This window comes from Elephantulus edwardii, unplaced genomic scaffold (genome assembly GCF_000299155.1).
Source record: "Elephantulus edwardii isolate Elephantulus edwardi_28Jun2011 unplaced genomic scaffold, EleEdw1.0 scaffold00066, whole genome shotgun sequence".
NCBI lineage: Eukaryota > Metazoa > Chordata > Mammalia > Macroscelidea > Macroscelididae > Elephantulus > Elephantulus edwardii.
The window spans coordinates 7,898,738-7,970,082 of NW_006399816.1; the positions used below are offsets into that span (position 1 = coordinate 7,898,738).

The 71,345-nt window shown below is 45.8% G+C and overlaps 2 protein-coding genes across 6 annotated transcripts; one reads left to right on the forward strand and one right to left on the reverse strand.

Moving 5' to 3' along the window:
• Window positions 1-6,858: 6,858 nt before the first annotated feature.
• Window positions 6,859-41,784, reverse strand: PML (promyelocytic leukemia). The gene is made up of 7 exons (XM_006888306.1): window positions 41,656-41,784; window positions 40,019-40,485; window positions 13,917-14,509; window positions 12,077-12,147; window positions 9,296-9,433; window positions 7,869-8,127; window positions 6,859-6,968 (listed from the first exon to the last, which is right to left on the reverse strand). Exons 1-7 carry the CDS (start codon window positions 41,782-41,784, stop codon window positions 6,859-6,861), a joined length of 1,767 nt encoding a protein of 588 aa, XP_006888368.1.
• Window positions 41,785-47,153: 5,369 nt separating this feature from the next.
• STOML1 (stomatin (EPB72)-like 1) lies at window positions 47,154-57,126 on the forward strand. Of its 5 annotated transcripts, none has more exons than XM_006888307.1 (7): window positions 47,154-47,433; window positions 49,427-49,533; window positions 51,012-51,161; window positions 51,426-51,629; window positions 55,307-55,502; window positions 56,108-56,320; window positions 56,891-57,084. In XM_006888307.1, exons 1-7 carry the CDS (start codon window positions 47,301-47,303, stop codon window positions 57,082-57,084), a joined length of 1,197 nt encoding a protein of 398 aa, XP_006888369.1. In that variant the 5' UTR covers window positions 47,154-47,300. The 5 variants fall into 5 exon arrangements, with proteins under 5 accessions (XP_006888369.1, XP_006888370.1, XP_006888373.1 ...); XM_006888308.1 differs by having other exon boundaries at window positions 47,167-47,433; window positions 56,111-56,320; window positions 56,891-57,126; XM_006888311.1 differs by lacking the exon at window positions 56,108-56,320 and having other exon boundaries at window positions 47,167-47,433.
• The last annotated feature ends 14,219 nt before the right edge of the window (window positions 57,127-71,345 follow it).

Here is a 71,345-nt window from a genome sequence, read left to right on the forward strand (position 1 = left end):
GGAATACCCTCAATGAGAGACACCGCCCAGCAATGGGCTCAAGTGTGTCAGAGACGAGGGCAACACGGGACAGGACAGGGCTCAGATCCATTATCCATAGGGTCGCTGTGAGTAGTACTCGACTTGCTGGCACCTAACAACAACAAAAGTCTAGGAGGTTTATCTGGGAAGGCCTCGCTTCCTATGCCCAACCCTAGTAGGGACATAAACAGCCCCTTCATCAAGGCTGAAGAGATTCACGAGCAGCCTTCTCTAACACAGACGTGCGGCTGACCCCTCTAATTCTCTACCCTCCCCTGACTGTCCATGAGCGGTTTCAGCAAAAACCTCAAATGATGTTCCCAGGGTTGAGAGCCACTGTCCTACTGTCCTAATCATCGATTCATTCAGGCTTAGTCATCAGCCTATCAGACATGAGCTGGACTCTTTAAAAGCATCCAGTCACTTGGGAATTCCCAATCTCTGGAATAAGAGATCTTATTCCCAATCTCTGGTGTCAAGAGATCCCAAGCTACTAAGGAACTTTCTCCATCGCCCAAGCTTCAATCACTCTTGGTTGGGATCATGCATCGCTGTTGCTCACAGATGTGACTCCAGCTCTTACCAAGTGTGGAGACCCTGGAGAGAGCCCACATGTAGGCTCCATCTAGGAAATAGGCGATCCTATTAAGTAAGTTGTGGTCTCTCCGCCCTTCTGCCCATTGCTCCAGCCCCTGGGCAGGGCACTGCTGCTTCTCAGGGGGACACAGCTGCCACTGTAACCATGGGGAGGGGTCTGTGTTAGGTGTGATGGGCACTCACCAGCTGCATGGACACTTCTCCAGGATCAACTGCTCCCACAGCCTCCCTTCTCCCGGTCACCACTGCCAAGGAGGGAAACGCTAATACTCCACTTCCCACACTTCCTTTCCTGCCAGGTGCTACACCACACTGGACAGGACCTCCTGCTTCCATCTATCTGCTGCTGTCCAGGTGCTGAAACCAGTCACATGTAAAGAAAAATGTGTGAGAACACCTATCTTTTCTGTCCTGGGTCTTAAAAGGGAGCCCTCGATGTGCCCACTAAGTTGTGCCAAGAAATCTGGAGGACAGCCACCTGGCCAACTGACTGGAAGAGATTGATATTTGTTCCCATTCCAAAGAAAGGTGACCTAACTAACAGAGTGCAGAAATTATCAGACAATACCATTAATATTATATGCAACCAAGATTCTGCTGAAAATTATCCAAAAATGACTGGAGTAACATGTCAACAGAGAACTGCCAGATGTACAGGCTGGGTTTAGAAGAGGCCGTGGTACTAGGGATGATGTTAGACGGATTTTGGCAGAAAGCAGAGAGTACGAGAGGAAGGTCTATCTGTGTTTCACTGACTATGTAAAAAGGCTTTTGACTGTGTGGATCACAACAAGCTGTGGCTGACTATAAGAAGAATGGGAATCCCAGAACATTTGATTGTGCTTATGCGAAACCAAGAGGCAGTCATCAGAACAGAGCAAGAAGTCACTGCATGGTTCAAAATTGGGAAGAGTGTCCACCAGGGATGTGTCTCTTTCCATACCTTTTCAATCTGTTATGCAGAACAGATTATCCGGGACGCTGGGCTGTACAAGGAAGAATGTGGCATCTGGATTGGAGGCAGATTCATCAACAACCTGTGTTATGCAGATGAAACAACCCTGCTTGCTGAAACTGAGGAGGACCTGAAACACTTGCTGCAGAAAGTCAAGGACTGCAGTCTTCAATATGGATTGAAGCTCAACATCAAGAAAACAAAGATTCTCACCACTGGACCAACTGGCAGTATCCTTAAGGATGGTGAAGAGATTGAGATTGTTAACAGGTTTAGTTTGCTTGGCTCCACAGTCAACACTCTTAGTACCAGCAGCCAGGAAATCAGGAAACAAATTGCATTGGGAAAGTCAGCTTTCAGGAACCTCTCCAGAGTACTGAAGAGCAACGACATTAGGCTGGAGACTAAGGTGCACCTGATCCCGGCCACAGTTTTCACAATTGCATGCTATGCATCAGAGAGCTGGATAGTGACTATGGATGATAGAAAGATAATTGATGCCTTTGAGCTGTGGTGCTAGAGAAGAGCGCTGAATATACCATGGACTGCTAGAAGAACAAACAGGTTTGTCCTGGAGAAAGTGAAACTAGGCTGCTCCTTGAAGGCAAGGATTCTGAGGCTTCATCTGACATTCTTTGGGCATGTTGCAAGAACTGGTGCAACCCATTCAGGCCTGCTGGCCAAAAGTGAGCAACTGCTTCTAACGGTTTAATTCAACATACCTGAGTTAGAATGTGCATATATTTCTAGGTTAACGTCAGCCTCCACCCACTGAGTCCTTGTTGACTGAGAATTAGGCTGGCATCTCCCTTCTTCTCTTGCTCCCCAACTATTGCTGCTCCCAGTGACCCTCCGTGCTGCCTGGAGTGTCCAGTGCATTCTAATCCTTCTCTCCATCTCTCCCCAAGCTTCCACCTCCATCCAGGGCCAGCTGCAGCTTTAAGTTATTAAGATCAGGGGGTGGGAAGAAATGCTTGTATTTCAGATGCATATAGAAAGCACAAAGAAAGATAAGACTTGATAACTGATCGACTATGAGGAATAATTTAAATCACTGGGATGCTTGGTGACTTCAGGGTCTCAGCTTGCATAACCGGGCAAGGGTGATGGGATGCTACACAATGAGAAGAGAAGTGAGATTGAGGGATGACATCAGAAGGCCCACTGGCTACAGGTCTGGCCGGCAGGAGCCAGCTCAGGACTTCAGCTGCCCCAGGGAGGTAACTGAAGCTGTGGGTCTGATATCACCCACAGGTTAGAAACCAAAAAGAGCCTGGAACCAAAGCCTGAAGACCACCAAAGTTTCAGAGAACAGAGCAGAGGCTTAAATGAGACTGGGGTGGGGAGGGTCTGCAGTTACAGGAGCAAATGAACAGGGTGAGGGCACTTTAGGTGTAAACAAGAGGACAGGAAGAGAGCTTAATGGAGATGTTGCCATTGTGTGTTATCTAGTCTGAACTGATCCATAGTTGACCCCCTAGCAGGTTTCCAGAGGCAGTAAACCACATGGGAGGAGACTGCCCATACTTCTTCTGCTAATGGAGGTAGGCGGAGGTTTTTAAAATGGGAATGAGAATGGGGATGACTTGACGTAGGGTGTTCAGTTGCAACTCAGAAGCAAGTAGGAGTGTTTGAAGAGGCAGGAGAGAAGGGGGTGAGGAGTGGGGTGAGGGCCCTAAGAATGTGGAACAAGGAGAGGACGAAGTGGCGGAGGTGGACCTGTAACCAGGACCCTGGCTATTCTCATCCTATCCGAGGGCATCAGTCTTACTCTGAGCATGAGATGCAGCCGCCTAGCAGAGGGCCAGAACAAGGGACCAGCGAGCAGAGGGAGGGGTGGAGGAGCAGCCGCAGAGCGGGATCCTGGGGCTGTTCACAGCGCCAAGATGCTTACAAGTTAGAGACCATGATTTAAAGTTCTTTCCAACAGAGTTCACAGGTATTTACAAAGGATTACAGCCCTGAAGCACACCTTTTCCAATTCCAAACCATGCAGTGTTCAGACAACAGCTTCTTGGTCTAGGTACAGGTTTAATTTATAAGATTTATTAAGCTGAACCTTATGAATAAGAGTATGGCATCAAGATTGAAGAAAGATTCATCAACAACTTGCATTATGCAGATGACACGCCCTTTCTTGCTTAAAGTGAAGACGACTTGAGGCACTTGTGGCAAAGGATCAAGGACTGTAGCCTTCAATAAGGTTTACAGCTCAACACCAAGAAAACAAAAATCTTCACCACTTGGCCAGAGGGCAGCATCCTTATAGATGGAGAGAAGTCTGAAACTGTCAACAATTTCATCTTTTTTGGACCCACAATCAAAATTCTTTGTACCAGCAGACAGGATATCTGGAGACATATAGCACTGCAAAAGTCTGCTACCAGGGACTTCTCCATAGTCCTAAAGAGCAATGATATCAATCTAAAGACTAAGGTACACCTAATTCAAGCCACAGTCTTTCCAGTCACCTCATACATCTGAGAGCGGGACAACTAATAAGGTTAACAGGTGATGAATCCATGCCTTTGAGTTGTGGTGTTGGAGAAGAGCACTAAATAATATCTCATGGATGCCGAAAGAATAAACAGATATGTCTTGGAGAAAATGCAACCAGGGTGCTCCTTGGAAGCAAGGATAGCAAAACTTCATCTCACATATTTTGGGAATGTTGTTAGAAGAGGTGATTCCTTGGAAAGGGATGACATGCTTGGAAAAGTGGAGGGTCTTCCGGAAAAGAGAAGAGCCTCGAAGAGATTGACACAGTTACTGCAAAGGGATCAAGTGTGTCAAAGATGAGGAGGATGGCACAAGACAGGGCCTGAGCTCAGATCTGTTGTTCATAGAGTCACTAGAAATCATACCCAACTTAGTAGCTCTTAACCACCACCATTGCCGAGTTTAGCCTCTAGGTGGCAGCACAGAGGCGGGACTAAAGAAAGGAGGGTGAATTTGGTAGCCGGGAAGGTGACTGGAGGGGTGTTAAGGCTGCCAGATCCTGACAGAGGTGGACTGAAAGGGTGAACTGTGCTGATGTGGAGAGAGACCAAGACAGGAAGAACTGAGGGGAAGAGCAGTGTGGCTGCAGTATCCAAGAAGGTTAAGAAACCTGCAAAGAGTTGCAAGGACCAGGAGGCTGTAAGCAGACAGAGGTCTGGGAGGGATGCTGAAGAGATGGACAGTTTCTGCTGAGAGTGGGGCCCAGAGAATTGGCAGGTGACATAGACGGAGGCAAAGCCCTCAGAAAACGCCAAGAATGGTGGATGTCGAGTCATCCAGGAAGAAGGCACAACTTAGATAGTGAGTTGACTTGGAGGCAGGGGTCTCCCCCTTCAAGAGGAGGTTTAAAGAGATCCCAGACGGCTGGGTAGAACAGGGACCTGATCTGATGGTGGAGACCTAACAGTCCACATGTCTCCTTAGGTGCTCACAGGTGTGAGAGAACAGGAGTCACAGGATCTCACAGAAGAACAAAGTCGCAGGGGTAAAGAAGACAAAAAACAGTCTTCGGGAAAGAAGAAACCCCTCAGAGACCTGGAGAGTCCTGGAGGAAGGATTTGCAAGGGTCATCTTTGGAGAAGTATTTCTTGAACAGCCACCTCTACCAGGTCCCGGGGCAGGTCTGCTCTCAGACTCAGAGTCTGGCAGGGGCTTGGACGTGAGGACTCTAAACACAGGAAAACACAAAGGGCCAGAGAAGCTGTCATCTCAGGCAAAGACCCCAGGGGTGAAGGGAATGAAGGTCTGAATCTCAGCTTGCTTCCTTCAGCCTAGGGAGAGACACCCATAGCTCCCCATCTGGGGATCCCTGTAGTCATTCACTGCCTTGTTCACTCATTAATCAAGATTTATTGAATATGTGCAGGGTGCCTGTAGGAACATGGCCAGGCATGGAGGGGGATATGTGGGGACCAGGACAGGGCATATGCCACAGGTTACAAGAGGACTGGAGCAGGAGCAGTAAATAGGGAACTCGTTGGGAGGGGTGGGGGCTGTTCCCTCTCTGGAGGTAAGAGTGGTGGGTATACAACTGGAGAAGTTTCCAGAAGGGATCAGACTCGAAGATTCTCCATGGGGACTCTGTCAGAATCTTCAGGGGGAACATCTGCTCCAAGAATCTGGGGTGTCCCACCACCCCCATCAAGACCCCCAGCGGAGGCACTGAGCTGGGAAGTCACTGAGGAGAGAGGGAGGGAGAAATAATGGTTGACCCACTGGGTGACTCGGGAACGCCGGATCCCTCGCCGGCGCCCTGGTCCTCGTGTCCGGCGCCCTGGTCCTCGTGTCCGGCGGGGCCAGCTAAGGGTTCTCTGAAGGGTGGGACCCTCTTGGGGTGGGGCAGAGTGGTTGGGAGGTCCTGTGGTGACAGGGATGGTGACTGGGATCTCAGGGACAGTCTGAGTCAACAGAGGGGCATGATATAATCTCAAAGGGAAGCAGAAGGCCTGGTGAAGGAAGTTGCCACTCAGTGCTCTGCGTGTTGGGAAGCGGGTCCCACGGAGGATAGAGGCAACAGGTCCCGGATGACTGGCGAGCGGGCTGGAAGGCTGGGCCTCAGGGACGTTGACGTGTTCAGCAGGAGGGCGGGAAGGCCAGGCTGGGGGGCAGCACTTGTCAGGGGGCAGCTGATGGAAGATCTGGTAGGGGTGGGGTGTTCCGTGTGCTTTCAGCTGGAGGTGAGCTGGCGAGGAGGGTGCTGCAGCCGTCTCCACGGGTTCCATGCGCTTTCCAATAAGAACCTCAGACTGAGGGCTGGAAGGACGCTCAGGGCCACCCAATCCAGCTGTGCCCTCTGTTAAGAGCCCCTCTGCCCCTGGACAGGTAAAGCCCAGCCTCTATTACAAACTCCAGGGACAGAAGGGTCACACTTCTTAAAGCCAATCTGTTCCACTGTGAGATGCTCTTTACACAAGAAATCAAAACTAGCTAAACATTAGTCCCCTACATGTGAGGCACTACAGACCTCACGCTCCTTCCCAGGCCCTCAGTAGCTGGGAATAAACAGGGAATGAATTCTCATCCAGCCCTTGCTGAGAACTCAGAGGACAAATGCATAAGGAACCTCCAAAGGCATGGGACATTCCAGAAAAGAGACGGGGTCCTGGAAGGAGACACTACCACCCTACAGCAGAGTATGTATGCCTACTGAAGGCACCTGTCCTGGTGTGGTGGGAGGAGCTGGGGTGGCCCAGGCACACAGCAGGCACATGGAGGCCATTCCCATGACACCCAGGCTCACAGCCTCGCTGGAAAACTTCCCAGGTGCAGGGCAACCCTGGAGTCCCCTAGGACCTGGAGTTGGGAGAGACGGGAGTTCTGGCCCAGAGTGCTGGGCCACTCACCGAGTTTTCCGCATCGGAGTCTTCCGAGCTGCTGATCACCACGATGCGCTCTTCTGAAACAGGCAGGAAGATGTCATTAGGTCCTGCTTGGGTGGAATAGGCAGGCCAGTGCTCTGAGTGGGCGCTGCATGCCCTGCAGAGAGGGACACAGACATTCACTGTGCATGTGACGGGGCCTCTGGATGGTGTGTGCAGAGGGGTCACTGCCATGAGTATTTTACCACTTCCTTGCTGTTCATATTTACTCAAGCCATGCAGCTGGGCATCTTTTGCAACTCTTAACAGAGCACATTGATTTGTTCCACTTCTCAACCCCAAAGTTAACTGAGAACCCTTCAAGAGCCAAGGGCCCTTGAATGGAAGGAATACAGGCCAGGACTCTCGGTATGCAGTCAGGGCTTGGTGTGTGACCAGGCTCCAGGCTCAGTCTGGGGCATAGAATGCAGAATAAAGCTGTTGAGGCAGATCTGGGAAGCAGAACTAACTCTGTTGATCCAAGATTCAAGGTGTTGACCATAACTTCTGTCCAAGGAGTCCGTCCCTGGCAGTGACTATGAATATCTCAGACAAAAGAGATCCCCTGGGAGGGGATTTAGCTTTTGCAGAAAACAATTTAGGTAAAGGACAGGTGTGGACTTCATCCAAGTCTTTATCCAAGGTCTCCACCCGTAAGCATTTTCTCAGAGACCCCACCGTATGCAAGGCAGTGGAAGTGTGTGCTGGGGTTAGAAGCTACAGAATTTTGAGTTTTAGTGCTGCGTGCCCCCCACAGTCAGAGCACAGCAAAGCCCCTGTAAACGTCAAGGCCTCTCACTTCCAGATGAACCATGGGCCATTCCTGCTCCATTCTGCAGCAGCCCAGCAACCACACAGGACAATCAGGTTAGTTTCCCCAGCTTTAGAGTTGTCGTGGTGCAGAAGAGGGGCCCCACCCACTCCCTCCATTTCTCTACCTGCCTCCCCGGGTTCGCTGGTCATGTGATTGTCACTGGACAGGATGACCTCATTTCCAACGATCGGGCTCTCGGGGCTGGGGGGTCCATTCAGGTGAGGTGGTGAGACTGCCTTTGAAGTGCTGGGCCTGGGCTGTTTGGGAGAGCTGAGGACCAGCCTGGCCTCCTTTTCCTCCTCTGACTCCATCTTGATGATTTTATGGGGGCAGCTGGTCTGACAGGCCTTCCTCTTCTGAGGTGTGGGTGGGACAGAGACCTCCTGTACAGGGGCAACCACAGGGCCAGGTCAGATATCCCCAGGAACATGGGCTCATGCAGATGGCAGGGCAGTGGGCGTGAGGTCGAGACCCTGGATGGGCAGCAGGGGATTCGACTCTCTGCCTGTTAGACCCTGCCCCTCTTCAGAAAGAAAGCCCTCCCGTAGTCCCCTGTACATTGGTCCTGGCTGCTGCCCCCCACCCTCCTCTGGCTTCTGTCCTCTAACTGTCCTCCTCGGTTCAGGAAAGCTTCCTGACAATGCAGCCAAGCATGCAGTAGGTGCTTAATGAGCACTTTCTCGCTGATTAAGGCTTGGTTTCTCATCCCAGCTACACCCCTTACTGCTTTGGCTAAACCCAGGAACCCAAAGCTCTTAGGAATGCTTGCATTCAACTAGGAGGAGCATAGGGGCCTCCCACCTTGATGGTGACACACAGCTGTTTTGAATGGACAGCAAGTCCAGCAGTTCAATTTCTGGGACGTATGGTCCCAGGGATATTAATATAGCGGCTGGGATGTGGGCGCTGGGAGAAGAAGAGGCACAGACTCCAGAGATGAAATTTAAAACATCAGATGCGATTTAAACCATTTATCAACTACTTCCATAAGTCTGAACTTGCTCAAGTTCAAACAAATCATGTACTTTTGATAAAAGTACATGCAGAGGATAGAAAAGCAGAATTACTGGAGAGTGGAGAGGCAGGATTCCAGCTTCTTGGATAAAACGCAAAACTCACTGCCATCCAGCTGGAACTGACTCACAGCTCACTTTCTGGCAGGCTTTCAAGAGGCTGTAAATCTCATGGGAGGAGACTGCCCATATTTTTCTGCCTCGAAGCCACTGTTGGTTCAAAACTGCCAGAGAAGCACCACCTTGGGATTAGCAGCATAACCCTCCACCAATTATGCTCCCAGAGCTCCCTGCTGCTCTGCTATTGCTTTGACAATGTGCATAATGTACAGCACCATCTTGAAGACCCCCCAGCCAAGGTTCAGAGTGGACAAAAGATGCTGAGCGGACTCAGATGCTGTTTCTAAGCGTCTTATGGCTCCCTGTGAACCAGGAGCCCAGGACGAGGTCTCTGGGGTACCTGTGTCCCATGCCTGTATCCATGTCTAGGACGAGTATGAATGGGGTCACAGAGGGTCCGAAGCAGGCAGAAGCTTACCTGTCTGTAGGTGGGGTCTTTGATGGAGAATGCAAACAAAGGCACCGGATGCGCACCCGGCTCTTGATGGACCACGGATGCTGACTGGGCCTCAGCCACCTCCAGGTCCTGCTCTGGAATCTTCTGAACCTTCTCTGGCTAAAAAAAAAAAATCAAGAAGCCAGAGTCAGAAATGACTAGGCAGCAGGCCCAGGGTTAGGAACTCCAGGCTCATGGCCAATCCAGGACTGAGTGACATCTCCAGGGCGTTACCTAGCCCCAGGTGCAGGCTGCCTGATCCAAAGCGGGGAGCCCCCTGGGAACAAGAAAACCCCCAACTTAAACTCATCAAGCTGGTTCTGACTCATAGTGACCCTCTATCAAGTTACCAAGGTTCTAAATCACAGTGGGTAGAATGCCCGTCTTTCTCCCAAGAAGCTCTGGTGGATTAAACCATCGAAGATGTGCAACCTTTGCATTAGAGTCAGACTCACTTCAGACTAAGCCAGCAGCGCTCCAACTGAGAGTAATAACTCAACAACTCAATCTCACTGCCATTAAGTTGGAACTCACACACAGCCAACCTTCCAGCGCGTTTTCAGAGGCTGTAAATTGAAGAAGAGATTTCCCCTCTTTCTTCTGCGAAGCTACTGGTGGATTTGAACAGCTGGAAAGGCCAACGCCTGTAGGTGAGCAGCACAATTCCCTGTGACCCACAGTACCAGAACTCCCTCTGGGAACAAGAGGCCTCCCCTAATCTTCCCTGACTCCACCTCATCCAGGGTTCCTAGTCAGGGACCACTTCAATCTAGGTGTGTCCTAACAGGCCTGGGAGACGGCCTCAGGGACCATATTGCTCAATGCGCCCCAAGCCCGAGAACCAGCTCCCAGCATACACAACTCCAGCAACAAAGGGCTCCTTACTGACGGAAGCAGCTCCTTCCATGGTGGCAAGCTTCTAACAGTGAGAAAAGTCCTTCCTTAGTAAAAGCAGCCACCCTGTGACTGTTATCTCTGTAGGGGTCAGAACAGCTGCCATACAAGTTACGCTAATCATCTTAAGTGAATTGTGCCCCCTTCTTTTGACAAAATGAGACTAAAAATAACAGTTACCTTACCATATCATAAGGATTAAATGTGCTAATATATGAAAACTATTTAGACTAGCACCTGTTAGTTGCACTATTTAGACTAGCACCTGTTAGTTGCATGGGCCATATCACAATCATTAGTGTTTTTATTATTACCCTTTGCAAGCCCAGCTGAGCAATTATTCCAAAAAGGTAAACATGGGACTATCAAGTGAACCAACAATTCCACTTTTAGGCATATGTCCCAAAGAAATAAAAGCAAATCCTTGGACAAATGTTCACAGCAGCACTATTCATAATAGCTAAAAGTAGTAAATAATCCAGATGTCCATCAACAGATGAGTAGATAAATATGGAATATCTATGCAATTGTGTGTATAGATCTACATATACACACACATCTATTTCCCCAAACGCATTCTAGTCCAGGCCTCACTTGCTATGCTGTTGTTGTATTAGGTGCTGTCAAGGGTACACAGCAATTCCATGCACAACAAACAAAATCCTGCCTAATTCTGCGTCATCCTCCCAAGCTTTGCTGGGTTTAAATCCCTATTGCAGTTACTGTGTCAGTCTATCTTACACTAACCTAGCTGGGCCTTGGTTTGATCTTTTGTAAAAGAGCAGGTTGGATTTCACACTGTTTCTCAACTCTACAGTCTCAGATGCAATGTTTGCCTCCGTGAGGAAGCTCTCCCTGATTGCCTTGGCAGAGAGTGAGCTCTCTCACCTATGGGGTCATGCTATGGCAAATCTAGACAGGTTCTCTACCATCTTGCCCTCTGCCTGAAGTCCTATCTTCCATAAAGGATCATCAGTCCTGGGCCTAGACCCCTGTAAATGTAGATGACCAGAATGGGGCAGAGACAAGATGCCACATGTAGGAGCTGAGGAGGGTCTTCTTGGTGAGCATGCTGGTGAGCACCAAGGAGATGAAATGAACACCAAGTCAAAGAGATGCTATGTCATTTCCACCTAAGGCCAGCACTTTCTAAATCAGAGAATTCCAGAGATGAGACCAGCTGCCTCAAGAAAACAGTATAGTACTCCCTACACCTGGAGGTGTGTGGATGCAGGTAGACATCTGTGAATCAGGGTGCTGCCGAGGGAACGATAACATTAAATGGCACAGGAGGGCTTTCCAGCCATGATTAACTATGCCTGTGAGGTGTATGCTGGCCACCAACCACCACCATTAGAAGCCATGCTGCTGCAATGGGAGTCTGAATTCCCACCCCAATCTTCTGTAAGAACCATGTGTCTTGGGGGGAGAGATACGTCCATATTTACTAACCCTAGGGAAATTAACACATATTTGGATGAGCTCACTATGAGAGGAAGAGGTCATCCATCGGCTATGTCTATCTGGGCTACTTTACAGTGACCCCTTTGTTCAAGTCCTTTTGTTCACACATAGGCCTCAAGCGACCCCTCTTTTTTTTTTTAAAGCTACCCCTCTTGAACTGGTTTGCATCATATTATTATAAGCTACTTTGGCATTCAGGAGTCCAGAGGCAGCCAGCCGTTGCTGGATATTTTCCTTTACCCCAACGCCAGTTCAGCTACTTGCTGTCCCTGTCTCAGGTGGTCTCCCCACTCTGTTACTTATAAGCATAAGAACAGCAAGCAGTGGGTTTTCTTCCTGACAAGGGGACTCCCAATCCACTTGGCTGGGTCCGACCACTTCCGCTTCACCTCAACCCCTTCTTACCTGATCAGTGTCTAAAGGCTCACTGGGAGTGCTGACAGCTTCTGGACTGGCTCTCCTGTATTGAGCTGCATCTGGAGAACAGAGAGAAGGTCTCAGGGAGGTCAGGGCAGTCACTGGCGAGGGGCAGCCTGGCTTGGGACAGTGACAGGGAGAATGTCCCTAAAGACCCACACCTCATATCTAGGGGGAACTGAGGAAGCTCTGCCAGGACTTCCTCCCAAATAAGGGCAGCTTCAAAGAGGGGCTTGGAGTTGGTAGGAAAGTTCTCTTAGCTACAGTGGGCATGAGCCCAGCACAAAGGGAGAGTGGCCAGCATTAGAGTGACCTTGCCTTTGGCTCCAAACTCAAATGTACTTCTCTCCATCTCTAGGCCACCAGCAAAGCAATGTGGAGACAATCCAGAAACCACCATTGTTCACTGACTTCTCCACATTCCATGAAGAGGGACTGGTACATATTACACATAATCTCAATTTCTCAAATAACCACAATATCTCATACAATGGCTCCTTTCTTTGCCCCTGTCATGTTATAAGGCCCAAGGTTAGTGAGTTCAACTCTGTGGGGTTATTTTCTGTACACAGGCTAACATTCACGGCCTATGTAGAGAAGGCATAAGAGTCATGCCCACTCTTTGGAACCCATGTGGTCTAGGCAAAGCAGTAAACGATCCATCATTGGTGCCTGCTGATAAGCCGTCCAATTCTGCAGTATCTCCTTTTTCTAAGTAAGAGCATCCTCACAGCTGCCCAGAGGTTACATTTCAGATCAATTCAGAGTCATTAACATCTCTTCACCCAGGAAACCTCTTTTGCCCACTGTTTCTGAGAGACCTCCTTGGATGCCACGAGCTTGTCTAGAGCTGCTCGGACTCTTGGATTGGGACTGCAGAGCCAAGTGTTTTCCAGCTCTGTGATGCACCCACAGCTCATCTCCTGGTTAGACTGGGTATCACCTGAGGTCAAGATCTCCTGAGGTCTCTTCATTTCCTAAATGGCCAATTCCTGCAGGACCTATAAAGGGTGGCAGCTGGTCTAGATGACACCCCATCCTGGGGACAAGGGTTCTCCTCAACTGAGTACTGCATGGTTTAGAGCAAGCACATGCTTTCAGGCCCCTTTTGCCTGACTTTTGAGTTGACTGCTCAGTTCCTGAACAAAGGTGCTAAGAGAAGCTTAAGCTAATTAACCCCAGGGTGGTTAACTAGTCCCCTCTAAAGGCAAAATCTTAACCTGGTCCTAATAATCTTTGTAGTTTGTCAATATCTCACGTCTCCCAAGAGCCACAGCTAGGATCCTTTGTGTAAAGTACCCACCTCCGGGTACCTGTGACATGGTGCCAAGGCCTCTTCCTTTATCCTGTGCCCTAGTAGTGAGAGAAGATCTTCACCCTGAAACCCACAGCGTCCCTTTTCAGCAGGAAGTAGCTAAGAGAATACGCCGTCCCCTTTTCCTTATGACTCAGGGTGAAGTCTCTCTCAGGGAGGAGTGATAGGGAATGGCAAAGGACACACTGACAAAGAAGATTAATCAGAACTGGCTTTGACAAGCACTGTGGCATTTGGACAAGAACAAACTGGGAGGAGGGTAGAGAGAATAGTGCAACAATGAATGAGTGGAAGCCCAAAATCTCTGTAAATGTTTATGAAAATTAATAAAATATAATTATTTAAAAAAAAAAAAAGAAATCTATGATCTGACTAAACTCAAGAAAAACTAATTTCCTTTTCTCTTAAAGGTAGATGATCTTTTCTGGCCTATCTTCCTCAGAAGGCAACTCTGAGGAGTAAGCCCTGTGGAAGGCAAGTAAGTTACCCTACCTGAGTGCCCGGGGTACTTACCTGCCTGTTGGGCGATGCATGATATGAGGTGTTTCAGACGCTCCTTGAACTGGTGCTTCAATTCCTCGAAGCCCTCCGTGCGCACGGGGGCTTGCAGATTCTGGGGCTTCTCCTGCTGCAGGTGGCAGAGTGCCTCCCGCAGAAAGCTGTGCATGTCCAGCACCTCCTGGTCAGAGGCATAGAGCTTCATCTTGTGCACAAGCTCGCCGCCTGTGTGGATGCGCTGCAGCACCGTGTCCAGGCGGCCCTGGTGGCTGGCCAGCTCCCGGACTTCGTGCTCGTATTGCTCTTGCACGCTCTGCAGCAGCTCGCGCTCCAGCGCCTGCACGTGCTCTACCACTTCGCTTACGCGTGTGTGGATCAGCTTCTCGGTGCTCTCGCGCGCGCTGGCCAGCTGGCGGATGGAGGACTGAATCTGCTCGCGAGCTGCACCAAAGGCCCCGTCCTGCTGCTGCAGCGCCTGCGTCATGGTGTCCAGCTCCTCCTGCCGCTGCTCGATCTCCATATTGATGTCGCTCTTGTCCTCGCTGTGACCTTTGTCCAGAAGTGCGCATGAGCAGCACAGGGGCTTGGAACAGGCTCGACAGTAGATGCTGAGGGCACACAAAACTGGCTCGATTTAGGGCTTTCCTGTTTGCTCTACCCATCCCACTTTCCTTCAAATTTCTGTTGTTAACTACTTTTTTTAAAAAATTACAAGACTTTTCATGATGATCTAGGATTGCATTTTTCCTAGAAAGTCAATGGTTGTGGTTATGGTGATGTTGCTATTACATACTGTGAAGTTGGAAATGACTCATACCAACCCATAGCTGACCCTCCAGGGGGTTTTCAGAGACAGTAAACTGCAAGGGAGGAGACTGTCCATTTTTCTCCCAGGGAGCAGCTGACGGATTCGAACTGCGTGCCTTTGGGTTGGCAGCACAACTCCTTATCACTAAGCTCCCTGGTTCTGATGACTGCTCAAATGACTGATAAAACCTTAAAGAAATTTACTGACGAAAAAAATAGCTAGCCTACATACAACATCTGGCTTGAAACAATGTCACTCACTCATTGCTCTCTAGGGGGCACTAACTCACTAACTCATAGCTTACCTATCTTGGCTTTTCCAGGCTGTTAATGCCTGCCTGGGAAGGATATTATTACCCATCTTTCTCTCTTAGAGCCCCTAGTGGATTCTAATCACCAGAGAGATATAGCCTCTGAGTTAGCTGCAAGATTCCCTAAATACCAGGCCAACAGAGCTCCCTGGAAACAGTATCAAGATACATATTCCTGAAGCACTACACGAGGTGGATTCTAACTCATAGTGTCCTTCCATTGTGTTTGTGAGGCTGTAAATCTTAGTACGGCTGACTGCTTCATCTTTTAGCAGCCCAGCAGCTGATGGATTTGAACCTCTGACCTCGGGATTAGCAACCCAACGTGTAATGACACCAGGACTCCTTAAAAACATACAATGAGAAAGTTAATTTCTTTCCACCCCTTAAGTCCTCCAGGTGACGGAGTGCACCCAACACCCTGGGAAGCATCTATCTATATCTTCTCTACTCAAACCATACAGCACAAATAAACAGGATGTTGATCCTTCTGGGATTCCAAGACTTGACACCTATTTTCCCATTTAAGCTGCATAAGAACCTCTTAATTCACAATGTGCTATGACAACTCAGTCAATTGGCAGAATAGTTCATAAAGATAATATGCTATTTATCCTAGTTTGGTCAATCGTATCTATGGTCTAAAAAGCTTGTAAGAAGCCATCTAAGATATGATTATTGGTTTCTTCCCATCTGGAGAAAAGCGAATGAAAGAAACAAAAATCTCAGCAAAGACACTATCCACAGGACTAATGTTTTGTTGTTGTTACATGCCATCAAGTCAGAACCCACTTACAGCTGATCCTCTAGCAGATTTTCTGAGACTGTAAATCGCATGGAAGGAAACGTTGCATTTTTCTCTCATGGAGCAGCTAGTGGATTTGAACTGTGTACCTTTGGACTAACAGCCCACACAAATCATAGCTTCATTATTCCAAACATGTAGCCAAGGACCCAAAGTAGAGGAATATGATAGAATGAAAAACATGGAGAACAAAGCTCAAATTCCTAAAAATGATGACACTTAACAGACTGAATGAAACCAGAGGAACCTCTGAGGCTGTTGCCCTAAAACAACCATTAAGCTTGGCACTGAAGCCACTCTCAGAGTTCTTTCAGCCAATAACAGATAGGCTTATAAAAGAGACAATGTTTATTATAAGAGTAAGGAAAGAGGGTTGCAGAGTGGATTATATTTGGGGTGGGGTGGGGGTGGGGGCAGGGATTATGTACCAATGAAGGAGTTTTTCTTTTGCTTTTCAAGGAGAGGAGGTGTGGGGGGGGGGGGAGAAAAGTGCAACAAAGAATGAATGGAATTCCAAAATCTCTGTAGATGTTCACTGAAATGAAAAATAAATAAATTAATAAAATAAAAAAAAAACAAACCAATGTCACCAGTGAGGAGTGTGCTGCATCCAAACAATCAACTATAAACCTTTCACATTTACCCAAAAGCAAAGAGGGGCCCAGATACTAGATCAAATAGAATGAAAATTATGAGAAAGCAGATGCATTGTGAAAACTGTAACCAATTTTACAGAATTCTCTGTATAGAAATGGATAAAGGGGGACTTAATTTTCTGTGTGTCTACCTAAAACACAACAAAGCATTTTTTTAGAAGAACCTGAAGATAAAGACTACTGTTACCATCATTATGCAGAAGAAGAAATAAAGTCATACAGGAGCTAAATTGGTTCTATTAGGTAAAACAATTTTGGGGAAGTAATGTTTGATCCTAAAAAAAAAGACCATGCTAAAGCATTACTTTGTAATTTCCTTCTCTAACTTCCATTATGCATTCGTCCACATCTATGCTACATGACAGGAAACTCTACTGGCTTAGTGGGAAAGAGTTGAGCAGCCAAACCCAAGGCAGGCAGTTCAAATTCACCACCTGCTCCAGGAGAAGACAGGAAGTTTCCTCCCATGTGACTTACTGCCTCAGAAAATCCACTGGAGGGTAAGCTAAATTGGTTCTGACTCAATAGCACACGACAATAATACCATATGCTGTATTTACCAGTAATTACCATACTACACTAACTTCTGGATAATCAATTCTGACCCATGTCAATCCCATCTATGCCAGAGCAGAACTGTATCCAAATGGTTTGCTGTAGCTGATTTTTCAGAAGTTAACAACCAGGTCTTTATCCTAGTCTGTCTTTTTCTGGAAGCTTTGCAGAAACCCGTTCAGCTTCACAGCAGCGTGTGAACCTCACTGACAAGTAGTTGGTGGCTACGCAGGGAGTGCACTAGCTGGGAACCCAACTTGGATCTCTTGCAAGGAAGGCCCACTTCTTAAGAAAAACTATGACTACGATAAATTACCACAGTATTAATGCTCATCAACAGTATTGGTTTGAAATGCTAAACCAATGAAGGAGTGAAGGGCAAACAGTTAAGCACTCCCTTACTAGCCGAAAGGTTGGCAGTTTAAATCCATCCAAAGGCAAAACAGACCTGGCATTATGCTTCCCAAAGAGTCACAGCCTTGAAAATCCAACTGAGCAGTACTACACTCTGTGCACTTGGGGTCGCCATGAGCTGGAATCAATTTGATGGAAACTAACAACAAAAAAATGGACAAGAAGAATCGGACCCAGTTGTCGTCACCTTTGCATTGTGGACACTCAGGAGAAAGGCCGAGTGTGATGCTGGATGCCCTTCCTTAAAAAGAGTTCAGCAAGGCTGCCTGCCAGGTACACAGCTCCAGGGACCTGGTGGAAGGAAAGCAAGACCTTCCAAGACACTTGCCAGCCTCAACCAGCATCCTATCTGTAAGGACCCGCTGCCCCTAGGACTCCAGCTTGTCCATTTTCTTTGGATGGAAACAGGCAATTGGCAGCAGAAGTCCTCCTAAGTCCAAAACCTCCCAGCTGACAAAGGTACAGACCACTGGGGTGATCTGTCAGCAGGCTGCTACACAGGGTCAACACTGACTCTAGTCTTCCTTAGCTTAATGATGTCCTCACCCTCACTCAAGGGACTCTCATCAAGCACCACTCTGTGGCTGACACTTTGGGGAAGGGAGCAGTAAAGGACCATGATAAGGACCCTGACTGAGCACAGACATAAAGAAGAATATCTCTGGGAATGCATGTTCAAAATGACGGGTATTTGCACTTAGAATACTTGAAAGAACCAACTGAAACACAAATAATAAGAAATTTCTCAGAATAATAAGTGAATTACATAAGATTTCAAAGAGAAGAAAACAGCTTTATCTCTTATAGAAAAGCAAGGCAGTCAAATATGAGGGAAATTCCATGATCACATTCACAATAGCAATTTCAATATTGGTAAAAAAAAAATACCAGTATAATCTGATATAATCTGAACAGGAAATATGCCAGACATATATGAAGGAAATAGCAAAAATTCACAAGTTAAAGAAGGCTAGAAAACCAGAAACAAGCCTCAAGTTCCTGGCCAGAGGGGCTAAGTACAAATAAAAATATGTTGTTGTTGATGTTATGTGCTGTCGAGTCGCCTGCGACTCATAGCGACCCAATGTACAACAGCCCTAAACTCTGCTCTGTCCTGTGCCAATCGCCCTGTCTCCGACAATCCCATCCCAATTACCCCAGTCACTGAATCAATCCACCTCATAGAGGGCCTTCCTCTCCTGCGCCGTCCCTCCACCTTTAACCCTTTCCAGGACAAATCTGTTTGTTTTCCTAGCAGTCCATGGTATTCTCAATACTTCTCTCCAGCACCACAGCTCAAAGGCATCAATTCTCCTTCTATCCTCCCTGGTCATTGTCCAACTCTCTGATGCATAACAAGTGATTGCGAAGACCATGGCCTGTATCAGACGCACCTTAGTCTCCAGAGAGACACCACTGCTCTTCAGTACTTTGGAGAGGTCCCTAACAGCAGACTTTCCCATGGCAATGCGCCTTTTAATTTCCTGGCTGCTGGTGCCAAGACTGTTGGACTATGGAGCCAAGCAAACTAAAGCTGTGTACAATCTCAATCTCTTCACCATCCATCCTGATGCTGCCAATTGGTCCAGTGGTGAGAATCTTTGTCTTCTTGACATTGAGCCTTAATCCATATTGTAGGCTGCAGTCCTTGTCGCTCTGCAGCAGGCATGTCTTCAAATTAATACACACATGCAAAGCAATTTAACAATATAAGTGAAAACACAAATCCCCAACCATGTAAGTGAGACTTGAAACCTGACCAAATGATTTTAAAACAAATCAAATAGCTAAGATTTTAAAAAAAACCAACACAATTGGAGTAATGAAGGGGAATTCGTGTTCCCAGATAAAGCACACTACAGAACTACCATTATTAAAAGAACGTGGTAGGAGCCTAAGAGTCAAGAGAAAGAGCAGCAGAACTGACCACCCAGTCCTAACAAAAATCCTATCAACTGGATAAATTATGTTTATTGCACTGAAGCTGATGAGGGAGAGAATAGTTTAAAAGTAATATATTTTAGGGCATTATGATTATCATAAGAGTCTGGAATGAGGGTTGCAGAGTGGAGTATACTCGGGGTGTGGGTGTGGGTCGGGGTGTGCGGAGGGGGATTGTATACCAATGAAGGAGTTTTTCTTTTGTTTTTCAAGAAGAGCGAACTGGGGTGGCGGGCGGTGGGTGGGGAGAAAAGTGCAACAATGAATGAATGGAAATCCAAAATCTCTGTAGATGGTCATTGAAATTAATTAAAAAAAATCATCCCATCAATTAGATTCCCACTCAAACTGATCCCACAGGACCAGCAGAGCTGCCCCTCTGGGTTTCCAAGGCTGTAAATCTTTGAGGAAGCTGACTCCCCATCTTTCTCCCACACAGACACTGGTGGACATCACTTTTTTGATTAGTAGACCAATGCTTAGTTGACTGTGACACCGAGATTCCTTAGTCCTAACACAGGCCCTAGCATCTATACAAATTTAATGTTTTCTATAATAAAGGAAAACCTCAAAACGCGTTGGAACAGACTCATAGCTGACCCTCTAGTGTGTTTTCAGAGACTGTAAATCGCATGGGAGGTACCTGCCCACCTTTCTCCCATGGGAGCAACTAGTGGAACTGAACCACCTGCCTTTGGGTCGGCAGTGCAACTCCTTATCCAATAGGCCACCAGAGCTTCCTATAACAAAGCAAGATGACGATGATTATCATCATCTATAATAACATAGATTAAAGGAGTTTTCAACAATTAGCACCAGAGAAACTGGCTACCAAAATGAGGGAAAACAAGTTAGATCTTGGCTTCCTATTCTACATCAAGATAAATTTGCAATAGATCACAAAATTAAACATGAATAAAATATGATCATATCGGAGAAACTACCACTATTTCATGATGGTAAAGATTTTATAATCATTGATGTAATGAGAGAATATAATTTCTTCAGAAAACTCATAACTCTGGGTTTTTTTAGAAAGTCATTAACCAAGCAAGTTGCCAGTGAGTCAATTCTCACATGTGAGCGCATAGGAGCCCAAGCAAAATGGAGCTTCTTGGGGTTTTCCATGGGATTTTTCTAGAAGCAGACAACCAGGAGTCTCTGCATGCATTCAAACTGCTTTTAAGTTAATAATCAAGTGCTTAACTCCTTGAGTTATCCATGGATTCTTATGGAAAGACATTCCCGGCTTACCATACAGTCAAAAAAAGTAATAAAGTATTAATTGTTCAATTTGCTAATTCTGTTTTAGATGATTACAGAGTTGGCAAGAAGGAAAGGAAAAATCATGTTGGTATGTGTTGTCAAGTCAAAACCGACACGTAGCTGACCCTCCAGTGGTTTTTCAGAGGCTGTAAATAACACCGGAGGAGAATGTCCATTTTTCTCCATTGGAGCAGCTGGTAGATTCGAACCACCTGCCTTCAGGGTTGGCAGTGCAACTCCCTATCCACTAGGCCAACAGAGATTTCCCGAAGTTTCTATACTCAACTCTAAGTAAAGGAGTTTGACCTTTAACTACCCGGGAATAGAGACCATCTCATTTAGCAATTACTGGCAGTCCCTGGGTTCCAAGAAGATCAGTTCCTAAAAGTGTCTTTAAATAAAATTTGTAGCTAAACCAAGGTGCAGTGAGGAGTTGATTAGATGGGGTGGGAAAAGGCAGAGATCAACAATATTAAATAATATAAAATACAACATATGGATGACTACAGCAAATAAAAAGTCCATGAATGAAGCAATGTATAGAATGATTGCATAAAACACAATGGACATGAATTAAAACACAGTGCATATGAAGACTGTATGTAGAGAAGAGCCCTGGAGCCTTGGTGGCAGAATGGTTCAAGTATTTTCTGATCAAAAGGTTAGTGGTTCAAACTCACGAATCACTATGGGAGAATGATGTGGTAGTCGGCTTCCGTTAGCCTTGGAAATCTCATGGGACAGTTCTACTCTGTCATTCAGGGTCACTATAAGTTGAAATTAATTTAATGACAGTGGGTTTGGATGTTTTTTTTTAAAGGAGAGCCAGTAGAGGCGGCATCTCTAGAGCAGCACTGTCCCAGGGCAGGATATGGCTTGTCTGAGCAACAACTGAAAAATTATCTCCACCGGACATACACCTTTACATAGCAACACAGAGAAGCAGTAGAGGCATACTATCTTTTTAAAATGCAACCAACCACAGGGCAAATGGAGGTGTTTTTTAGTCGTTTTTAAAAAAATTGTAGTTTGGGTGAAAGTTTCCAGAGCAACTGGTTTTCCATTTACCAACATGAACATATTTTATTTTTTTTATTCGTTGCAAGGCTGTCAGTCTAACAGCCCTCTTCTCACTTTCTTCCCAGTGACTCACTTTCATTTCATTCTTCTTTCTTGCCCCTTCTTGCCTTCTGAGTTTTGTTTCTGAGTAAATGCATGCCCCTTGGGTCTCATAGTTAACTATTCTAAATACATTCCTCATGAGTCTTACTGTTCACTTTTTAGCTTCTTCTTCTTCTGTTGTTGTTATGTGCCATCAAGTCACCTGTGACCCATAGTGACCCTATGTACAAAAGCCCTAATCCCTGTTCTATCCTGTCTGTGCCAATCTCATTGTCTCTGACACACCTACTCTCATTACCCCAGTCACTAAATCAACGCATCTCAGAGAGGGTCTTCCTCTCCTGTGCTGTCCCTCCACCCTCCCAAGCATGATGTCCCTCTTCAAGGACTGGTCCCTCCTTGCAACATGTCCAAAGTATGTCAGACGAAGCTTCAGAATCCTTCAAGAAGTACCCTGGTTTCACCCTCTCCAGGATGAACCTGTTTGTTCTCCTAGCAGTCCATGGTATATTCAATACTCTTCTCCAACACCACAGCTCAAAGGCATAAGTTTTCCTTTTATCATTCCTGGTCATTTATCCAGCTCTCTAATACATAGCAAGTGACTGAAGGAACTGAAGAACAAATTCAAGCCTTGAGTTGCAATACTTAAGGATGCTTTGGGCAGAATATTAAATGATCCAGAAAGTATTACAAGAAGATGGAAAGAGTATACAGAGTCATTGTACCAAAAGGAATTGGCAGACACAGAAGAATTTCACGAAACAACATATGAGTGAGGAAGGAAGACATTCAAGCTGCTCTGAAAAAACTGGCAAAAAACAAGGCCCCAGGAATTGATGGCCTACCGACCGATATATTTCAACAAACACATGCTGCCCTAGATGTGCTCACCAAGCTGTGCCAAGAAATCTGGAGGATAACCACCTGGCCAACTGACTGGGAGAGATCTCTATTTGCTCCCATTCCAAAGAAAGGTGATCTGAGAGAGTGCAGAAATCATTGAATCCTTAATATCACATGCAAGCAAGATTCTGAAGATTATCCAAAAATGACTGGAAGAGCACATCAACAGGGTCTGCTGCTTAGCTGTATAAAAAGTGCATCTGGCGTGGGGGTTGCCAGGTCTAACCTCCACTAAGTCCACAAAGGTAAAGAGTCCCCATCAACAACATCCATAACACAAAACTGAGTCCTCTGAGGGCACACGTACGCCCGATTCTATTGTGTCTTCTATTAATCCTATTAATAGCACCAACTGTCCCTCCCAGGGCTCTTGCTCTACTACAGGGTCTGCTAATCTACTGCAATGTCCATACAGAACTCACAGACAGCAATCACAATTATAAGGCTTATTAGGGAAATATTACTTCCCTAGTCAGGGCAGTTCCTCGGGTGTCCTTGCCAGGCAGCTCTCTGACCTTCGATGCAGCTTTGGGCCAATGTTACAAAGCCCTCTCAGTTCTGCCAATCATGGCGTCTGTCCTAGCCTTCCAAGTAAGCCTGGGTGAAGGCCGTCCACTCGGGCTCTGTGAGGTGACTATTCTAGTTCAGTTCTGTCTCACATTGGTCTCTGGGTCTCTGCCATCTCTGTTGCTGCTGCTAGTGGTCTCAGTCCACCTTGTTCAAGAATCCTTGGTCTAGAGGGACATGCTGCACACTCTGCTGCTTCTTTCCAACCTAGTCACAAGAGTCCCGTTTTCTGCCTCTGAAGATGCTCACTTTCAGTCTGGTGGGATGGCAAGGATGACCAATCAATCCCCTTCTTAGTAGTCTACACACCTTGTTTAATGTTCCTACCCAAGAGGTGGTATTCATCTCATTCCCATTATGAGCATGTGGCAAAAGTTAAAGCCATCAACAAGGAAAACCATTCTGAGCACACACCAATCTACTGACCCCAGGCTGCAAGGTGATCCCAGGACACAGGTTTCACGCCCTTTTGAAGGCTGTCTAAGAGCCACAATTTCAGGAGTTCCACCAGTCATTTCTAATCTAGTCTTATTTATGACTTTCTACATTTTTCTTCCATTCAGATCAAGAGTGGTTGGTAATGGTAGCTGTACATGGTCAGTTTCTTCTGGTTTCAGAAGGCAGCTATGGTTCACATAGTTCATCAGTTCTCAGCACCAGTTGTTTCTTTAAGTCACTGATTTTCTTCACTCTCTTTTCATCCAGACAGGGAGCGACCAGACATTGCATCCTGATCGCCCATTAACTTTTAAGACCACAGTTGTAAAATCACCACAGTAGGTTTCGAATGAAACACAGTAGGGTTTTGTAAATGCTGTCATGTCAATTTCAAATGAAACACAGTAGGTCTTATGAAAAATGTTATGCAAACTGAACTTCATTTCCTCCAAAGACTGTGGTCTTCTAAACCCCTCAAGCCCAGTGACTCATGGTTATGGCTAAGAAGCTTTCAAACTTTTGTCCCCTAATTAATTGATTTACCATATTCATGGACATATTTACAGCATGCAAATATTTTTGTAGAAATATCCTCCACCACACCTATCCATTTCCTCAACAACATGCCTCCAGAAACTCTATGAACTTTGATAAATGTCAATAGTTGTAGAGGGCTTCAGGCCTTTTGTTCATAGGGTTGCTATGAGTCATGCTCAACCAGAAGGCAATCAACAATACCACCTATATATGTTGGGGTTGTAAGCCTATCTTGCTACCCATACTTGTTTAACTTGCAGGCCTGCCCATGTATCCACACCTCAACATGTATGTAAATAATATTTATATATAAGATAGTATGCAAATACTACTTATATACAAGATCAATTGTCCACAGGAGGATCAGCTTATTTCTGGGTTCTCAATTCCATCCCATTGTTCTATGGTCTGCTGCACCAATACTAGGCAGTTCTGATACCACGGCTGTACAGTAACTTTTGAAATAAGGAAATAGAAGGCTCTTCCTCTCTTCTTTGCCAATGTTGCTTTGCTTACTCCAGTCTTTATCCCTTCTATGTAAAGTTGGTGACTGCTTTTTTCCATCTCTTTAAAGAATGCTGATAGAAGCTGAATTGAGACTGCATTCTAACTACAGATTAATTTTTATTGCATTGACACTTTGGTAATGTTAAGTCTTCCTATCCATGAACATAGCATGTTCTTCCATTTATATAGATCTGGTTTTTTTTAAGAAGCTGAACTATATGAAGAGGAATATGGCATCAGGATTGAAGGAAGACTCATTATCAAGCTGCATTATGCAGATGACACAATCTTGATTGCATAAAGTGAAGAGAACTTAAAGCATTTACTGAAGTCCTGAGCCTACAGTTTTAAATGTAGATTACAGCTCAGTATCAAGAAAACAAAAATCCTCACCACTGGACCAACAGGCAATATTATGATAGATGGAGAAAAGACTGGCGTTGTCAATGATTTAATCTTATTTGGACCCACAATCAACACTCATGGTAGTAGCAGGCAAGAAATAAAAACACACATTGCACTGGGAAAATCTACTGGTCAAGGACTTCTCCAAAGTGCTAATGAGAAAGGATGTCAGTTTAAAGACTAAGGTGTGTCTGATCCAAGACATAGTAATTTTTTATTGCTTCTTGTACATCAGAAAGTTAAACAATGAATAAAAAGAATCGATGCTTTTGAATTGTGGTGTTGGAGAAGAGTACTGAATATCCAATGGATGGCCAAAAGAACAAATAAGATGATCCTGGAGGAAGTGTAACCAGGGTGCTCCTTAGAAGCAAAGAGGGTGAAAATCCACCAGCTGCTCTTTGAAAGAAAAGATAGTCAATCTCCTCTCAAGTGAATTACAGCTCTGGAAAACCCTAGGGAGGGTATGCTGTCAGGGAACCTCTTTAAATTCCTGGGGAGCATTGATGTCTGCTTGAAGACTAAGGTGCGCCTGATTTAGGCCACAGTCTTTAATCACTTGCTATACATCTAAGAGCTGGACAATGAATTAAGATGACTGAAGAACCAATGCCTTTGAGCTGTAGTGTTCCTTGGAGGCAAAGAGTACTAAGCTTCAATACTCTCATACTTTGGGCATGTTATTAGAAGAGGCTATTCCTTGGAGAGGGACATCATGCTTGCAAAGGTGGAGGGTTGGCAAAACCAGATGGACTGATATGGTGACTTTTCAAGTATGTCAGGACAGGTAAGGGTTGCAATTCATAGGGTTGCTATGAATGGAACTTAACAAGAGATGGCTCTTTTCATTTTATGTTTGTATTTATTGCTATCAATTGGCATCTGACCACTGTTTTTGCTGTGTACCAAAAGTTTTTGGTATGTTCTGTTTATGACCATTTGATTCTAGGGATTTTTAAAAATTTATTATTATTATTATTATTATTAGTCTGCGACATAGTAGAAACTATTTATTGTGCATGTTACATCCAACCACAACTAAGCAAAGAGTTAGTCCAGAATATCGTACGTTTGGGGCAACAGATGAAAATGGGGCTGGCTTTCAAGGAGGAAGGTGGATCTCTCAGAGGTGTTCATAGGAATTAAATGGTGATGGAAGTCCTTGGTTCTTTGAGTCAGAGTTCTACACAGAAGCATCCAGTCAAATTTGTGTCAGCGTCCCAAGTCTGTGGCATTCTCTACTCTCCTGCCACTGTGGCATCTTCAGGTGCACGCACTAACTTTTACCTGGATCTCTGCCTCATCTTTCTTCTTTTACGCTTACTTGGCCCTCAGGTTCAGAGGTCTCGAACAAGATGGCGCTACAGTCAAGACAGTCTTGAGTTCCTCCTACAGTCAGGCCTGTGTTCATAGCATCGCTGAGTCATGTTCAACTCAATGGCAATCAACAACAACAACTAGGGATTTTAAAAATTCCACCTATTGCCCAAGAGTTTTAAAGTGGAATGTTATTCATTTTCCATGTATTTGGGTTCTCCCCATCCTTCCATTTCTAATTTTATTGTGTTCCGATTCAAGAAGATGCTTTCTATTATTTTAATGTCTTCAAATTTATTGAAACTGGCTTTGTAGTCTATTCTGAAAAATGTGCATTGGAAGAGAATGTATATTGTGTCTCTGTTGGACCAAGCTCTATGTATACACCTACGGTCAAGTGGGTTGATTGTGTTCTTCAGATCTTCTGTATCTTTGCTAAGTTCCTTTCCAGTTGTTCTAACCTTTATTGAAAATCATGTGTTAAAATATCATACTACGTCTGTGGAGCTGTCTATTTATATTTCCGTTATGTTTGATTTTTATACTGGAGCTCTTTCACTGGATGCACAGATATTTATTACGGTTTTGCTCACACTAGACCGACCCATTAATCATTTTATAATGTCTCCCTTGCCCCTTATACTCATTTTTGTCTTAACATCAATTGTATCAGAAATTAATATTGATACTTCTGTCCTTTCTTTAGTTACCATTTCCTTGATACATTTTTTTTCTATCCTTTGATTTTAGTCCATTTTTATCTTTATGTCTACAATGAGTCTCCCTCCCTGACAAGATACAATGGCTAAAAAGCAACTTGTACCTTTCACTTTGGAAAAGTAGCAAAGAAGTAGCCTTGTTTGCAAAAGCAAACAACTCCAGGGCAAGTCAGATGTTCTTCAGTCATTCACACTGTTGATAAAAGCACTTAACCAGATTGGCTGCTGGCCACCTCCCAGTGACACAGCTGAAGAAACAATTTATATGTTTTCATAAAAACTCTTGTAGTCAAATCTCTTGAAGGTACAGTTCAAACGCCAACTCTTATTAAGGCTTTCTTGGTCCTTCCAATCAAATACAATTTGTCCCACTTTAAAACGGCCATATCTCTTTATGAGAATGTCTGCTTGTATCTGTGAGTTCCTGTCATGAAGCTCAGGCCTGCATGCAGGTAGATAATCTGCAGACTGAAACCCTATAGACAAGACCTGAAAATCTGCCTGAAGCATCTATCATAGTCGTTGTTGTAGTTAGGGTCTGTTGAGTATGACTCATAGCGACCCTATGAACAACAGACCTGAACCCTGCCCGATCATTCGCCATCTTCATCATCTTTGATCCGCTGAGCCCACTGCTGCAGTCACTGTGCTGATCCATCTCATTGGGGTTTTCCTCTCCTTCACTGACCCTCCATCTTCCAAGCATGATGTCTCTCTTAAAGAATAGCTTGCCTAGCAACATGCCCATAGTATGAGAGATGAAACTTCATCATCTTTGCTTACAGGAGCACTCTGGCTGCACTTCTGCCAAGATATATCTGTTTGTTCTTTTGACAGTCCATGGGATATTCAGTGCTTTTCTCCAGCACCACAACTCAAAGCCATCAATTCTCTTTTGGTCATCCTTATTCATCATCCAGCTCTCTGACGTGTAGCAGATAACTAAGAATATCATGGCCTGAATCAGGCACACCTTAATCTTCAGACAGACTGAACTGTTGTTCAAAGGCTAGACAGACAGGACTCCTTGTGTGGCATAAACACTTAAGTGCCTAGGAGCTCTGCTACTACTGGCTAAGACGTTGCCAACCCAAATGCATGCAGTTCCAATCTACCAGCTAGCTCCTGGGACAAAGACTGGAAACCTACTCTCATGCAATTTACAACCTCTGAAAACTCACTGGCAGGCAAGCTACAAATGGGTTCTCAATGGCATGTAACAACAACAATTAACAGAAAGGCTGGCAGTTGGAATTCACTCAGAAACACCTTGCAAGAAAGGCCTGGCAATCCTGTGATGTTTGCAAAAGGCCACAGCCATGAAAATTCTATGGTGTCATTCTACTTTAAAGAACTTGGGTTGCCAGGAACCAGCAACTGGTTTTTGGTTCAATGGATAGATGGATAAATGGGGTGCCAAATAGTGGACTCTCACAAGTTAGGAATCATAAGAAAAATGTATTCATTTCAACTCTTGTTTAAAATTATTCCAAAACGTCTGAGGCCTGCATCCTGCCTCAAGCCTTCTCACTGAGCAGCACATTCTGAGAAGCAAGCATTCCTATCTGCTTCCTGTGGTTGGAAAAATGGACCAGCTTCATGAGAACTGAGAGCCAGATACTCACACTACCCCTGACTATGGCTTGGATTACGTTCAATTCCTTGCTTCTTTCTCTAAAACACAAAAGGTGCAGGCAGATAGTCCCTTTTATCCACCTATTCAATGCAGTCTATCTTCAAGGCTTCTCCATGAAATGAAGGCAGGTTCTCATGACTCTGAAGGGAATGACAAGTGAACTTATGAGAAGGGAAAGGCTCTGAAGTGAACTCATAAGCACTCTGAATAAGAATTCAGAGAAAAACCTTAACATATGGGTCAACTGCCTCTGTCCCACACTGCTTGACTCCTGGCAGCAGCCTTTCTTCTCTCTGGGATCAGAAACAAAACCCCAGTGAGATATAAAATGCCCAATGTGATTTACAAACAGTGTCATCAAGGGCACGAGATAGAGCCAAGGCCCAAGAGGAGGTGAGGTAGGCACTTAGGGAACAAGTTTTAAGGAGGCCACATTCTCAGCTCCTTAACTGCTAGAAGCACCTCCTTTGAGTGCTCACGTTTGCTTTCCCCTAGCATAAGCCCTAAGCAGCCCCACCAGTATCTCTGACCCCCTCTTTTCCTTCTCTGCCTGCAGTCCCTCCATACTAATCATTTCAGATTCTGGTCTTATGAGCTCTCCCCTGAGCATATGTGACCTCATCACACCTCTCAAACCTGATGACTTTGGTTTTCCTCACTCAACTATCACTCAAACGGTTTCTAGCTACAAACTTTGATGATTTGCAACTCATTCCCCTACACCATCTCACAAAGCAGTTTTGGTGGCCTAGAGGGTATGGAGCTGTGCTGCCAACTCCAAGGCATGTGGTTCGAATCCACCAGCTGTTCTTTGGAAGAAAGATGGGAGAATTCCTCCTGTGTAATTAAAACTCCCTGGATGGTCAGCTATGAGTTGGTTCTGACTCGATGGCACATTAAAGCAGCACATTAGCCTACAAGATTTAAGATCTGGCACGCAGCCCCGACCGAAGTCCAGGACCCACGTCACTCTGTGGGAAAGGCACACCCCAGCACCCCAGGGCACGCCCCAGGCCGGGCACGCACTGGCAGTGCAGGCTGCTGGCCGCCCCACCCCACCATCTCTGCATTCTTGCAGTTCTGATCCTACCAAGTCTATGGCTTGCCTGGTTCAGTAAGAATGTCAGAACGGAGGAAGGAACTAGTCATCTCACTCTCTACCTTAAACCCCACCACTGGATCTTTAAGTCCAACTTGGGGGGAGGGGTGTCTCGCTCGTATTATTATTACTCTCCAGTGGCAAAGCAGGAGAAAGCTAGCATGGAAATAGAGCAAACTGAGAATATGCAATATGTTGGCAATTGCAGGATAGAGTCCTGATCCTCTGTGTCTGACGCCAGCTCAGCAGTGCAGTGTCTGCCCTCCCATACACCATTCATTACAGTTGCTGAAATACAGCCCGGAAGAGCATTGAAGTCAGTCTGAAGACTGAGGTGTGCGTGATTCAGGCCGTGGTCTTTTCAATCACCTGTTACACATCAGAGAGCTGGACAATGAACAAGGATGACAGAGAAGAATTGATGCCTTTGAGCTGTAGTGCTGGAGAAGAGTGCTGAATATCCCATGGACTTGCCGAAAGGACAAACAGATATGTCTTAGAGGAAGAGCAGCCAGAGTGCTCCTTAGAGGCAAGCATGGTGAAGCTTCTTCTCTCATACTTTGGACATGCAACTAGACATGGCTCTTCCTTGGAAAGGGACATCATGCTTGGAAACATGGAGGATCAGTTAGGGAGAAGAAAAGCCCCTCCCCCCCTCCACGAGAGGGACTGACATGGTAACTTCAGCAATGAGCTCAAACACGTCAGATGAGGATGGCATAGAACAGGGCAGGGTTCAGTGTGGCAGCTCACAGGGTCGCTATGAGTTGTGCCTGACTCGACAGCATCTAAAAATAACTAGACCTCTCTGCCTTTTCATTGATGGTGTGTCTTTCTAATGCTCTTTTTTTCCTTCCCATTTTTGGAAGGCTGTATATGATAACTTCTTAGGAAGAAGCCTTTCCCAGTTAATGCCAGATGGGCAGACAGCCTCTTCTAAAATACCTGCCTTCATACCGGCTTCTCTCTTCCTGGTGTCCTTTACTAATGACTGACCGAGTACTGGCTGCCTTACAACCCTGTGGCTGATGGGAGAACTGGCCAGGGAAAAATGAGGTAGAAGACAGGAGGGAGAGCAAACGTCTAAAGTGGACACAGCAGAAAGCACACTGGCATGAGTGAGCAGAAACCCTGACACGCTCTGGAGTCCTGACTATTCATTTTGGATCCAGCTCCTGCACCGGGCTATCAGTTCACATGTCACCCCTAAGTACCTAGAAGGCGTGGCACCCAGATGTGAGCCAAAACAAAGGACTCCACAGGCAGGTTAAGCAAGTGTCAGTGGCCCCAGGGCAGGCACTCTCTGGCCTATATGCCAGGTCTAAAGCCAGCTCTGGGAATGCTCCCAGCTCTAAGCTCGAAGCTAGTTTAATGCTAAAGGACAGAGGGCATACGGGCCATTATGATCCACTCATGGGCAGAAGGATTTTGTGGCTTGTTTATACTTTAAAATTTTGTGCAGAAAAGCAAGCTGAGTTTTTCTGGCAACTGTTGGTAAATTGTGAAACAATGTGAATTATGAGAATGTGCCTCTGTGCGTGTGTGCGTGTGTGTGTGTGTGTGTGTGTGTGTGTGTGTGTGTGTGAGAGAGAGAGAGAGAGAGAGAGAGAGAGGAAGAGAGTTAGCAAGAGAGAAAGGAAGAGTTAGGGGGAGGGGAGGGGAGGGGAGGAGAGGAAAGAAAGTCAGAGAGTATTAAAGAGACCAAAGCAGAGCAAAAGAGATTTTTAAGCATCTTGGTCAGGTTTTCTAAGTCATCCACCAACCCTAAGGAGAGGAAGTCTGCCCAACTTGCTGGCTGGACCAGCCCCACTCATCATACAGGGAGAAATCTACACCCACCCTCATATCAGGGGTGGGACCACTTTCAAGCAACTGCTACCTGAGACTCTGAGGGTTTCACAGGCCCCGTTGTGCGGGTGGGGGAATCAGGCTGTGTCTGCTCCACTGTGGCTGGATCTATATTACAGAACCTCAGGACCTAAAAAGACAATCAGTGTACAAAATGGGGAACCAAACCCCACAAGCCTCTAAGAGCCCAAACTGAGAAAGGGGAAGTGTGGAAAATGTAAAATATCTAAACTGTAAAGCTGTTTTTGGTTTATTTGGTCTTTTAGGAAACAAGAAAAAATAATCTCAATTTTTCTCTCTTTGAGTTAGAAGAGACTCATAGTTGCCCCTCCAGTAGATTTTTGTGAGGCTGCAAATCGCACCAGACAGACTGCTCACCGTTCTCCTGCAGAGCCGCTGGTGGATTTGAACTGCTGGAAAGGTTTTGCCTTTGAGTTAGCAGCACATCTCCCTAAGGAACACAGCACCAGAGCTCCCTAAGATCACATTACATTGAGAAAACAGGAAGAGGAAGCGGGTCAAAAACAAAAACAAACCACCCAAGAAACAAAAGCTTTCCTTAAAAATAAAAAAAAAACCCTTCCCTTGACAATACTGAGGTTTTTCTGAAATTGAAACTGTAACTACATAGGTCTGTGACATCGAACTTAACCAAAGCATGAGCTGGTGAACTGGAAAATAAATTTGAGACATTTTTTTCAAAATCCAGAAAGCCAAAAAGCAAAGAAATAGTATTAACAAGAAAAAAAAAAACAAACAAACCAAACATAAAAACCAAAAAACAGAGAAGATTCTGGAGTTAAAATGTCCATATAATAATAGTTGCAAAAAAAAACAAAACAAATGAAAGATGAATATCCACAAAAAGAAGACAATTTCCCTAAACTGAAAGAAAGAGTCAAGTTTTCACATCAACAGTGGTCACGGAGATTATTTACGAGAAAACGATCAACATGTACATACAACTTAGTTCACAGATATCCAAGTATAAAGAGAAAATGCTATAAAAATTATTGTTATTATGTGCCATTGAGTCACCTGTGACTCATAGCGACCTTATGTACAACAGCCCTAAACCATGCTCTATCCTGTGCCAATCTTACTGTGTCTGACACACCTGCCACCGTTACTCGTCACTAAATCAATCCATTTCATCAAGGGTCTTCCTCTTCTGTACTGTCCCTCCACCCTCCCACGCATGAGATCCTTCTCCAAGGACTGGTCCTTCCTTGCAACATGCCCAAAGTATGTGAGACGAAACTTCAGAATTCTTGCCTTTAAGTAGCAGCCTGGTCTCATCCTCTCTAGGACAAACCTGTTTGTTATAAAAATCTTCACTAAACTAAAATCAAATACATTACTTATCCAGCAAAAATAATTAGACCATAATGGAATTTCTGATTTGCAACACTAGATGCTAGATATTTTTTAAGCAGCATTTACATGTTCTAGAAAAATTGTGACCCCAGCATTTTACACCAGGCTAAGTTTTCCTTTGTGTATAAACAGAAGGGCCTTTATAATTAGACATTTAAAGATTCAGAAAGGAAAATTTTTCTTAAACAAGAACATCAACAACAAAACTTGACTAAATGTAAAATGAATCACATGAAAGAATTCAAGACAGGAGATAATACACTTTGCTGTGAGCAATGAAACCAGTTAAAGGCTAAGATGATGACTAGATGATTGGTTGTAATGTAATAACGAAAACTGTTGCAAAAGGATGCTTAAAATAGAAAAGCCATCAAAAATGATGAAATAACAAAACCAAAATTTCACATTATTTCAACTGAATATGAAAGAGAATGGAAAATAGGGAAGGAGAAAAGATATGCTAAAAGGCTTTATATCGTATCCGGTATAATTACTCAACTCTTGATGCTATAGATGGATCTAGGTTTGTCAAGGGTTTAAAGAGAAACTATTCTGAGACAAGGCTATTGTTGCTTTGTTCTGTGGAGTTAGGAATGAACCCTTAGCTGACAATCCTGTGTGATTTTTGAGGCAGTAAATTGCACAGGAGGAGATTGACCATCTTTTTGCATCGGAACAGCTGGTGGAGCTGCCCAAGTGGGTCTCGGTGATTGTAATCTTAGTGGACTGACACATCATTCTCCCAAACAACCTAAAATTAAACCACTGTGTTACCAGGGCTCAGACAGAAGAACCAAATCCACTGTCATCAAGTGGCCCATACTCAAACTCACCACCCTCGAGTCGATTCTTACTTACAGTGACCCTCCATCAGGTTGCCACAGCTGTAAAACTTCACAAGAGGAGACTAAACCTGCCTTTATCCCACAGAGGAGCTTGTGGATTTGAACCAGAGCTCCTTGATGGCGATGCTGTAGGACAGTAAGTCTTTATCAGAGCACAGTGTCTCATCTTTCTTCCATGGAGCATCTCAGAAAGGAAATGTCATCAAAACATCTATGAAATATCATCTCACCCAAGTCAGAATAGCAAAATTCAACAGAACAGCAAGCAACAAATGCTGGCGAGGTTGTGGAGAAACTGGAATCCTTATTCACTGTTGGTGGGACTGTAAAATGGTGCAACCACTGTGGAAGGTGGTATGGCGCTTTCTCAAAAAGTTGCAAATAGAGATACCATTTGACCCAGCAATTCCACTACTGGGAATAAACTCCAAAGAGACTATAACTGACACCCAAACAGGTATATGCACACCCACGTTTATCGCGGCTTTGTTTACAACAGCAAGGAGTTGGAAACAACGAATGGATAGAGAAGCTGTGGTATATTCACACAATGGAATACTATGCTGCATTGAAAAACAAGGAACTCATGCAATATTATTCAAAATGGGCGAACCTGGAGGACATTATGCTGAGTGAAATATTTCAGTCAAACAGGGACAAATACTGCATGGTGCCCTGTTGTAAAACAGGACTGACATCGGGGTTGGGGGGAGACTGAGAAAGATGGGATAAATAATGTATGCTGCATTGAAACAGATAAGGGAGAAAACTGTTTAAAAGGGATATGTGATTAGGTATTTTGTCATGACAGGAGTCCAGAGCGAAGGCTGCATAGTGGAGTGGACCTGGGGGCAGGGATTATAAAACAATGAAAGAATTTTTCTTTTACTTTTCCAAGAGGATAGTGTACTAGGGGGGAGGGTTGAGAGGGGAGAAAAGTGCAACAATGAATGAATGGAAATCCAAAGTCTCAATAAGTTGAAATAGAGATGCCATTTGAACGAGCAATTCCACTACTAGGAATACACCCCAAAGAGACTATAACTGACACCCAAGCAGATATATGCACACCCATGTTTATCGCGGCTTTGTTCACAATAGCAAGGAGTTGGAAACAACCTAAGTGCCCATCAACAAATGAATGGATAGAGAAGGTGTGGTATATTCACACAATAAATTTTAGAAAAAAAAAGTAGAATGATAGTCTTCATGTTTCAAATTGCTATCTGTAAAAACAAACAGTAAACAATATTAGTGTTTTTTTCTGGTTTTCCTTTTGAAAAATTATTTAATACTAATAAATACTCTATTTGAAAAAAAAAAAAAAGGAAATGTCAAAGCCACTGCTGTCAAGTTGGAGCCAATTCATAGCTGACACTCCTGCAGGTTTTGGATGCTGCGGATCACACAGGAGGAGACTGCTCATCTCTCTCACAGAAGGTTAGTGGATTCAAATCACCAGAGAGTTGTGGCCTCTGGGTTAGCAGCACAGCTGCCTTCAAACTAGGCCAGAGCGCCCTCATGGAGTGTCCAGTGAGTTCAAACTAACAGCCTTTCTCTGTAGCAGCCCAAAGCTTTAACCTACTTGTAGCCCCAGGACTCCCGGACAGAAGAAAAGGAGGCCTGACTACAAGTATGGCTGAGTTGTATTGCTTGTTTGCTTGTTTTTTTAATTAAGAAAGTTAACTCTGAATGAACTAGAAAGCTTCCTGATAATATGATTCAAGATCCAAAATAGACCAATACCACAGAGAAAAAATGGAAACAAGTCTTTAAAAAAAACCCATTTCCTTATAAAACGCTGGTTTTGGATTCAGGTTCAGAAGGACACCTAAAATGGAATTGGCAATAACACAAAATAACATCAGCAACAAAACTCCCAGTAAGTCAGGAATACGATGACTTTTTCTTAATGTGATTTTTACGTATTAAGTGTGTTCACACTTAACAAAAAATCCTAAGAAAGTTTCTCATTATATTTAAGGACGTTAAAATTGCCCTTTTAAACCACTTTACTCAATAACTGAATATGTCATAAAGCACCATAAGAGCAAACTAATCTTGTTTTGGAGGGAGTGCAGCCAGAGTGCTCCTTTGAGGCGACGATGGTGCAATGTGGAGTCACATATTTTGGGCATGTTGTAAGGAGGGGCCAGTCCTTGTGGACACCATGTTGGTCAACACGGAGGGCAAGTGAAGGAGAGGAAGACCCTCAACAAAGTGGACTGAGGGCGACTGAATAATGGGCTCAGCACAGCAGAGATGGTGAGGGTGAGGCAGGGTTTCGTCGTGCTGTTTTGTATATAGTTTGCTATGAATTGGAGGCCCCTCAATGGCACTTAACAATTGTTCAATATAAAAGAGTCCTGATGGCGTAACGGTTAAAGAGCTTTTCTGTCAATCAAAAGTTTGGGAGTTCAAATCCACCAGACCTATGTGGCAGCCGGTTTTCATGAAGATTTACAGCCTTAGACACCTTCTGGGAAAGGACTTGGCTCAACAGCAATGTGTTTTTTTTCATTATTAAATATTATTCTGTGAATTCTAATTAATAAAACAAAACATATAGAGATAATATGTAAAATAGCAGAAATTTTAAAAAATCTCAGTTTTTCTTTTCTGCAGATGATATGACTGCTTACTTAGAAAGCTCAAAGGAATCAACTGAATACCCCAGTAGAATTAATTAAAAAGCTCAACAAAAGAGTTGGCTGTAAAACTAATAGGCATAAATCAAGGCTAATGATAAACACTTAAACATTATAATGAAAAACCACCACATTAATGGTATTAGTTAAATACTATAAATTTAGCAGGAAAAGTTCAAGACCTACATGAGTAAAGCAGAAGCCTCAAAATAAATAGCAAGAGACGAGGCAAATTCTCTTCAGATTTAATTCAACTTCAGTCAAAATCCCAACAGATATGCAAGTTTTGGAACTGAAAATGGTAAGAGCAAAGAAAAGCGAAAACAAAGAATGAGAATGTTCCCTATCAAATGTTTGTTTTTAAAACCAAACAAACTCACACAGCTGTATGGTCGACTCTGACTCACAGTGACCTCCAGCGGGTTTCCAAAGCTCTAAATCTTTCCAGAAGGAGCCTTCCCATCTTTCTTCCGTGGGGAAACTGGTGGATTTGAACTGCTGCCTTTCTGTTAATAGCCTGACATGTTCCCCACAGAAATTCTTGAGCAGTAAGGATTGACGTCAGAACAATCAGATCATTAGAAGAAACTGAAGCTGTTTCTAATTTAAATCATTTCCTTCTACTTAGGGCAACCATCACAGAAGCAGCAGTCAAAAAATCAAATGACTTACTGCATTGGCTAAATCTGCTGCAAAAAAAACCTCTTTTAAAGTCTTAAAACGCAAAAGACATCACTTGACGGAAATCATAGTCTCTTGAGTCTCCTCATCTGCCTGCAAAAGCTAGATGATGAAAAGGAAGACATAAGAAGAATGTATGTGTTCTGACTGTGGTGCTGGTGAAGAATACTAAATATATAGAGGACTGTTAAAAGGATGAGCAAACTAGTGGTAGGAAGAAGATCATCAAAATACTCCACAGAAGCAAGGATAATGGGGCTCTGACTTGCTTACTCAGGGTAAGGGAAGACCAGTCACTAGAAAAGCCTACTGTGCTAGACTTGATATACCAAACCCACCCGCCAAGAGAAACCAGTGGCTGTGGAGTTGTGGATCCACGTGTTTCCAAGGCGATTCACATTTGATGAGATTTTTCAAGGCTGTGAAGTTTCAGAAGCAGACTGTCACACCTTTCTTCCAAAGTACCTCTAAATAGGTTTGAACTCACACTCTTTCGGTTAGGTGCCAAGTGCTTAGTCATTTGTTCCATCCAGGCACTTGGTAGTAAAATAGTCGGGTGACCAAAAGTGAGGGTAACTAACCCTCAACAAGCTGGAGTGACATCACAGGTTAAACAATGAACTCAAACAGCAATATAAGGTCACCATGAACAGATCCAGGCAACAACTAAGGACAATGAAGTGAGATCATTAGTAAACCGGGGGCTCTGGTGGCTTAGTGGAAAGCAGCCGTGTTGCAATTCCAAAGGTATGTGGTTTGGATCTACCAGCTGTTCTGTGAGAGAAAGACAGGCACTCTCCTCCAGTGTAACTGCATCTGCAATCCGCTGGAGGGTCAGTTATGAGTTGTTTCTGACTCGATGGTACATAACAACAACAGAAATAATGAGATAACACAAAGTGTTATTATTAACTGTTCCGCAAGAACTAGCTTTCCATTTTTGTTTGAAAAGAAAAAGATTCCTTTATACCATGTACAAAAAGGAACTATTTATCATATTATTTAAAAATTTCATCCAAGAAACAAAGTCGTGAAACAATTACAATGCAAGAGAATATCTTTAACATTTATTGTTGTTAGGTGCTGTCGAGTGGAGTATGGCTCATAGCAACACTGTGAACAACAGGCTGACCTCTGCCCTATCGTGTGCCATTCTCATCACTGACACATGAGCCCACTGCTGTAGCCACTGTGTCAATCTATTTTGTCAGGATCTTCCTTTCCTTCACTGATTTTTCTATGATGTCCCTTTCCAAGGAATAACTTCGCCTAGCAACATGTCCAAAGTATGAGAGACAGAGCTTCTTCATCTTTGTCTCCAAGGAGTACTCTGGCTGCACTTTCTCCAAGACACATGGGAGTATTTTCTCTAGAACACATCAAAGCATAAATTCAAACCCATTCTTTCCATTTCAGTCATAGCTGATAAAGCAAAATCTGAAACTAAATCAGAGTCAGTAATCATAGACAAAGAGAAAGATGGACATAAAATGAAACTTATTTTAAACACAAGATAGCATATCTTAAGTGAAATTACAAAAGTCAACATGAGGAAAATACTACAATGTGCTCTTAATTTTACAAAAAAAGGTGATAAGGATCTAAATAAGTCAAAATCAAACCCAATTCACTGCCATGGATTCCAACTTTTGATGAATCTCCATGAATTTGCAAGACTAAATTTTTATAGGAGCCTGTGCATCTTTCTCCCAAGGAGTAACTGGTGGATTCAAACCAATGACCTTTTGGTTAACAGCACAAGCTTAACCAAAGCTTTATTAAGGTCTTACATAGTCAATTAAAAAATGAAGAAACACAAAGGCCAATTAGCATTTGAAAAGCTACCCAACCTTTTCAACAAGCAAAGAAAGGCAAATTAAAACAGTTTCCCCAGTTTTTTTTCGGGCAAACAAGATTCCCGCAGAGCCTCAAGGAAGCAGTGCTTCAGTAAGAAATAAACTACACCAATGTAGAAGGTGTGAGGAGATATATATATATATATATACACACATATAAATAGCTGGGATGCCCAAAGGAAGCTCTGGTGGTGGTCTAGTGGGTATGGAGCTGTGCTGTGAATCCACAAGCATGTGGTTCATATCCACCAGTTGATCTCAGGGAGAAAAATTAGTAATCTCCTCCCATGTGATTTACAGCCTCTGAAAACCCACTGGTGGGAAAGCTATGAGTCAGTTCCAACTTGATGGCAAGGAATTGAATTGAGTTTTTGGGGAGAGTCAGAGAATATGAAATTTTTTGCAGAATAATTCCCAAAAACTAGTATCCATGTTGTTGTTATTGTTAAATACATCATTATTTATAATAAAAGGGAATGGAAAATAAGTAATATTCACCAAGATTGGTTCTGATAGACTAAATTATAATCCTTGATCTCTACAGATGCTGCCGGTCCACAAACCACATACTACACTTGAATTTAAGGCACTATTATCATTGCCTGTCAAGTTGTTTCTAACTCATAGCAACTCTACTAGACTGAAAAGAAGCATCTCATGAGGTTTCTAAGGCTGTAACCTCTGCTAGAGTCAAACATCAAGTTTTTTCCTGGAGAGTTCAAAACTCTGACCTTTAGCAACTGAGCACTTAAGGACTGTACCATCAGCTGCGAGTTCTAGGAGATTCTTAAGCACAGCAGTGTGATGTCTTTGAGTCTCCCTCTACCAACCCAACCTCCAGGGAGCCAGCTCACCTAGTCAGCTCTGGGGTGTGGTGTCTGGTATTGGAGCAAAAGATGTTGTTGGATTTGCGCGTGCGCTCCAGGAACTCGTGCACCGATTGACTGCGGAAATCCGCCAGAGGTCGGGCTTCATGTTTAACAAACCACTGGTGTGGATCAAAACATTTCTTGCAGATGAGCTGCTCACACTCGAAGCACCAGTAGTCCGCGGACTCTTTGCAACGAGTGCAAGTCGCATGGGCACTCACGATCTGCCGGTACATCGACAGGCGCCGCTGCAGACTCTCGAAGAAAACGTTATCCAGCACCTGTGCATTGGTATCCGGGGACCAGGATTCCTGGCAGATGGGGCATTGCATACCCAATTTCTCTAAGCATCCTGAGCACAGGTTGTGCAGACAAGGGAGCAGCTTGGGACACTTGGCTTCAGTCTTGCAGTTCTGGCAACACAGGAACTGGAATTCCTCTGCTGTGGTTCGCTGAGGGACCAGAGAAGGGAATGAAATCTGGAAAAATCCTGGAGTACTTTCCTCCTCCAAGCCCCCCCACCCCTGTGGGCTGGAAGTTCCCTCCATTCAGGCTGTTGAGACCTTATATTTCAATCCTCTTGGTTGATGCAATGACTCTGGTTGATCAACTCCAATCCCTCCACCTACTCAGGCTTCCTTGCTAACATCTACCACCTACTTCCACCAGACACTACTGAGTTATAAGGATGACTAGGACATACTCCTGCCTTCAAGGAACTCAGTTTAGAAGACACCATTCTTAAGTATTTAAGTGTAAGCCTCACATAAAGTGCATTACACAGTACCCAGCATGTGAGCAGCTCTAAATAGATGTTAATTGGTAAACATTAAAGGAGCATTGGCGGCTTAAAGCCATTTCTTCCATTAAGATTTACAGCCTTGGAATTGATGGTTTTAGGATTATTCAGAGTATCAGTCAAAGTTGTGACAATGCCATGAACAAGATTTTCTGTAATTTGGTGTTATTTGTGCTTTCACAAGGGGAGTTTAGTGCCAGGGAAAACACCATGTAAAGGACCTCACCGAGCAGGTAGATACGGTGTGCAAGAATCAGCAAAGGCAAAGCTTTCTGGAGGAAAGCAGCTGCTGATTGGCCAGGGAGGGAGCTCCAAGTCAAAGATCTGGACGGCTTCCTGGAGGAAGCAGCTTGTGCTGTGAGACACTTCTTCTGTTTGGGTCCCAGTGTCCTGCTTCAGATTTGCAAATTTTGGGTTTTTATTTTCTCGGTCCTGGCTCCACTCAGGCGCCAAAGGACTACTCTCTGCCTACTTACTGTTGTTAACCTGTGGCACATCTGAGGCAGGAGCAAGGGCCAAGGGCCCCTGCGGTGGCTGGGAGAACCCTCTGACCCTCCATACTTGTCCTTTGTGGTCAATGCAGAAAGCACGCTGTAGAGGCTGCTCTAACTTACCTTTCTACCCGACCCCACTCTGCTCCACTTCCTACATCTGCCAAGGGGGCCAGCTCGTTGAAATGTGTCTTTCCTCCCTTGTACGATTCTCCAAGATACTTGTCCAGGCTCCATTACACCCTCCTCCTCCTCCTTCCCGCCTCTGTCTGCCACCGCAGAAAATCAACAAGGCCCCAAACCCTTAGAGTAGTCCCCAAACCCAATAATACCTCCGTGGGGCCAGGGCTGGACTGGCGGCCTTCGGAGGTGGACTCTGGAGGTGGCATGGTGGGCGCGTTGGGCAGTGCGGCGTCTTTCTGTGGCCCGGAAAACCGTGCAGCTGTGGGTTCCGGCTGCATGCACCCCAACAGTTTCGATTCTCGGTTTTGATCTATGAAGGCGGGGGGAGAGAAACTGGGCGCAAAGCGTGCACCAGTGGCGGGCTCCCCAGAAGTCGAAAGGGGAGGCTCCCACTCAGCTCCCGCCTCCCGACAGGAAGTGAGACTGGGGCTGGGGCGGTCCTCTGTTCCCAGAGCCTCCGGAGCCCAGAGGGGGGCAGAGAACAGCAGAGGGGCGTTCCCTGGGGGTAAAGTGATGCGGAGAAGCAACCTCCGCCTGGCCTTTCATCCATTGGCTCTGCTGCTCACCTCAGTGCAACTTTGTGCCAGTCTGTGGTGGCAAGGAGCTGCTGTTACTGTTGGTAGGTGCAGTTAACTCGAGCATGGCTCATAGCGACCCTACGAACAACAGATCTGAACCCTGTACTATAACGTGCCATCCTCATCATCTCCAACACATTTGAGCCCGTTGCTGCAGTCACTGTGTCAATCCATCTGGTTGAGGATCTTCCTCTTTCTTTGACCCTCCACCTTTCCAAGCATGATGTCCCTCTCTAAGGAATAGCTTCTCCTAGCAACATGCCCAGAGTATGTGAGATGAAGCTTTGGCATCTTTCCCTTCAAGGAGTATTCCAGTTGCACCAAACAGCTGTTTGTTCTTTTGATAGGTCATAGGATATTTAGTACTCTTTTCCAACACCACAGCTCAAAGGTATAAATTCTTCTATCATCCATATTCATTGTTCAGCTCTCAGATGCATAGCAAATTATGGGAAAGACTATGATCTGAATCAGGTGCACCTTAGTCTTTAAAATGACATCATTACTCTCCAACAATTTGAATAGGTCCATGATAGTGATTAAGACAGACTAGGAACCAGGTTGGCCATCCACTTCTGAAAACCCTATGAACAATAGAATATTAGAGGTAGAACCCAGATCAGAAGTCACTCAAAATGAGGAACAAGAAATGTATAAAGTAGGAAAACTTGAAGTTGTCAAAATTAAAATGGACTGCATGAAGATTGATACTCTAGGCATTAGTGAACTGAGATACACTGTCATGGGCACCTTTGAATTGGACCACCATGTGATCGATTATGCTGGGAATTAAAAATAGAAAGAATGGTGTTACATTCATAGTGAAAAAGACCATTTCAAGATTTGTCCTGAAATACAATGTTGTGACTAATAGGATACTGTCCATATGCACATAAGGAAGACCTGTTAGTGGGGTGAGGTGGCCAGGGAGAAAAGTGCGACAATGAATGAATGGAAATCCAAAATCTCTGTAAACGTCCATCAAAATGAATTTATAAAAAGACCAGTTAGTATGACTGCTACTCAAATATATGCGCCAACAAGGGAAGAAGATTGAGGATTTCGAGAAACTATTGTCAAAAATTGACCAACATGCAGTCAAGGTGTATTAATAATTATTGGTAATTTGAATAAAAAAATTGAAAGCAATGAGAAAGGAATAGTAGTCAGAAAGTAGTTTTAGTGACAGAAATGAGGCTGGACACTGAATGATTGAATTTTATACAAAGAATGATAGACTGATTTATTCATTGTAGATAACTTCTTTTTTCTTTTTTTTAAAGAAAAGGGTGATGTTACACATGGAGCTCATCTAATGGACTGCACAGGAAGCAGACTGACTACATCAGTGGAAAGAATCGTTGGAGAAGACCTGTGTCAGCCGCTGTCAAAACCAGACCAGATGCTGACTGTGGAACAGACCACAGTTACTCGTGTGGAAGCTCAAATTGAGGCTGAAGAAAATGAAAACAAGTCCACAAGAAATAAAAGATGACCTTGAGTCTACCCCACTTGAGTTTAAAATAATCTCAAGAATAGGTTTGAGGCATTGAAGAAAGCCAGGACTGTTGAAAATTCCTCCCCTCCTTCCAAGGCCACCTCTTCTAAATTGCTTCAAAGTATTAGCTTGCTTGAGTCCCCAGAAACAGCTGTGTGCTTTGGGTGGAAAGCTGATTTTACATGCTTCTGCTTCTGAGTTTCACCCTCATCTCCCTAGTGGTGGTGGTGTTAGATGCTGTCGAGTTGGCTACCACTCATAGTGACCTTATGGACCTCACATGAGAACATTGTCCTATCCTGCACGACTCTTAGCATCTCCCCAATATACTCTAGCCCACTGTTAGCTACTGTGTCGATCCATCTTGTTAGTGACACAGGGGTTTGGTATCTTCCTCTCTCTCTCCCCCTCTGACTTTTCATATTTCCAAGCATGACATATTTTCCAAGGACTAACTCTTCCTGACAACATACTCAAAATATATGTAAGATGGAGTTCCACCACCCTTGCCTCTGCGGAGCACCCTGGTTGCACTTCCTTAAAGACAGGCTTGTTTGTTCTTTTGGTAGTACATGAGAGATTTTGTATTCTTCAACAACAAAATTCAAAAGCATCGATTCTTCTTCTGTCCTCCTCATTCACTGTCCAACTTTCAGGTGCATAGGAAGCAACTGAAAGTGCCATGCTTGGAAGAGGTGCACTTTACGGCTTTAAACGGTTGTCCTTGTTCTTCATCACTTTGGAGGGATTTCTAACAATAGGTTTTCCCAATGCAACACATGTTTTGGTTTCTTGACTGCTGTTGCCATGGATGTTGATTGAGGATCCAAGTAAATGAAATCATTCACAACTTTAACCTTTTCTCTGCCTATCACGATGTTGCCCTATATGTCGTCCAATATTATCTATGTTGTTGTTGCAGTGGAGCCAACTCATAGGTAACCATCCAACAGGTTTCAGAAGCAGTAAATCACATGGGCATAGATTGCCCATCTTTTCCCCACAGAGCAGCTGTTGGTCTCGAACTGCGTGACTTTGGATTGGCAGGGTAATTCCATACCTCTAAGACACCAAAGCATATGCTAATTGAAAAAAAAATATAATGAACTCATCTCTTTGGAGGGGTACCCCTGTTAATTTTTTCTTTCTAATAAAATATTTTAGCTCTAATTAACTTGTTCTTGTGTACCGTAGAGTCAGAACCGACCCATAGTTGACCCTCCAGAGGGTTTTCAGAGGCAGTTAATTGTATGGGAGGAGATTACCCATCCTTCTCCTGCAGGGAAGCTGGTGGCCTCAAACTGTGTGCCTTCAGAATTGCAGTGCAGCTTCTTGTCACTAGCCCACCAGAACTCACTTATTGATCAGATTTTTATTTTGATCAGGAACAGAGAAGAACCACACATGACACCCACTTTTGAAAAACCCAAAATCAGCCCAAGAACAGACTTGAGAACAGTCTTGCACAAAGGATTGAGACTGACTGGAACAGAGATCCCTTAGTTAGAATTTTAAGGAACAGAGAAGATTCAGCTGGGATTTGGGGATTGGTAGAATACAGGGGCAGATTCTCCAGTAAACAAGATAAGCACTGCTTTACGTGGGTGGACTATGAAGAACTCTTGAAACTGCTCACTTAGTTAAATAAGCACGGGTTAGACTATACTCACCTGTGCTTACTGTGTACTCCATTGCTGTCAGGAGTTGTAAGTTTGAAAAGAACCCTTGATTCTGTAAGAACTTGGTATGGGGTTGAGAGTGAGGCAGATGCCAGCCAGAAACAGAACCTACGGGGGGAAAAATACAAACTTGTTCACTACAGAATACTAAGTAAGCACAGGAAGCTGATGGGGGAATCCAGCAACAGAAGAATACCTTGAGCAGAGATTAAAATGCTCGCAAAGGCATGCAGGTCAGACCCAGGGCAGCATGTTTAGGAAATTAGTATTGGCTGTTTTCACATTTACTAGGGGATTTAGAAGAAATGAGATGGAAAAAGGCTGTGATGAGATCATAGTTAAGGAGCTAAGACCCACCTGTGAGTCATAAAGAGTGGATGAAGGTTTCCAAAGCTGGGAACAACAATTAACTGTGCATGTTGAGACAGTTATTCTGACAACCTAGGAGCAAGTGGTCTAGTCTAGGGCATTGGCTGTGGAATGCAGAAGGGGTCTGAATCAAAGACACTGGGAGGGAGGACACTGAGTTGAAGGGGGAAGGATGATGTTGTGGATGAGAGCTGGAAAGGCTGGAGAATCTGATGCAGATGGCAGTGGTGTTTGGGGTCAGCGAGCATTAAGAGGGTGAGAAGAGAGCAGGATAGGTCTTGGTCAGTAGGGAAGTGGGCCTGACTATCAGATGGTAAAGGCAGGAAGACACAGCTCTGGGGGATCCTTGCATGCACAATGTCCCTGCTTCCAGCTTTCAACCATCCCAGCCAATGTGCTGACCCCTGTGTACCCATTTCTGTGCTCAGTTCCAACTCAGAACCAACTAGAAATGATGGTGACAGGGTCTTGCTTTTGTAAAGCTCATTAAATGTATGGGAGGTTACTCTCCAAGTATCAAATTAAGAAAAGCTAACAGTGGTGGACAGTTGTGTGCAAAACGGTTCCAGAAGCACACTGAGGAGGTGCCGAGGTTCTTACAGTGGGAAAACAGGCACGTGGCTGAGCCAAACAGTTCAGTCATTTCTTTACTCTCCTTTGAAGGCAATCTGTTGCCAGCCTGTTCCAATAGTTTGTTGGGAGTTAAGTCTTCTCAGTAAATTCACTATTTGACCTCTGGGTTTTATCAAGCCTTGTAGAGTCAAGTTACCTCTGGATACCTGGATCAAGGGGTGTGCTTTCTAGGGTCTCATTTCTGTGAGAAATTATAGCTCTTTGCTCCTCCTTCATTACTCTGCTGTGCTCTCCGAATCTACACAAGAAGTTTCTTTCTGTCTGTGTCAACGTTCAGGCCCTCTTGTCTCACCTTGGACAGCAGTGACCTATATTTTCATCTAGCAAATAAATCCTGTCAACTCTGAGCCTGACTCAGCTTGCTGGACTTTGAGGTAGAAAAAAGGGTGATTTGTGTCTCATACCCGGAGAAACCTTCAGTTTAGATAAGGACATCACGCCAAAATGCCTGGGGTCCCCTGGGTGTTGCAAAAAGTTTGTGCTGTCCAATAAAGTAAAAGTTGGCACTTAGATCATTCTCAAAGGTGCCTCAGAAGATGGATCACTTTCTATAAAGATTACAGCCAAGAACATTGTGGAGCAATTTCTGAAACACTTTAAGAGTTCCCCACGAGTCCACAAGCCAATAGTAGACTTCGTTTTATTTTTCCTCTTGCTTGAGCCCAGTTTTCGATTTGGAAAGGGAACGGAAACAGCATTGATTATTCGGGGGCGATTGAGATGTTGTAAAACACCTTAGATAGACTTGGTAGGAGCAGGGAGGAAGAGCTAATCCCTCCTCCTCCCATTCCCGGGAACAGAACTGGTCTCTTGGACGCAGTTCGGTCCTCCGAGGGGAGGGGGCGCTGTGAGACGGCGAGAGCGGGGCCTGGCCTGTCTCCTCCTCTGCGTCCCGGTCGCCGCTGGTGACCGCGCGGGTGAAGCCGGAAGCGGCGGCCGAATCCGAGCCCAGGCTCTCGGCGGGGGCGGGGCAGTGCAGGGCCGGCCGGTCGGTCCCGAGCCGCGCGGCTCGAGGCCGGTGGCCCCTGTCAAGCGCCATGCTCGGCAGGTCCGGGTACCGGGCGCTGCCCCTGGGGGACTTTGACCGCTTCCAGCAGTCGAGCTTCGGTTTCTTGGGCTCGCAGAAAGGCTGCTTGTCCCCGGAACGGGGCGGCGTGGGGCCGGGGGTCGGTGAGTGGCCGCCCATCACGGCGGATCCGGGAGAGGGGTACAAGCCAGCGCCCCTAGGCCCAAAACCCTTGTCTTTGCAGGAGCCAGCTGGCCTCGCGCTTTTGCATCCTAAGAGAAAGAACTGAGAGGGACAGTGAGCTGAGATGCTGGCCCTGAGGATTGCAGCCCGCACAGCTCTGCCTTCAAAGCCTTGGTCCACCACCTCAACTCTGTCAGCCCTCTAGCCCTGAGCAAGGGTTTCAAGATGCCAATTGCATAGAAGGAAATCGAGGTCTCGGTTGAGGGAGCCACTAGCACTCTAAGCGCACTTGGCTGTAGAATAATGGCAAACACTTCCCCCCAGAGGGCACTTCCTATTCCCAAGTGAAGATGCAAAGACCAAAACCTTCAGCAAGATTGTGTCTATCCTGACCTTGATTTGCTTAAAACCCACAGGGCCAGGTCCCATTCTCAGCATGACAACCAAACTGTAGCCCCCCTGGACTGAGAGCTGCCTTTCTCTACAGGGGATTCCGAGGTGGAGCGATGCAGATACTTAGTGCCCCTGGGGCATGGAAAACCCAGGGCGTGGGGTTTCAAGAAGGATGAAGCAGAAGCACTTTTCTGTTTCCTGTCCAGGACTGGGAGGGAAGGAAGAACAGAATAGTCTTGTCCCAGAGTCTAGTCCTGTTTCAGCTCCATGTCATCCAGGCTTCTGTTCTTTTTCACACCCACTTGAATTGGTTGAAGTGAAGCATGCATTTGATAGGACATTCGTCGGGAGGTTTGGTGGCTTAATGGTAAAAAGTTGTGCTGCAGTTTGGAACTACCAGCTGCACCACATGGTATAGATGGACAATCTTCCTTGGGATTAACTGCCTCTGAAACCCCACATAGCTGGAGGGTTAGCTGTGAGTTACAGGACATTGGTGGTAGAACGTGTTCATTCCATGTGGGAGACCTGGGTTCATTTCCCATCTAGTGTGTATCTATCACTCATCTGTCAGTGAAGGTTTACATGTTGCTGTGATGCTGAACTCTTCACAGCTTAGCCTGTGTGTAGGGATTTGCAAAGTTAACCCAAAAAGTTGCAAAGCTAACCCCAAAGCTACACCTCTCTGGCAGTTGGAATCCCCCAGCGGCTCTGCTGGAGAAAGGTGGGAAACCCAGTGCAGGATCAACAAGGAGTCAGTTCTGACTTGACAGAAGTGAGTGAGCGAATGAGATGATGTTGAACAGGTTTTGGTGGAACTTGAGGACCAGGCAGCATTTAGTTCTCTTGTGCTTGGGGTTGCCTGCTAGCTAGCAACACTGGCTTTAAATAGGATGAGGAGTAGTGAGGTAGGAAAAAAAATCTTACATTCCCCCCCCCATCATCTCTCTATCAATGTTTTATTACTTTAAGCTATTATCTTTAAAAGGACTCCTAGGGTTGCTGATAGAGGTGGATTATGGTATACGAGTTGCATTCAGTTCAACCCAGCTCTGTGCCAGGTATGACTTACTCATTCACTCATTGCCATCGGTCAGAACTGACTCATAGCTGACCCTCTAGCATGTTTTCAGAGGCTATAAATCACACGGAGGGGGAGATTGCCCATATTTCTCTTGTAAAGCAGCTGGTGGTTTCAAACTGTGTGCCTTTGGGAGTGCAATTGCTTAACCTCTAGGCCTCTAGAGCCTCTTCAGGTATCAACATGAGTAGGCAACATAAATCAGGAGGGGCTGATTCCTGTGGAGTCCAACAGGAGATCACCATGTGACTTGGATACAGAGATTAATGATTGGTGCCTGGCAAAGCATGGGACTTGTAGGAGTGAGACTGAGGACAGGCTAGTTTTTATATGTGGGAAGTGAACAGTCCTTATCTAGTACTTGCCAAAAGACACTGAGTTGTTAGGCAAGAAGGCTAATTGAGAATGCCAAGAGGGATGAGCCGTTAAAGGAGAATGTGGACCAAAGCTACACTAGCAGATCTGCTTGGCATTCCTTGACTGCTTCTGCCTTCCTCTAGATGTGCCCCAGAGCTGGCCGTCCTGCATCTGCCACGGTCTCATCAGTTTCCTGGGGTTCTTGCTGCTGCTGCTTACCTTCCCCGTTTCTGGATGGTTTGCTCTGAAGGTAAGGGTCGCTGAGCCACCCCAAGAGCTTTCCCATTGATACCTGACTGAGCCTCTGCCTCTTTCTGCTCAACAACGTGTTCTCTCACCTCTGTGGAATGGACTAGGCAAGAAAGGTTGCTGCCTATCTTCCAGATGAGGAACAAAGGCTCTGAATTGTCTAGAATCATCCAGTGAGGGGTAAATTAAGTCTGCCTAAAAACCCCATAATGCCTTATGTCCCTCTCCAAGGAAAAGCCTCACCTAGCAACATGATCAAAGTATGTGAGATGAAGCTTTCTCATCTTTGCCTCCAACGAGTACTCTGGCTTCACTTCCTCCAAGACATATCTATTTGTTCTTTTTTGACAGTTCTTGGGTTATTCAGTACTCTTCTTCAATACCAAGCTCAAAGACATCAGTTCTTATTCTGTCATCCTTGTTCCATGGAGAGTCTATTCTTTGGAAAAGGGACATCATGCTTAGAAAGGTGGACGTTTGCTCAAAAGAGGAAGACCCTCAACCAGATGGAGTACCACAGTGACTGAAGCAGTGGGCGGCACAGGATAGGACAGAGCTCAGATCTGCTGTACGAGGCATCACTGTGAGTCGTCCTCAACAGCACCTAAGAAAAATAATGACAAACGCAAATATACGAGAAAGCTAAATTAGAAATGAAATCACTTTGGATCAGCAAGTAGTGAGTAATAGATATTCAGGCCTCAGTTTCAATAAGGGATGTTATTGACAGCAAGGCTGACACTGGACTCAACATACTAATATCATGAAGATGGCTCAGGAGTGGGGAGCATTCTATCTGTTTTGTGTAAGGCACCGTGAGTCAGGGCTGTGGTATCAAGAAGTAGAAGAGAGATCCAACAGCCTGGGCAAGCCTGGCCCTTTGTCTATCCCAAGGCAACAGTTCTTTTTAAAAAAGCTTCTGGGTTTGAAAGAAAGGAGTCCTTAGAAAGCTCTATGTCCTAATCCTAAAATTGCCTCTGGAACAGATGCTTGTGTGAACTTGGGTAAGTCACTTTGCATGTCTTGACTGCAGTTTCTCAATTTGGATACTTCTGCTTTTGTGAAGGCTCCAGAGACCTGAAGTTGGCAAAGACCTTTGTCGCAGGTGCAGACAGAGCAGTCTAGCCTCGCCCCCTGACTAATCCCTGGGGAGACAGTTTCCTGATATGAGTAATTTCTAACATCAGATCACAGTGGGGGAAAAGTTCTCTGAGGATCAGGCCATACAGGATGGTGTTGAGAGCGTGGTCTTGGGTATCATTCAGTGGATTCACATCTTGCCTATTTTATTTAGTGGTGGTATGATTTTGAGGCAAGTCACTTAACCTCTCAGAGCTTTGGTTTCCTCATTCAAAACAGATAAGGATGCCTGAGAGACCAAGGCAAGGAGGGGTGGAGAGTGAGGGAGGAACCTGGGCAGAAGTCCCATTTCCCAACCTGTGCTTACCACTGTCACCTCTCTCCTGGCGTTGTGGATAGATCGTGCCCACTTATGAGCGGATGATCGTATTCCGGCTGGGCCGGATCCGCACCCCCAAGGGGCCTGGCATGGTCCTGTTGCTGCCTTTCATTGACTCCTTTCAGAGAGTGGATCTGCGGACACGAGCGTTCAATGTACCTCCCTGCAAGGTGAGAGGCTTGTCAGCGCTCCAGGACAGAGGGCCTGAGGCTGCGCAAGGCATTGTGAGCACCAAGCACAGGGCCCATCTGGGAGAGGGAGGAAGAAAAGATTGACGATGGAGCCTGAGAGGGCATCCTTGCTCCACACACCTAACCCTGTGCCCTTGGGGATGCCATTTGGCCTTTGAGGAGCTAGCTGCCGGGCGGGTCAGGTAGGGGTAGTCTCTCGCTGCAGCCCTTGGTTGCCTTCTCCTTTGTGGTCTCTTCCGACAGCTGGCCTCTAAGGACGGGGCTGTGCTGTCTGTGGGAGCCGATGTCCAGTTCCGCATCTGGGACCCGGTGCTGTCCGTGATGACCGTGAAGGACTTGAACACAGCCACACGCATGACAGCCCAGAATGCCATGACCAAGGCCCTGCTCAAGAGGCCGCTGAGAGAGATCCAACTGGAGAAGCTCAAGATCAGTGACCAGCTCCTGGTAGGCAGCCCAGAGCCCCCTCCACGCCGGGTCACTTTGTACAAAGCACTGGCTCTCTCAGGACCTCAGTTTACCATACGTGCAGCAAGAGTAATATCCTCTAAAGATCAAATAGGGCAGTGGGTGGGCTGTGTGCTGGATAGAAGGTGGGCTCTGGACCCAGTGACCATGGGTGAACATGCTCCTGCCCGAGGGAGGTGAGCAGCTTGGTGGAAATTTGCAGGGCCCATCCCTGACTAGTGAGGTTTCCCTGACTAGTGAGTTATGCGCATCACTGTGCTGGCAGGTCCATGCTCCTCACTGCTGCAGGGGCCTGGCGCAGGCGAGTAAGTAAGCAGGCTTTCATCACCTAGGAAATTCCCTGCTCCTAGTGCAGCTCCTGGATGCACTTTTCTCTTTCTCTCTTTGGCTTTTCTTGTTTTAAACAGGAGACCCTCAATAATATGGATTGATTCAGTGAGGAGGATAATGGGAGTAGGTGTGTCAGAGTCAATAAGATTGGCTCAGGATAGAGCAGGGTTTAAGACTGTTGTACATAGGGTCGCTGTGAGTCATAGGCTACTTGACGGCAGGTAACAACAACATAAGGTTAGGTTATATTTGGACCATTTTCTTGCCTATCTCCATGTTTAGAAAATTTACTTACACTGAAATAAGCTACCTTAAACACTCTGGTAGCCTAGTGGTAAGAAACTGTGCTGTTGTCCCTAAGGCATGCAGTTCAAATCCACCAGCTGTTCCTCAGGAGAAAAATGGGCAGTCTCCTCCCATGTGATTAATTGCCTCTGGAAACCCTCTGGAGGGTCAGCTATAAATCGGTTCTGATTTGACAGTAGACAACGACAAGATGAAGCAGAAGTGACAGCACACAGGGCACTTGCCCCATGTGTATCCTCTCAGGTGACATGCGTGAGGTTTCTCCTCATTCCCCTCTGCTCTGGGAGTTGGGGTTAGAGGGAGGCAGCAAGAGCCGGTGCTGGAGGTCCCAGTCTCTCCAGGAATTTAATTGGAAAACCACAAGACAGGTAAAATTCCCTAGAAAATAATTTTGTGAGAGTGAGGATTGCTCTCTCATGCTTGTTATAGTTTATAAAATCTTTTTACCTGCCCTAAGGTAGCTCAGCTTCATAACTTTGCTGCAAGAGGGGAAGGTATTACTGCTTTATTTTGGAGGATGGAAAGTAAGACTCAAAGAAATACCTTACCTCTACGAGCCATGGTCAAAGGCAGAGCTGGGCCACACCCCAAACCCCTGTTCCACACCAGCCGAGTCCAGTTATCAGTTTTATATAACACAGATAATAAGCTGATAATATATCATCTAACACTGAATTCCCTTTTGATTCATCTTTACTCACTGCTGTCCACTCGATTCTAACTCATGGTGGCCTGTAGGGCCGAGCAGGGTTGATTATGTGCCACGTCTGTAGATCTTTATGGAAACAGACTGCCACATCTCCCACCGAGCAGCTGGGTCCAGCCATGGACTTTATAGTCAGCAGCCCAATGCTTAAATTACTGCATCACTAGGGCTCCTAATTCACCTTTAGGGAGAGAAAGCTGATCTCGGGCATGTTGTCCATTGCTTTGGTGTGGGAGTGTGTTCCAGGACAGGTCAGTCCCCCACCAGGATGCTAGAGAGTCATGAGGGCTGATTGCCCAGACTGAGGGTGCCTGCTGGCGGGGAGTCCAGAGGGAGTCTCCGCAAGTCCAGCTCGCCTCCGAGGCTTTTCCTCTGAGAGGCTTGCACACTCCCCACCTCTTGACAGCGGACAGCCAGACCACGCCTCACTTACCCAGCTGCCTCAGGCTAGCTGTTCACCTTTATGGCTTGCTTCCATCCTCCTCCCTGCCATATAATCATCTGGCCCTGCCTTTTGATCCTTGGGAGAGAAAACTCTGGGAGCCCTTTCCGGTTCCTCACAGCTCAGTCCCTCCAAAGCATCTGTGCACCCATGCTGTTTTACTGCCTCGTTTAAAGCATTCCACTTCCTCTGTTTGAGCCTCATCCCTGCACCCAGGCCTCAGCATCTCTGTTACCCTCTCAGCTTGTCATCTCTCTCTCTCTCCTTTCCTTTACCTAGTTTCCCCCATCTCTTTTCCTTTGGAAAGCCTCCATCTCACCCCTCCCATCTTCTCCCTACCCTCTGGCAGCCTCCTTCTCGCTAGCCCAGTAGCTCCCTCTCGGTCCTTTCCTTATTTCACCTCGTTTAACTCTCAGCAGACCCTGTGTCCCACTCCGACCCCTTATCTTCCACATACTGGCTTTTCTTCTTTGTTTCCTGGTTACTCGTTTGTTATGTCCTCCTGCCTCTCAGCTCCCAGGTTCCCATCCTTATCTCTTCTCCCCTGTGGATCCTGGAGGGACTCAGCGATGTGGGGCTCTTTGCTATCGCTGGTCACTCATTATCCACCCCAAACTGCCCCAGCCCCAACTCTTCTCCTTCACCCTGGACCACTCGTCCAACTGACTGTTGTCACAGATGCCGCAAGCTTTGAATATTTTAAAAGGCCTCCCATAAACCATAAAACCAAAGCCATTGCTGCTAAGTCAGTTTCAAAGTATGCAGTTTTCCCCCTGTTGTTAGATGTGGTTAAGTACAGCCCATAGTAAGCCTGTAAACAACAGACTTGAGCCCTGCCCTGTGTCATCCTCGTCGTCTCTGACACACTTGAGCCCATTGCTGCAGTCACTGTCAACCCATCGCATTGAGGGTCTTCCCCCGTTTGCTGACTCTCCACTTTTCTAGACATCATGTCCCTTTCCAAGTCGTCACCTCTCCTAGCTTACCTCCAAATCTGTCTCCTGCGTATCCTCTGTAGGAATGCCCATGCTTATAACCATGCAGGAACCCAGCCAGAAGCTGGATGCCCCTCCAGCTGCCTCTCCTAGATCCCCGTCTCACATCCAGGCAGTTGACAAGCTGAGTGGATCCTCTTCTTGCATATCTTGCCATGGCTTCAAGTAGTTGACAGAGTTTTGACCCTTCCTCAGTGTATCTTGGCTTCATAGCCACTGCTCTGCCTTACATGAATCCTCATTATTTCTCACCTACCACTTGAGGTGATAGGGCGCCTGGTTGCCCTGCCTCCAACCTCAGCTCCTTCCAATCCAGTGACCACAGAGCAGCCAAGAAGGACCCTGCCTGGTCACCTCCCTGCTCTCACTTCTCTGTGAAATCCCTTGTTGCCTGAGAAATAAACCCAAGTTAGTAGACAAAACCCTTCCCCTCCCACTTGGCTCTCCCTAGACCCCAGCCCACACTTGAAGACCCAGCTACAGGGAGCCGTGGTTACTGGCAGATCTGGAACATGCCAGCTTTGCCTGCCTTAGCTTTTGCACATGTTCCTGTTGCCTGGAAGGGTCCCCCTCCCCCTGATGCTCCATCACTGAGTAATTCCTCCTCTCCCTGGCATCATCTCCTGCTCCAGGCCTCCCTGGCCCTTCAGCCTGGCCAGGCCCCCCTCCTGGGTGTCCACACCTCCCTCCTTTTTGCGCACTCCCTCAGCTGGGTCCCATTTTCCCTCCGCTTGCTCTCCCAGGCTGGGAGCTCTCTGGAGGCAGTTGTGATGCCTTACCTGTCTCCATGTCCCCGTCTGGCCATCCCAGCCTATCTAGAGAGTGCTTGGGGAAGGTACAGTGAATCTCTCCCATTTCTCTCTACGTTCTTCTCCAGCTGGAGATCAATGATGTGACCCGGGCCTGGGGGCTGGAGGTAGACCGTGTGGAGCTGGCAGTGGAGGCCGTGCTTCAGCCTCCCCAGGACAGCCCAGCTGGGCCCAGCCTGGACAGTACCCTCCAGCAGCTGGCCCTTCACTTCCTGGGTGGAGGCGTGTCCTCAGTGGCTGGCGGTGCCCCACCGCAGGGGCCAGGTAAGGAGCTCTGAGGGGAGCGTGAAGGAGAAACTGCCACTCTTGTGTGCCTGGACTGAAAAGAAATGAGACTTTTTGTGGGGAGAAGAGTGTTTTGTGGGAAGTTGATGCTACCCTCAACTTCTCCAGCTTCTCTGGCACCTGTGATGGAGACAGAACTGGGCATCTTATGAGACCCCACACCAGAGCAGTGAGCTTGGCTAGCAGAGCACAACAGATTTGGCCACTTGCCCCCTGTACCAAGGCATCTTTGTGCAGTGCACATCTGGCACAGCTGTTCAGGAAGCCCTGATACTGGCGCCTACCAGCGCCAAGGCAGTGGGAAGAGTCCTGGTGTCTGGGAGTGTGTAGAAGCCTTTGGGAACTCCATGGGAGGAAACTACAGGGCCCAGAGAGTAGCTGGAAAGATAGTTTTATGTTCAGAGCTGGAGTAGCCTGGACTGAGGTAGGGGATTAAAGGTGGAGCCCCAAGGGAGGCTTCTTTGCAGAAGATGGAGTTGAACAGAAATCTAAAAGGACATGAAGGCACTGAGGCCACAGCTGTCCTGACCTGGGCAACCAGCCAACTAACCTCTGCCCCTCCTTCTCCCGCCTCCCTCCCACAGCAGACACCCTGGAGATGGTGAGTGAAGTCGAGCCGCCGGCCCCTCATGCCAGTGCCGGGCCCGGCCTGAGCCAGCCTGTGGCCGAGGGGCTGCTGGCTGCTCTGCAGCCCTTCCTGTCAGAGGCCCTGGTCAGCCAGGTGGGCGCCTGCTACCAGTTCAACGTTGTCCTACCCAGTGGCACCCAGAGCACTTACTTCCTGGACCTCAGCACAGGTGCAGTGGCCTCTCCGCCCCTTCACACCCTGCGGGCCCCTTTCAGGCTGTCTCCTACTGCTGCTGGCCCTTGTGGGAGGTCACAGAAGTCTAGGGCCCCCATGCCATTTTCAGGCAATGACGTCTAGGTCCAGCCCTCTACCAGCCCGGATGGCCAGGCTTCCCGCACCACGGGCCTGTGCGTATTGTGGACTGCCATGTGCCAGGCACTCTGCGAAGTGCTAGTTGCATAGTACGTCACCTACTTCTCATCATGATCCTGTGATTTAGGGATTGCCATCACCCCCACTTTACAGATCAGGAAAGTGAGGTGCTAAGTGGCTATACAGCAGTTGGGACTAATAATCCAAGATATTATTACCTGAACCCTTACCCAGTATACCCCACGTCTCTTAACGACAGCCCTACAGTCCAGCCATTCTGACACGGACGGAGGAGGGGTTTTGTATGTGTTCTTATTTTACAGAATTGGTTAACAGATTCAGCAGCACCAGCCCATTCCGCACAACTCCACCACCACCCCTACACTGGTAATCATTCCCCTAATGTCCCATTTTCTTTCTCCCACAGGGCGAGGGAAAGTGGGACACGGGGCTCCTGAAGGCGTCCCCGATGTGGTGGTGGAGATGGCTGAGGCGGATCTCAGGGCCCTGCTGTGCAGGGAGCTGCGGCCCCTGGGGGCCTACATGAGTGGACGGCTGAAGGTGAAGGGTGACCTGGCCGTGGCCATGAAGTTGGAGGCTGTCCTGAGGGCCTTGAAGTAGCAGCCTTGGCAGACCACCCATAACCCAGGCCCCAGTTGGCACAAGCCAGGGGGACCTAAGAGGGCAGCGTGGCATTGATGTATGTCAGAGAATTGGGGCATTCCCAGGCATTTCAGACCCAGCCAGGAGTCAGTGGGTGGACAGCAGAGATTGGGAGAGGCAGCCCTGCCCTCACCTGCAGCACAAGTTTTTGCCCAACTTGGAGCTGGTTACATGGTGGATGACCAGAGGATTGCTGCGCCTGAGCTGCTCTGCTGGCCACCTGGCTGCAGAGGCGGGACCAGAGAAATGGCCTGGCAGGCCTGGCAGCTGCCACTTAACCCTGTGTGAGGGTGCAGGCTTCAGGTCCCAGGGGATCTCTGAAGGAGGTGACACCGAGAGGGTGGGGGAGGGAGAAGGCAGGCAGGAGAAGGCACTGCAGCGAGGACACCTGGGATGGGGACACCCGGGATGGGGGCGCAGGCTGGGCCTGCCTTTGGGGGAGTGGGAAAGATCAGAACTTGCTGCTTGTGTCGTCTGCTCCTGAACACGTGGCTCGCTTCCTGGTGCCATCTTGCATGCATGGCAGGCTGGGACTCAGGGCAGCATGAAGGAGAGCCCTGCCCGTGCCACTCGCCAGAGGATTGGAAACCAATGAAAAAATAATAAACACACATACAATCAATAAGAGATCAAATGGAGCCTTGATGGGGTAGGGATAGGTTAGGAAGGTCCCTGAGGCTGTGCCCTGGCTGCTCAGGTACCAGGTCCTGGAAGCACTGACCTGGCCCCACCAGCGGGAATGCAGGACAGGAAGTCACTGTTGTGTCTGCAGTGAGGACAGGTTGGACACCCAAGGGGTGTGGGTGGGTCAGAGTTGGGCCCCAGTGAGCGTGGGTTGGGAGGCCTATCACGTTAAGGAGCAGGATAGGCTGTGATCGTTCCCTCCTCCAGTTCCACCCAAGGTCATTGCTTGTCAGCAGGCTGGAAGGACACACAAACGAACAGTAAGATCCATCTCAGGGCCCTCCCAGCTTTCTGTTCCAGTGCTCCAGCCTCAACCCCAGGGACCTTAGTGCTGGGCCACTGACTTCTCTAGCTCACTTCTTGGAGAATGTTGTAGAAAAACAGACAATAGTTGGAGCTAAGTGAATATTCCCCATTGAGGAATGAATAGCTCAGCTTGTCCCCTGGCACCAGACTTGGCCCTCCCCGGGCGTGCTCCCCCTCCTCAGCATCGGATTGAGTCAGGTCTTGCTCCTGCCGGCGCCAGCCTCTCCCTCTTCCTTTGGGTTATCATTGTGCCGTGGCACCTCCCCAGGCCCTGCACAGACCATGCAGCCTGAGGGTTCAGCTCTCCCCACAAGCCCAGAATATCCACTATTGTCCCCCTCAATTTTCTTAGGCTTCCCAGCTGGAGTTCTTTGCCCACCAGCTCCGCTTCCTTCAATCCCACCAGCCACACACTTGAGGCCCGGGGGGATGGCAGTGCTGGGTCCCTACAATGTCCCTGCACATTGTTGCTGATGTTTGTGTCTGCCTTCCCTGAGGGACCAAGAGGAGGCAGTTGGAATGTGTCCCCTCCAATACCAGTGCACACAGTGTTATGGGAAGCCCCGCCCATCTCCCCTGGAAAGCTGAGCTTCTGTGGAAAGACACCCACTGGTGGTCTGGGTCAGCCTGGGCTGAGGGAGGCAGATCTGAGGGCTGGGGGAGGCAGAAATGGCAACGTCACAGTTCAGGGGAAACTGAAGCTCAGTTCTGATTCTCTTGATGGACGTGGAAGGATCAATAGAACATTTCGGGGAAATGGAAACTCTTCTAGACATCTGTGTGGGTGGAGAACAAGGTCTGCCAGCCCAGCATTAATGGAAGGGAATTGGTTTCTTGACCAGACCAACACCAGGAAAAGGAGCCCACAGGCTCCAGGGTCATGGACTAGGGAGGACTAAGACCTTGCAGTCCACAAAGAATGAGGACTGCAGTGAAGGAGGGGAGGATGGAGGAGGAAGGATGAGCAAGGTGTGTGTCAGTCATGGATGTCTTCCTGGAGAAAGTGATGCCTGATCCTTAAGTGAGCCATGATAGGAGGTAACGAGAAAAGGGGAAAGTCCCTACAAGGGCACTTTCAGGAACTGAAACCTAAAGTAAGAATCAGATGTCGGCAGGGATGGAGGGGAAGGGTTAAAAATAGTGTCTGTTATCGTATGCCAAATATGTCCCTGTCTTGAACTATATCACCCTCTGCCATTGCGTGGTTTTTGCTCATTGTGACCCTCCATTGGGTTTCCAAGGCTGCAAATCTTTATGGGAAGAGACCGCCCATGTCCTGTGATCTTTCAATTAGCAGCTTGACACATTATGCATTTTGTTGCCAGGATTAGATATTCTACACACACACACACATGTATATTCATATATTCATCTATCTATATATCATACATGCATGCATGCATATATTTCATATATATATCTATATCTGTATCTCTCTCTCTATATCTATATATATATATATACACACACACACACACACACACATATATATACACACATATACAGATTGTTAGCACTAGGCCACCAGAGCGCCCTAAGAATAACTATATGAGTCTAGCGTATATATGTAATAGAGAGAGACAGACCCTGATGGCTTAGTGGTAAGGAGTAGTGCTGCCAGCCCAAATGTACACAGTTTGAATCCACCAGCTGTTCCACAGGAGAGCTGGACTGCCTCCTTCCGTGCAACTTACTGTGTCAGAAAACCACTGAAGGGTCAGCTATGAGCCAGATCCAACTTGACAGTACAACAACAACATATAAATGTACGTATATGTTGTTGGATGCCAACAATAACAACTATGTGTGTGCATGCATGTGTATATGTATCTATGTGTGGTTTTTATCCCCTCTACACAACTTGGTTAATGATACTTTAAACAAATGTTTGTAATTCTGAGTTTTTTCTGCCCTTAAAATACTTATTTCTTCATAGAGAAAAGAAGGATGAGAAAGGAATCAAAGGCAGAGACAAAGGGATGGAAACAAGTTAAAAAGCACCTGGTTGAGTGCTATTCAGACATTGTATTTTCTTTAGCCTTTATGATCTTAACCTGTGACATTAGACTGTCTTAACTATAATGCATGTTCTCCCAGAAACATGTGAGTTTTAAATAAATCATTACTGATTTTTCAAGTTGGTATGATTTAAGTGAAAGCTTACAGAGCAAATATTTCCATTCACTCAGTCCTATGTATTTGGTTTTATGACAATTACAGACTTTGCGTTGTAACAGCACTCTTCCCACTTTATCCCAGTGACTCTCATTTCTGTTCAGCCTCTGTCCACTCCTTTTCTGCCTTCCGTATTTTATCCCTGGCAAATGTTGTCCTTTGATCTTGAACGGTTGCATGTTTTAAGGAGTGAGTCTTTCCCTGGGTTTACTGTTCACCTTAGAGGCCTGTCTGTCATGCTTCGAAGGTGTAGAGTCAGTGAAACAGAAGACCCTCAATGAGATGGATTGACAGAGTAACTGAAGCAATGGGCTATTGCCTCCTCTCACTTGGTATAATACTGTCTCATCTCACTTTCTTCTTAAAAATACCCTCGACTAAACTAATCAGCCACCATTATGGAGGCAATAGAGAGATTGGAGGAATTTCTAAAGATGGAGAAAAGAACGGGCTCCTGAGCCCTGATGGAGAGATCAACCTTGGATCAGAGAAGGAAGAGAGGAGGTGAGAATTCCAGAAAATGTCTGGGTGAAGGCAGAACATCTCTTTAATTACCCTTCCCAGAACGTAGGAAGCTTGAGGATGTATATTAACAGGAACAATTTCAAGGGAAAGTTGTGTTCCTGGTAAATCTTAGTCATGGAGGGCCTCCCTGTCCTTGGTCCTCAATGGAGTCTATAAGCCAGAACTTATGACATGAGACTGATGAGGAGGTGGGAACTTGGGTGGGGGATGTTCGTGTATTGGAGGCTAAGTGGCACTCCCTGGAGTGTGGTACGTCTCTGTATACACAGCTGCTGTTGTAAGGCACCATCAAGTCGTTTACAACTTATAGCAGCCTGTGTACCACAGGATGAAACCCTGCCAGTCCTGTACCATCTGAAGACCATGGTGAAAAGTTACTGTGCCATTCCATTGCACTGAGTGTCTTTCTCTGTGTCAGTCCATCTCACTGAGTGTCTTTCTTTGATCCAGTCCATCTCACTGAGTGTCTTTCTCTGAGTTGGTCCGTCTCATTGAGTGTCTTTCTCTGTTTCATTAACCTTCTCTTTTCCCTCCTGTTTTCCAACCATAGTGGCCTTCTCCAGGGACCAGCCCCTCCTGTTAACAGACCCAAAGTATGTGAGACAAAACATTAGCATCTTTGCTTCTAAGAAGCCTTCTGGCTGCACGTCTTCTAGGACAGACTTGTTTATTCTTTTGCATCCCTTGGGATATCCAGTATTCTTCACTGACACCACAATTCAAAGGCACACATTCACCACCATTCAAAGGCACACATTCTTCTGTCTTCTTATTCATTATCTAACTTTTATGTGCATATGAGGCAATGATAAGGAGTTCTGTTGCCAAAACAAAGATACATGGTTTGAGTCTATCAGCTGCTCTGCAGAAGAAAGGCAGTCTCCTCCTGTGCAATTTTACCACCTCTGAAAACCCACTGGAGGTTCAGCTCTGGGCTGCTTCCAGCTTGACAGTATATAGTAACACCAATGGCTTGAGTTCGGTGTACCTTAGGCTTTAAATGGATATCATTGCTCTTTAAAGAGACAGCAGATTAGCTATATTAATCTAAATTTATCTTTGCTATTGTGTATGCATATATCAATTCCATAGTTTTTATATAGACAATTCAGTGACCCTGATTACATCCTTTGAGCTGTATGATCATTCCAACTTCCTTTTCTGAGTTGTTGCTTCCCCATTGACATAAACTCGCTCCCCTCCAAGGTCCCAGTTAATCTTTTGGGTTGCTATTGTCAGTTTTATTTCACACACCACTGCTGTCAAATTCATTTTGACTCAGAATCCCTACAGAATAGAGAACTGCTCCATAGGATTTCTAAGGTGGTAAATCTTTGGACAGCCATATCTCCTGGTGATCACAAATGATGTTGTTACATGCTGTCAAGTCAGAACTGACTCATGGCTGAACTCTCCCACTCCAGCAAGTTTTTAGAGGCTGAAAATTGCATGGGATGAGATTACCCATCTTTGCAGCTGGTGAATTAAAATTGTGTGCCTCTGGGTTGGCAGCACAACTCCTTACCCACTAGGCCCCCAGAACTATAGATTGGTCTTAAAAGAGCATGATAATAAGATAACTTCAAGGGATAGTTTTGGTCCAAAGTATCTCAGGGTAGTAGTTTCTAGAGTTTATCCAGCCTCCATGGCTCTAGAAAATCTAATCATGAGAATTTAAAATTCTGTCCAATATTCTCACCCTTTTGATCAGGATTCTTACATAGAATCTTTTATCAAAATTCTAATTATAACCAGTCACCATCTAGTGTGGTGGTTTTTTGTTTTGTTTTTGTCTTTTGTTTCACGGCAAGGGAGATAGTTGTTCGGGGAAGTGATTACCAGTGCTCACGTACCACATTCCCTCCTCTTGTTCCTGATGCTCCTTCTCCTCTGTTATCAAAGGCAAAAAGAGAATAGTTGCAGGGTCTCGGATGGCGGCTATAAGACCTTGCAAGATCTTACAAGACCGCAGGCACTGCACAACAAATTGGAAAGTGAAACAGAAGAACTAAACACTTTAAGGTCACTTAGCTGAGATACCCTGCGAAGCCATGGCCCTAATCTTTGAACCAAGGAGCTACATCCCATGAGGCTATTTAGTTGTAGGTAAGTAACCTCAGCAGGTACTCTTTTCCCCCTCCCTTTGTAAATATATCATTTATACAGCTTTTGCCAATGCATCTTTCTACCAGTATAAAACAAACTTACAGCACTTCTAATAACTGACTCTGCAACCTTACTATTCATCAGTGCAGTTTTTCCATTACTATAAAGATAGCGATGATTCTTGATCCCAGTCCTGGGCCAAATGGAGTCCAGCCAGCTGGTCAGGACTGCGTGTTTCTGTCAAGACTGCAGGCCAGTGTTTTGAAGATTGGAGTAGGGGCTGGGTGTGCTGGATGAGGCTCCAGGGCAGGGTGGAGGGCGAGTCCAGGAGAACTGGATGAAGCCGAGCTGGAAGGGAGTAGGAGACAAGGGATCTCACATCACAGAAGCAGAGGCCAAGCCCTGACAGCCAGAGGTGCCATCCCAGAGGACTCCGTGGCAAAGCTGGGCCTAGAAATCAAGTGTTATGGTTTAGAGCTCATTACTCTTCTACTCCATCAGCTGGAGACTCTGAGGAGGTGGGTCTGCCTTAAAATAAAGAGGATCCCAGCATCCTGGTCCTTCCTGCTGCTCTCCCAAGCCCGACTCTGATATGGAGGTGGAAACTACGGAGGGAGTACAAAGGTGGCACAAGGCTCCTTCCGCTGCTCTGGATTATCCCACATTTATCCAGGAAAGAAGCCAGAGAGGGTGGGAGCGGAGGACAGAAGAGGCTCTTTGAGACGATGTACGTATGTCTGCTCACTGCTGTCTACATCTCCTATAAGCTGCTTCCCTTGAGCCAGGACTTCAACCTGCTTTTACTGATTTTTTTTTTCAGAGCCCAGCACATTGCCTTCCATGTAATGGGCACCAGCAACTGTTTTTTTTTTAAAAGTACATTATTGCATAGGGAGTCTTAAATTTGTTGAGAAAGAGGGAAAGGGAGGACACAGAAAAGGACCAAAAGATGGGCAGAGAGAGACAAAGACTGGGAGGGGGACAAAGAGACAGAGAACAAGAGAAGAAAGCACATCTAGTGGTGCAGAGGAGAGGACAGAGGGAGTGGAGCTAGCTGGACCGAGACCAATAAAAAAAGAGAGAAAGAGACTATAGCAGAGGAGAGTGGTGTCTGTGGGACACTACAGGAATGGCAAAGAGGTCTCAGCCTTATTTTGTGGTTATGAAATGCTGCCCTCCATCAGCTCAGACTCCATGCTAACCTTGGTTCAGACTCCCTGTTAACCTTGGCCATAGCGCAGAGCATGAAAGAATTAAAAAACGATTGAGAAGCGCCTTGAAGCTTCTTGCCCAAATTGCTGGTCAAGTCACAGGAGCGAGAATGGCAGCAAGGTGGGCTGCTTGTTCCTGATGGGCTCCACGCAGGCTCAGCTGTGAGCTCGTGCTACCATCTAGTGGCTATTTGGGGAGCAGCTGATTTCCTCATTACTGACACAGTTTTCAAGAACCAACGCTAGGGGGCAGTAGGGTTCTGATGCCGGAGTGAGGACAAAGGCGAGAAGGCAGAGCCAGAACGCGAGGTGCCGAGGTGAGGTGCGGGACTGCTCATTTTGTAAAGAGTCTCATGCACATTTATGGCCACACGCTGTGTGTACCTCGGGAGAGAAGGGTAGCCTGGGCTGGAGGAGTGAGATGGGAAGTGGGGAGCGGAGAAGGGAGAGATTGATGGTTCAGCTCACTGTCACCACTTTGATTCTGAGTCATAGTGTCCCTCCACCAGATTTCCGAGGTTGTCTATCGTAAAGAGAGGAGACAGCCCGTCTTTCTCCTGTAGAGTCACTGCTGGGTTTGAATGGTCAGAGACACACATCCTTTTGGTTAGCGATGCAAGACTTTAAGAATTTGGGGGAGGTTGATTACTGTGAGCAGGAAATTCAGATCTTGGGGTTATATCTACAAAATGGTGCTAATTTTTAAAAAAGGTGCTAATTAAGTAAAAGGGAGTTCTGGTGGCCTAGTGGTAAGGAGTTGCATTGCCAATCCAACAAAATGCTGTTCAAATCCGCTAGCTGTTCTGAGGGAGAAACATGCTCAGTCTCTCCTGTCTAATTTGCTGCCTCTGAAAAACCGCTGGTGAGTCAGCTGTCAGTCAGTTCCAACTCAAAGGCACATGAAAACGACAATTGTAGAAAAGGACATTTTAATGCTAAGCTATCCTTGAAAATCCTCACCACTAGACCAACAGGTAACATCGTGATAAATAGAGGAAAGATTGAAGTTGTCAATGATTTAATTTTGCTTAGATTGATAATTAACACCCATGGTAACAGCAGGCACGGAATCAAAAGACAAAAAAGAAAAAAAATTTAAAAAGAAATCAAAAGATGTGTTTTATCGGGAAAATCTGCTGTCAAGGACCTCTCCAAGTGTTGAAGAGGTGTCAGTCTAAAGACTAAATAAAGTGTGCTTGATCCAAGCCATGATATTTACAATTGTTTTCTATGCATCTGAAAGTTAGATAGATAATGCATAAGGATGACAGAAGAATCAGTGTCTTTGAAGTCTGGTGTAAGAGAAAAGTACTGAATGCCTCTCGGGCTGACAGAAGAACAGAAAAACCTGTCTCGGGGGAAGTTCAATCAGGGTGCTCCTTAGAGGCAAGGAGGGTGACATTTTTGTCTCACATACTTTGGGTGTGTTGTCAGGAGAATTAGGTCCTTGGAAAAAGACATGATACTGGGAAAGAGAGAAGGTCAGAGAAAGAGAAGACCCTCAACAAGACGGGTCGACACAGTGACTAACAATGGGCTTGAGCGTGTTAGAGATGGTGAGGAAGGCGCAGGGTAGGGCAAGGTTTCCACCTCTTGTTCATAGAGTTGGTATGAGTCATAGTTAAGGGTCCCTAACAATAACAAGAGAGAGAGAGATCAGCTGGCACAGTGGACAGAAAGCCATGCTACCAAGCCAAAGGTGGGTGAGTTTTAATCCGCGGCCCTAGGGCCTGTCTTTCATGGTTTTTGTTCAGACATTCCTCTAGGTCGTACAGCCCTGGTGTACAAGTTTCCGTACAGCAGTCACTTGTGGTTGCCATGAGGCTGAACACTGTGACACTGATGTGCCAAATGTGTTAATGGTTGGTTACCCAATGTGGACAGAGAGTGGGGTGGAGCTCCCCAATTTAAACAAGCTTGGAAAGAGGAGTGGCATCCACTTCCATAATAGCTTGCCTCTGGAAACCCTATGATCCTGGAGAGAGGAAGAAAGGCACCCAAGCATCGAGGACTCTCCTTCATAGGGTTGCTATGAGTTGCCTATGACTTGACGGCACTTAACAACAACAACAACAAGTTATCTCTTGCCGTACAGAGGTAACTAATGGCTGCTGTGAAGCTGAACACTGTGACACTGATGTATCAAATCCGATAATGGTTACCCGTGGTGGACAGTGTTTGGTGGAGCTCCCCGATTAAAACAAGCATGGAAGCAGGAGTGGCATCCACTTCCTAAATATCTTGCCTCCGGAAACCCTATGGACCTGGAGAAAGGATGAAAGTTATACAAGTGTCCAGGTCTTTTGTTCATAGGGTTGCTATGAGTTGCCTATGAATCAACGGCACTTAACAACACAACAACAATAACGACAGTGCCCCTTAGAAGCCCTGGTGGCTTCTTGGTTAAGTACTCAGCTGCTAACAGAATGGTTGGTGATTCGAACCCATTCAGAGGTGCCTCAGAAGAAAGACCTGGCAATCTACTTCTAAAAGGTCACCGTCATGAAAGTACAGTGATGCCAATTCCACTGTCTCCAGGAGACAGGATTGACTCTATGATAACTGATTTAGGGGGAGGTGCTTTTACTTTGAATGCTCCTTCTCCATAGTATCAAATATTAAATATACAGAAGTCTTATATTAACTATATCATCTTACTGTATGACGGTGTGAAGTATTTATACTGTTGAGATTTTGGCTTGGAAATGATTTGGCTGTGAGCACCTCATCTACTCTATAATTACCCAGGATTTGTCTGCAATCCTTGGGCGCTCATTTGCGTTGTTGTTTTTCAAAGTGTTCACGGAATTTGAACAAAAAAATTTCTCATCTACCAATTCCTTTCAAGTGTAATGAAATTATTATGAACACCACATTTAATAATTAAAGAAGTTGACACAGAATTAATGACATAAATTAGCAGTCGATGGCATTTTATAGACAATTAATTAAACATTTATTAAATTGGATTATTTTGGACTTTAAAACTAAGGCTTTTTTTCAGGTCTTGAATGTTTAGGGTGCTCTCAGAGTGGCTTGAGGATTCTGGGTACTGTGTGCCTTGGGTCCAACTTACCGTTACTCTTGTAATACCTACCCCAGAGGAGAGAGTTACAAGGAATAAAAGGAGTATAAGGGATTAAAGCCTTGGCTGCTAACTAAAATATCGGAGGTTCAAATCCACCCAGCCCTACTGTGGGGAAAAGAGCTGAATATCTGCTTCCAAAAAGATTGTTATTGTTGTATACTGTCGAGTCAGAATCGATTCATGCTTGAACCATCAGTGGGTTTTCAGAAGTAGCACATAGCATGAGGGGATACTGCCCACCTTTCTCCCTTGTGGAGCTCTGATAGCTTAGCCATAAGGAAATGTGCTGCCAACCCAAAGGCATGTGGTTCAAAATCACTAGTGGCTCCTCTGGAGAAAGATGGGCCATCTCCTCCTGTGTGATTTACAGCCTCTGGAAACCTGTTGGAGAGTCAGAGATGAGCTGACTCTGGAACAACAACAGTCCTCAAAGTGCTAACTTTGCTCTTTAGCACTTCAAAGAATGCTCCCTTGAATACGTGACTTCGAAAAGTGCAACTTTGAAGGACCTGAAGGAGTGTGCCACGCCCATATTCAGGACCGAGTGTTCTAGACAGAACAATAGCTGCAGAAGCTCTCAAGTAGGAGAGGGCCTGGCTTGTCCCAGGAGGGCCAGGAGGTCAATGTGATTTGAGTGGAGTGAGGGAGAGAGTAGAAGCAGATGGCCAGAGGAGTAATGTGACTAGACCATACAGGGAACCTAGTAAGCCTTAGCCATAGACTGAATTGCCTCCCATCCCAAAATAGGCATCAGTTTGGGTAGGCTGTGATTCTCAGTGTTATGTAATTATCCTATGGGATATTAATTCTTAAGGCCTTTGATGTTAATGAGGCAAGACTTGAGGCTGTTACATAATAATTTAACCACCCTGTGTGATGTGATGTGATGTGATCAGCTTACCAGTTTTAAGGGGGCCACAGTTGATGCATCGTTCTTTACCAGGTCACAGCCCTGACCTAAACCAGGCGAGTTTCCCTGGAATGTTGTCTGTATCATCTTTCGTCTCCCAAGAGAAAAAATAGATTAAGTGAGCAGAGGCAGAGTGACCTCAGAACCATTGAGAAAAATGAGTTACAGGTAGAGCCTGCCCTCTGAACCCAGGTTCCTGTGTTAGGACATTCTAGAACCAGGAAACACACAGAGATAGTCACCCTCTAAAGCTGGTGCTGTGAATTTGGACTTTAAGCCTTCCAAAGCGCAAGAGACTGAATTTCTGCTTCTTAAAGCAACCCACTTGTGGTGCTTCTGGGGTAGCAGTGCCAGGTAACTGAAACAATCATTGGAAAGAGTCTGTGCCATAGGCGCCACTGGGGAATTCTGAGCAGAGCAATGACTGCTTGGGATCTGCCCCACATCTTAAAGGGAGCTCTGGTGGCCTAATGGGTAGAGTTGTGCTGGCAACACACAGGCAGGCAGCTGGAATCCACTAGTAGCTCCTTAGAAAAAAGATGAACAATTGCCTTCCCTGTGCTTTATTGCCTGTGAAAAAACCATTGGAGGGTCAATTACGAGTTGGTTTAGATTCTTTGACACATAACAACAACTTTTGATTATAGACTTTCTGTGAAAGCTAGGTAGTCTTTGAAAAGCCTGTCTTCTCTTAATTATCTCCACACACTGTTGTCATGAACTGCCTCATAACTGATCTTCTAGCGGGCTTTCAGAGGCTGTAAATCACACAGGAGGAGATTTCCTCCACCTTTCTCCCTCAAAGCAGCTGGGGACTCAAACCGCCTGACTTTGGGATGGCAGCACACCTCCTTTCCCACTAGGCCACTAGAGCTTCTCCTTAGGAACTGCTTTAACAGAAATATCACGGATGTGACTTTAACAAACAAATGTCTTTCTCACAGTTTGGGAAGCCGCAAGTCTGAATCCAGGATGCGGGCTCCAGGCAATGGCTTGGTTTCTCTTTCTCTGTCAGCACTGGTAGATTGATTTATGCTTCTAAATGATCCATTTCAACTTGCCTATTAGCTGTTAAAACTCCTTTATACCTCTAAAGTGATTGACTGAAGACACACCCTACTCCAATACTATCATTAACATAATGGAGAAAAACCCTCCCCAGATGAGGTTATAATCATGTATTGTTGTGTTGCTAGCTAGGTACCATTGAGCCGACCTCTGAACAATGGATCCAAACCCTACTCTATCCTGTGCCATCCTCATCACCTCTGATATACTCATGCCCACTGTTAAAGTCTTGCTCAGGGCCTTCCTCTCTTTCTCTAACACTCCACCTTTCCAAATATGATGGCTTTTTTTCCCTAAAGACTATCAAGAAGTTAAGGAGTTGAATAGAAGATTTCAAAGGGCTACTTGGGAAGACAAGGCAAAATATTATAATGAAATGTGCAAGGAGCTGGAGTCAGAAAATCAAAAGGGCCAAACTCGCTCAGCATTTCTTAAGCGGAAAGAACCAAAGAATAAATTCAAGCCACGAGTTGCAATGCTTAAGGATGCTATGGGCAGGATATTGAATGGTTCAAGAAGCATTAAAAGCAGATGGAAGGAGTATACAGAGTCATTGTGCCAAAAAGAATTGGCTGACACAGAAGAATGTCAAGAAACAACATATGAGCAAGAAGCAATGATGATGAAGGAGGAAGTTCAGCCTGCTCTGAAGGACTTGGTAAAAATGATGGAATACCAATTGACATATTTCAGCAAACTGATTCTGCCCTGTGTGTGCTCACCAACTTGTGCCAAGAAATCTGGAGGACAACTACCTGGCCAACTGACTGGAAGAGATTCAGATTTATTCCCATTCCTGAAAAAAAATGACCTGACAAAGTGTGAAAATTATCAAACAGTATCACTAATATCACACACTAGCAAAATCCTCCTGAAGATTATCCAGAAAAGACTTGAACAGTACATTGACAAAGAACTACCAGAAATACAGGATGGGTTTAGAAGTCATGGTACATTATCGCCAATGTCAGATGGATCTTGGCAGAAAGCAGAGAGTACCAGAAGACTATCTGTGTTTCATTGACTATGCAAGGGCATTTGACCGAGTGGATCACAATAAATTGTGGCTAACCTTGAGGAAAATGGGAATCTCAGAACAGTTGATTGTGCTTATACGAAACCTATACTTGGACCAAGAAGTAGTCCTCAGCACAGAGCAAGGAAACGATGCACGATTCAAAATCAGGAAAAGAGTGTGTCAGGGACGTATCCTGTCCCCATACCTTTTCAATCTGCATGCAGAACAGATCATTTGCGAAGCAGGGCTTTAGGAGGAGGAGTGTGGCATCAAGATTGGAGGAAGACTCATTAACAACCTGTGATATGCAGATGACATAACCTTGCTTGCTGAAACTGAAGACCTGAAGCACTTGCTGCAAAAAGTCAAAGACTGTAGTCTTCAATATGGATTGAAGCTCAACATCAAGAAGACAAAGATTCTCACCACTGGGCCAATTGGCAGCATCATATTAGATGGAGAAGAGATTGAGGTTGTTAACAATTACAACTTGCTCGGTTCCACAATCAACACTCTTAACACCAGCAGTCAGGAAATCAAAAGATGAATTTGCATTAGGAAAATCTGCTGTCATGGACCTCTCCAGAGTACTGAAAAACAACGATGTCAGTCTAGCTACAAAGGTGCACCTAATCCAGGCCATGGTCTTCTCAATTACTTGTTATGCTTCAGAGAGCTGGACAATGACTAAGAAGGACAGAATATTCTTCTGTCCTTTGGGTTGTGGTGCTAGAGAAGAGTCTTGAACATACCATGGACTGCTAAGAAAACCAATAGGTCTGTCTTGGAGAGGGTGAAGCCAAGTCTCTCCTTGGAGGCTAGGATTTTGAAGCTCTGCCTCATTTAGTTTGGGCACATGGCCAGGAGAGATTGGTCCCTGGACAAGGACAGGAAGACCCTGGATGAGATGGATTGATACAGTAACTGGGGCGGTGGAGATTGGTGCGTTGTAGTTAGTGAAACTGGCTCAGGACAGGGAAGGGTTCAGAGCTGCTGTACCTAGGGTCACTATACACACCACAGGCGACTCAATGGCACATAACAGCAATAACATACTATGACAGGTTTGGAAGCACTTCCTAAATAACATGCCTCTGGAAACTATGAACTTTGATAAATGTTGATAGT

Excerpts from the sequence above, each read along its gene's own strand:
- PML (XM_006888306.1), bottom strand. The coding sequence starts at position 41,784 with ATGCAGCCGGAACCCACAGCTGCACGGTTTTCCGGGCCACAGAAAGAC. Across the intron at positions 40,486-41,655 it reads CCAGCCCTGGCCCCACGGAG|CGAACCACAGCAGAGGAATT; the intron begins GTATTATTGGGT and ends CTGGTCCCTCAG. Across the intron at positions 12,148-13,916 it reads ATGCATCGCCCAACAGGCAG|ATGCAGCTCAATACAGGAGA; the intron begins GTAAGTACCCCG and ends TCTGTTCTCCAG.
- STOML1 (XM_006888307.1), top strand. The coding sequence starts at position 47,301 with ATGCTCGGCAGGTCCGGGTACCGGGCGCTGCCCCTGGGGGACTTTGAC. Across the intron at positions 51,162-51,425 it reads TCAATGTACCTCCCTGCAAG|CTGGCCTCTAAGGACGGGGC; the intron begins GTGAGAGGCTTG and ends CTCTTCCGACAG. Across the intron at positions 51,630-55,306 it reads AGATCAGTGACCAGCTCCTG|CTGGAGATCAATGATGTGAC; the intron begins GTAGGCAGCCCA and ends GTTCTTCTCCAG.